General features: G+C 39.7%; 1 long non-coding RNA gene and 1 other non-coding gene across 2 annotated transcripts; one reads left to right on the top strand and one right to left on the bottom strand.

The window, feature by feature from the left end:
- Positions 1-28,533: 28,533 nt before the first annotated feature.
- On the bottom strand, positions 28,534-40,993 carry LOC144290259 (uncharacterized). The gene is made up of 3 exons (XR_013358025.1): positions 40,707-40,993; positions 34,268-34,458; positions 28,534-29,420 (listed from the first exon to the last, which is right to left on the bottom strand). It is a non-coding gene; the product is annotated as an uncharacterized LOC144290259 (long non-coding RNA).
- A 19,674-nt stretch (positions 40,994-60,667) lies between these two features.
- LOC144304241 (U6 spliceosomal RNA) lies at positions 60,668-60,773 on the top strand. The gene has a single exon (XR_013371180.1). It is a non-coding gene; the product is annotated as a U6 spliceosomal RNA (small nuclear RNA).
- The last annotated feature ends 11,316 nt before the right edge of the window (positions 60,774-72,089 follow it).

Below are 72,089 nucleotides of genomic sequence, written 5' to 3'. Positions count from 1 at the left end.
TTGGGCAAGATCTACCTGCACAGCAGGCATGCTCTCCCCTCCTGAGGAGTATCTTATTTCTTGTTTCCATCCCACATGGTGAAAGCTGGTTGTTTTGGGAAACAAACAGGCCTGGGACAAAGTTAGGGCAAACAGGATGTGTTCCCACTCAGGGGGTGGCATCCATAAAGAAGAGTCCCACGTGAGGTATGCTCGCTCACCCAGTAACTCAGTTTGAAATGGTCAAGAAGAGCAAAGAAAATCTGGACAAGTGAGATATGCTGGTTTCGATCAGAGCCCATTTTGCCTCAAAAACAAAATTGGACATGCTATTTTAAAGATAGAATCCACTTGGAAACTATAATCAAGTAGCATAAATGTACTTATGATATGAAACTGAAATTAGAAGTTCCATTCTCAAAACTGAATGATTCCAAAGCTCTTCCAATGACTAGTATTTAACTAAAACATGATGATTTTAGCTCACCACTGAACAATATGTATCTCAGACAGGCAGAGGGGAAAAAAAGGAAGAGGGGAATTTCTGGTTCAGTTCAGGAATGGAAATTGAAAAGAGCAAGGGTAGAGAAGGGAAGAACTAAAGGAAAATGGGTCGAAAGTATTGCAGTTCCCAGGAGAAATGTCCAGGCCCTGAATTTAGAGTTTTCTGGGGGCTTCTTGCCCAGGACTTCTCAGAAACTCTTACAAGAATTGTCAAGATGATTTCTTGCTGCTACTTTCGTCCCCTTGAGTTGTTTATGCATAGGCAGTCAGTTACAAGTGAGAATCCCAGCTGGTAATTCCTTTGGCTACATGTTCCCCTCTTGGTACAGCTTCATCTCTGACTGTTTGGCTTGTCATTTCTTTTTCCCGATATAATTCTTATACCCACTGTCATTCTTGAAGCCTAGATACAGTCAGCTGCATTGATCAAGGCTGACTAGGATTCTTTTCTTAAGCAGATTTTAAACTCATTGGAACATATTTCTATTGCAATTATTTTAGTGCAGTCTAGCACACATTTTTGAAAACTTTTACATTTAACTTTTTAAGAAATAAATGGAGCTGTTGATTATGGTGGTGGTTTTTCAAAAACAGAACTATACACTAAGACAGTGAAATTTGCTTAATGTCAATTATATCTCAATTCTTTAAAAAGCTTTTTAAATGTTGCAAAAGTATCTGTTGATTTGGGGCACTATAGATAAACAGAACAAGTTGGGTGTAGCATCCTGAAGCTTCGAACATCATGAGCCCTTGATTTTAGGGCCAGGTAAACCAGTAATGAACTGTGGGATCTCAGGCATGCAGTTTAATCTCCAAGGAGTCAGTTCATCATCTCTACAATGAAGGGTTTATCTAGATTAACATTTCTCAAAGTTATGTTTGGCTAGATTCTGACTCTTCAGAATGTTTTCAGTTTTTAGGTGAAAAAAAGAGGGAGGTTCCTTTGTCAAATAAATGTAAGAATAGTTACATCAAACAAAATCAAATAGGTTTATTTAGTGCAAGACTCATCACAGTCTTTTTGCCTAAATACAGAAGTGGATGACATTCCCTAAGCTTACTTAATCATCATATCCTTTATCCACTCTATCCCAGCCTCCAGCATCTGCAGGTCTGGTGTATAAACTTTGAGAGACACTTAGCAAATCCTATTGTCTTCTTGACAATTGTTCTGATCATTTTCTCAGCCAACAGTTTTATTTGGATACTTAAATTCAGACATATAAGCAAAATGAAGCTATTGGTTGGTTTTTATAACACAGTGATTCACCACCGGGAATCTGAATAATTGGGACAACACTTCATATTGCTCGTACAGACACAGATATGGTCACTGTATTCATTGCACAAATACATATCAGGTCCGCCCCAACATCCTTTGAGGGAGGTATATGTAGAAAGCAAGCTGATCTCAGCATATATAAAAGGTAGCAGTGTGGACAGTGTCAAACCAAATTCTCTTGGAAAATCTGAAAAATGGTAAGACTAAAAATGTTTGAACCCTGTCACAAACTTGAATCAACTGTTTTCTCTTTCCTTCCCAACAGCTGTAAGAGTCAAGGTAGAGTACCAAAACAGTCTTTATTTTTAGCCCCATTCTAGGGACCCGTGTACTTACTGTTGGGGCACAAATCTGGGAATGGAGGGATCTTTTTGAACTGCATGAACCAGAAGAAGCAGTAGACTGTTTTTCCACACTATAATCAGCTGCCCAGCTTTACACAGTCATGTCTCTAAGGAAAACCTCATCTTAACTTTTCCAAAGTTCCTTTGGTATATATCACATTATTTATATGCTGTCAAAAATTGGCTGAAAACCAGTTATGTACAGCTATCCACAATTCCTAGAAAATTTAACGTATAATGTTCCTGTGGCCTTCTCTGTCTTTCTACAAGGAACTTATCTAGTTATATTAATGGTTATTGGCCTCCTTTACCACTCTTTTGCAATAAAATCCTTCTGGACAACACAAATATAGAAAATGTAAATATGGTCACATGTAATAAATGACTGCTTTTATAATAGCTTGACTGTATGCTATACATGATGAATCCCAGCAGGCTTCTCTCTTTCCTACTTATATTTATTAGCAACGGTGGTTGTTTTTCTTATGTTACTAGAAATGATACACTATTAAGCAATTCCCAACATATATATTTTTGCAAGTTAAATACAAATAAAAATCTTAGTAATTAAATTAATGGCGTAATTTTCTTGGAAGTCCTAACTAGTGTCCTCAGTCAGAATTGCAGAAAATAAAATTATAGTACACACCATTAAAAACAGAAGGACAATAGAAATTTGTGGCCTCTCCTGGGCAAAATTTCAAGAATAGTCTCAGTAGCCCTTTACTTGAAAATAAACCAATTTTTCTTTGCAATATTAGAGGTAGTTAGGTTTCATTTAAGCATAAGAAGAAAGGAGGAAAAAGCAAATATTGTTTTCTCCTGTATACTAGAGCAGTGTTTAACCATCAGCAAGGTAACTGATCCTTAACAATAGGATCCCTCCTTCTACCTCTACTTACACCACTACACTCCAAGTGTCCTGCAAGTGAATAAAATGTACCGATTAAAATTACTATAAATACCTTCAGTTGATTTATTTGGACTTTCAATTCGTGAATTGCAGACTCATCCTCAACCCTTAAACTCTAGCCTTTAACTTTTCCATATTCCACCTTTTCCCAAATGCTCCTGGGACTTCGTGGTTGAAAAAATATTTTCATAATTGTAATATTTCTGTTTGGTTTGATATTACTAATGTGGAATCAGATCTAGAGAATTATGCCATTAACATCTACCATAGAGACATTGATTCTTGACTTAAAAGTTAATATTAAAAATCTCATGAGATCATAAAATTATATTGGTCATTAGATGTTTTTGTCATTTCCTTCAGTTCAGATATTCACAAAAGAGCTTAAAGTTGGATGTTTGATTTTGGTTATACAAGACGAATAAGTCCTAGAGATCTACTGGATAGCATGATACCTATAGTTAACAATACCGTGTTGTATACTTAAAAATTTGTCAATGTGCACTTGGGTGATTCAGTCAGTTAAGCATCTGACTCTTGATTTTGGCTCAGGTCCTGATCTCAGGATTGTAAGATCAAGCCCCACTTCAAGATCTGCCCTGGGCTTGAATCCTGCTTCAGATTCTCTCTCTTCCTCTCTCCCCTTGCTCTCTCTCTCCCCGCCCCCCCCCCCCCCGCCCCACCAAAAATAGAGAAAAACGGGGCAGCTGGGGTGGCTCAGCGGTTTAGCACCACCTTCAGCCCAGGGCCTGATTCTGGAGACCTGGGATTGAGTCCCACGTCGGGCTCCCTGCATGGAGCCTGCTTCTCCCTCTGCCTGTGTCTCTGCCTCTCTCTCTCTCTGTGTCTCTCATGAATAAATAAATAAAATCTTTAAAAAGAAAAGAAAAAAAAAGAAAAGAAAAAATATATCAAGAGGGTATATTTTATCATAAATAATAATAATAAAATAAGAGGGAGGGAAGGAGGAAACTTTTGGAAGGGATAGATAGGTTTATGGCATAGAATGTGATTATGGTTTCATAGGCATACACTTATCTCCAAACTCATCAAGTTGTATACATTAGTTATGTACAACTTTTTGTATGTCAATAAAGAATAAAACAAATAAATAGAAGATATTAATTTTTAGAATAATAATATATTTGAACTTCTTCAAGGAGAAATTAATTGCTATCTTATTGTATATCTTATTCCTATTCCACAAAGGACAAAGAGGAGACTGGAAATACTATCTCAAAGTTCCCAGTGATACATTAACAATATGTAACAAAGGGTTTAAAATATTTATTGAATTGAAAGAATGTCAGGTAATGAGTAATGATTTGATAAATAATACTACAAATCCCATCACTCAAAGATTACCAAAACTAAACCGTGGGCTGAAAAGTTTCAAAAAGTTCTAGAATAAAATAGGATATTGGGCCTTCTTTCTTGGCACAGCAGACAAACAGACTGACTCTGCCCAAGAAACAGAAGGAATTTTATTGTCCACTTAATTTTCTACCTGCTACTCCTTTTAAATGCCAGCAAATTCTTCCCAGAAGGGAAATCACCTGACATTTTCTGAATTCTTGGGACAGAGCAAGAAGAGTCTATGCTCGTCACACACCTGTCTACATACCTACCATGTGCTCGTACAGGATTGCTGCATTGGGCTTCTGACACACAGTGGAGACCAAGATTTAAGGAGAAGCCCTACCTGCCACAGCAAGTTTCTAACACTGATGCTCCTATTTTCTTCTCCAGAAAGATATCTTATTTGATTAATGTATTCTAAATATACATTTACTTCCGTATTTACTGTTTTTCCCCTAACTTACTTACCATCAGTGTTTGATCTTGCTATTGCTGGCATTTTGGAAGAAGTAAGTCCAGACTTCATCAAAAAGTTGTTATATTTTCTTTTTTTAAAGGCAATTTTTAAGATTTCCTTAATAGAGCGTGCTTCTGAGATTAATCCATGCTTTCTTTTTCTTTCTATTTCTTTTTCTTTTTCAAAGATTTTATTTATTTACTTGAGAGAGAGAGAGGAAGAGCAGAGGGAGAGGGAGAGGGAGAGGTAGATAATCTCCAGCAGACTCCATCCTGAGTGCAGAGCCTGACTCAGGGCTCCATCCTAGGAACTCAAGATCATGACCTGAGCCTAAACCAAGAGTCTGACACTCAACGCACTGAGCCACCCAGGCTTCCCCTCCCCACCAATCCCCCCATCCATGCTTTCCAAAATAAGTTTAAAGTTTGTCTCTATCTGTTGCTCTATTTATTTTCTCCATACCACTTATCTGAATCTGTAACTTTTGTTATCTGTTCCCCTGTTTTTCATCTATACCATACAAGCTGCATGAAGGCAGGGACTTCTGTCTGTCTTGCTTACTGTGTGTCTCCAACACCAAGCAGAATGCCTGACACAATAATTATATGTGAAAAGGATGATAAATGAATGGATGAAGCTGATAGTGATAGAACCTCTTAGATGCTTCAACTTTGTAAGCAGCTTTGTTCATCAATTCATGCAAGTTCTTAATTGGGAAGCTCCTAGGTAGAGGAGCTTTCTGCAAGTTTGTCCTGCTTCTCAGGACCATGGCCTCACAATCCATCCCATGTAGATTTCTAGGCTGCCACTTCTAGTGGATCTCTGCCATTCCTGAGCTAAAACATTGGGAACCCAAAACAGGTTTTTATACATTGGTTGGTAAAGCAAGCTATTGTACATTTTCTTTTCATTATCCTACCATTCAAGTCTACCCAAAAGTTTGGACCTTTCAGTGCTCTGCCAAGAAACACTCTCTACACCATTCATAACATCTGGCCTACAGCTTCTAATAACCCACAGGATGCCTTGACATAAGCAACAGCTAATTTTGTATTATGCAAGGTTTGGTTATATAAAAAATGAGATAACGTACATGAAAGTACTTTATAAACTATAAAATCCTATACAAATGAAATAGATAGTGATCATAATTATTACTATCATTGTTGCTTTAACAAAGACAGAAACCTCTTTCAAAAACCTTTTCACATTGTGTTCTTTTGGCTTTAAAGATATATTGAGCTACATGTTTCCAGGGAAGAAATTGTTTCCTGGCATTAAAATGGAAATTTTAACTAAATCACATTAACACTTCCAAACACTGTGTTATAGATTAGAGGGGGGGAAAAACAAACAAATCCATTCTCTGTTGACCCAGGTTCACCATTTATCCAGAATGTGAGAGACAAGCATTTCTTAATAGTTCATATTATCAGTTCAGGCATACAGCATAAGCTTTGAGATACAGTTTCATTTTCCTCCATGGAAGGATGAACCTGGTTCCCCCTTTAAACAAACTATCGCCTTACCCTCCTTCACGGAAACTATCTCCTTAGGGAGGAGATCCCACTGTGCCAGTCAACCCAGGAATATCTCAGACCACATTAATGAGACTCACCATAAGAGAAGTCGTCCAACCAGTGTAATTTGAAGCACATCAGAGAAAGGTTCCTAAATGACCCTAGCTAGAGGGCTAGCCCTAGAAATTGAATAATTGCAGAGTAATCCCAATCTCCTTGAGTATTTCCAACCAACAAGCGAAAGTCATGCTAAACAAATGGGACTACAAAAATGGATACATACAAACACACTTCCTTAACATATGAGTGTCTCTAGAAGGTGTTGAATTGCATGCTAGGAAGAGAGCTAGCTGAAGAAAAGGGAGTCTCAAGAGGGTCCTAGAAGCAAATCCACATTTCACAATTTTGACCTTTGCTGTTGGAGAACTGTCTGCTCTCCCCTGCTTCCTTGGACAATATTACCATTTCCTATTAATCCAGATAAAAGAAAATGTATTAAAGAGTCCCGAAAGCCTGTAACTTGCAAAACGATACCTCAGGATTCTGAGTAAATTAATACAGATTTCAAATGTATAATATATTCTCATGAGGGATTGTACTCCCAGAAAGAATCCAGCTCATTAATTTTCGGAAGAGTCAAAGCACTTTCCAAGTTTTATTTTTGCAATATCAGACTCTCCTTTAGCTTCCCTCTGGTTATGAGAAATCAGAGAGGGATAATGAAACCTATCTTGGGTAAAAGGCATCTAGATGAAGAGCCTCAATATTATTTGCAAGTATTTGACAATGACTTGAGGTTTCATTGATGATTGGACTGGAAATTGGCATTTGTAAAGAAACCTTTGCATAGCATTCAAGAGGCTCTTAAAAAATGTATAATTTAGCTTTGGTAGTTTGCGTAAAGTAGAGGTTAGGTTCTGCCAACGACCTTTCGTGAACTTCTAGGAGTGGATAATCTCTTGCAGAAAAGGTAAAAAATAAAGACTCTCTTTTCCTACCAAGGTGGTAATTACATTTAAGTTTATGTAGCTCTGATGTTCGTGGGAGAGCTTTATAATTTACTCCTGGGTAGGCTCTCTCTGTGAAGCTTTTTCCCCCCACTTGGGAGAAAAAAAATTTTTTTTTAACTAACATCCTTGCAAATTGGATAAGTGTTGCATTACAGTGGTTTGCAGCCCATTGATAGAGACTTATATGCTTTGAACTTTAGTAACAGCATTTGAAAGAGAGATTAAAATCCCTTTAACTAGCAAGCATTCACTTTCTAAAAATTCCTATTTCCAAGGCATGAAAGCACTACATTTTGAAAGCCATGTAAGCCCAAGCAAAGCAAAATGTACCTCTACTCAAATGAGTTCATTGGTGGTCGGGTCTTTCAGAAAATGACTTTTTTTAAGGCTGTGTGCAAATAGCCAAAGGAGCTAGTCCTTCATTCGACATCACAGGGTTCCTCTGCCATCGTGGTAATTATACATGTTGCCAACCCAATTAAGATGGGATGGGGAAGGATGAGTATTCATTGTAGCTATTTCACTTTGGAGTCAGTGGTAAATTCTGTGAGAAAGCTTCATCCTGCCACTTTCCCATCCTTCTGGAAGGGGGGCCCTTGGTGGTCAGCCAAAAACATGCAAACCTATCAATATAATTCATGCTGCTTAGGGGTTCAAAAAAGAGATATTTCCCAAGCCAGGGCAAATTAGCCTTTGGCATTGAAACTCTAGATTATTTATCCACTCCCGCACATCTATACAATGAGAAACAACTGCTTTGAAAGGCAATAAAATGTTGCATACAGTTCCCAGGAGCCTGTCTGCCTGATGAAGCATTTAATCAAGCAGGTCACAGAGCTATTTGCCTTCCACGTATGTAGGGGAGACACTCCGTGAAACTGGTTGAGAAGAAGCCATGTGGCCCAGGCCTGGATTTTCTCCACTGGCTCTTCAGGCTTAGTTCCAGAAGGGCCGCTGAGGTGTTTGCAAGCTCAAGAAGTCAGAAAGCTTTCTCAGAAAACTCAGGGCAGGAAAACGTTCTCTCATATCCTTCCTGAACTTTCAGACTTGTGGTTAGTGCTTCTTGCTAAGCATTTTTTGGTGCTTTAGTTTTCTTTACCCAATGATGATGTAGATTTCACAAAGGCAGGATGATGGCATTTATCCCCCCAGCATCTGAAACAGTGCTTGGATGGATAACTGGTTCCTGAAAAATACACCTTTATTGGTCTACTCATGGCTTCTCCCCTAAACAACATTTCCATTTGGAAATGGAAGTACCCCACTTACCTAGTAAATGCTGCCTTTGGCTGTATTATTGGGAGAGACAGTCCCAAGGTATGCTTACTGGGAAATGCCCCACTGTCTGAAACTATGGATGAAAAACTCAAATGTATTGGGTCAGGCTCCTTTCCACACATTCTTATGTGGCATCAGTACAAAATACTTTTTTTTTCACCTGTTCATCTCACCTTTGCATGCAAATTCAAGAGTGAACTGGCTTCATTCTCTCCAGAAGGAACTATTTCCAATGAAAATACAGCCACAAAAGAAAACCCTTGCAGAGGAATTTCCCTCCAGTGGGAAGAATCAAACCTCCACTCTACTAGATAGTTTTGTCACTAACTCTGGAAAGTCCCTTCTCGTATTTAGTCCCTTAGGCATAATCCCCCTATAGTTGTTTTCAGAGTTATCTTGTGATTTATTTTTATTGTTATTAACTGGTTATTACAGCCTACGCTGGAGTCCAGGAGTGAAACTTACCCCTTCTTATCCATCTATCTGCAAAAAATCTCTCCTGTTTTGTTTTTTTCCCCTACAAGTTGTGACTTTTCTCAGCACTTATGTTTGATTAGATGTGTTCTGTGACCTGTGTACAAGGATTGTTTTTTCAGTTGGAAATAAGCTGATGTTTTGGCGATCACTTACACATGTTACTGCTTTCCCTTTGTTTCTCTGCCTGCTCCCTTCTAAAGCCCCACAAAGGATAAGGTGAATTGTTTTTGAACCAGGTGAGAATTGAACTTTGAATGAGTTTTTTTGAATGGATAGATTTTTCTTGCGAAGGGTTTGAATGTTTTTTGCTTTTGAATATCTTTCTAAAACCCAGATGTTGTTTAAAAGTAGTAGAGAGGGATCCCTGGGTGGCGCAGCGGTTTAGCGCCTGCCTTTGGCCCAGGGCGCGATCCTGGAGACCCGGGATCGAGCCCCGCATTGGGCTCCCTTCATGGAGCCTGCTTCTCCCTCTGCCTGTGTCTCTGCCTCTCTCTCTCTCTCTCTGTGACTATCATGAATAAATAAATAAAATCTTTAATAAATAAATAAATAAATAAATAAATAAATAAATAAATAAATAAAAGTAGTAGAGGGCATTTGAACTGTATAACTATAAAAACAAACTACTATCATCCAGTGAGTTCCATGTATTTTTAAACACATAAAGTCATGACTACTTGCGATTAGTTGGTGACTTTTAAATTTGCACTGTAATGGGAAGAAGTTCATGCTATTGCTCAGCATGAATTACTCAGGAAATCTGAAATAAGGAAATCTTTTTCCATTTAAATTGGTCTGAACATTGGAGAAGGGACAGTCATGTTTCAGGTCAGTGTTCATGGTAGCTGCTGAAGAGGGGTGAAGTTCCTTCATGATGTGGGACTGGGGCAGAGATTACTGCAGGAAGCTCAGCCTCCTTAATCTCCTGAGCCTAAGACAACCCAGAGGATCCTTCGTGGCTACCAATTTCTTTACTTTTCCCATAAAATCAGTGTCCTCATCCCTTATTGCTTTACACACTCACCTTTTTGGGTCTCATCCACCCCATACCTTCACATTTAATCAAGAGGTGAAAACTTCCCCAAGCTGAGTCTCCAGCCAGACCTCTCTCTGGAGTTCCAAGCTCTCTCTCCAACTCCTTACTGCACAATTCCCCTTGATTATACCATCAGTTCTTCAAATTTAATGTTTCCTGAGGCAATCATCAGCTCTTTTACTAGAACTTCAACCAGCAGAGATGAGGGCATTCCATTCAAGGCAGCATGGTGTAGCCACCAAAGTGGGGGTGCTTAGTGGATGGTTGGTGACTATCCTCAAGCACAGGGTGGCTACAGGTGGGCAGGGAGACCTCATCCAGGAAGATGCATTTAGCTAAGATTTTACGAACCTCGCTTATAATTCTATACTCCATGCTAAAGGGAATGAGGAATCACTGGATTAGAGCAGCCCCTAAAAAAATAGTATCACATGTTCCTGCCTCTCATGTCAGTTAACTATGAGGCTTTAATGATGTCATGGATGACCTCAGTCTCTTCCTTTGTATTCTGTACATGTCTTTCAAGACCAATGAATATGCCTGCTGCTGTCAGATTTTCTGTGAGTGAGCTGAAAAGGTCCAAGATGTGAATATGAATCCTTTCCACCATGGAAACCTGAAGACCAGCTGATCTGGCTCCCTGCCTCTTTTTGAAATCTCTGCTGAAATGAGATAATCCAGTTCCAATTGCAGGACATCAGGCCAGTCTGACAGCTGCTGTTTCTTGGCCAGCTATGCTGCACAATGTAAACTTGTACCTAGGAAGGTGTTTTTCACAGGTTTCCTGACTTATGGTAGCAGCTTAATATTAGTCATCTCAATAGATGATAAGGTCTGATTTCTTCTATGATCCATATATTAATGAAGCAAAAGTCCTAAGGCCAGGGCCCAAGATGGACACTCACTGGTGATAATTTAGGTGATTCTAGAGAGTCAGCAGCAGAGGCAGACAACTCATAGGAGATGGTGTCAAGGCATCTTTGGTTTGTTATTTAGTAGGAGAATGTAACACGAGCTAGAGAGAGCATCCCCACTTGAGACCATCATCTATCACAATGCGTGTTAATCCGGGGCAACAGAGGATCACACTGGCATGGAGCATCCATAGCCAGGAAGAGTAATTTCTGACTGATACCTGCTGAGCACACAAAAACTACCCAGAGAGAATGCTGTTATTCACACCATTTCATTCAACAACCGTTAAATTAGCATTTGCTATATACCAGACACTCTTCCAGCTTCCAGTCTACACCAGTGGACAAATAGACAAAAACCTCGTGCTCATGGAATTTATATCCTATCGCACTAAGAAGGGATTTGAGACCTGGGACAGAGTTGAGTTGGAGATCTTTTTTGTTTAGTTGTCTTACTGAGATCAAATTCCTGACTTGCATGTCTATGCTCTACTATTAGAACTAGCAAAAAAAGTACACACACATACACACACACAGAGATACACACCTATATATGTACATATAATTAACAACACCATTCCCCTCATCCCACATGTGCGTCTACGAGTGAGAAGGTGTTCTCTCAGATGGTGTCACGGTTGAAAAGAAAAGCAGATGGTGCTTCTAGAGGAGGCAGCTTGCTTGCTGAAATGTCATGGATATACAGAAATAAAACCGAAAATGAAAGGCAAAAAAATATTCTCATTTGAATAATGAACTGTCTCATGTTTCCTCAGAGCCACACAGCTCAGATAATGAAAAGAAACACTCTCTCAGACCCTTTGTTCCGTGTTTATAACAAAATTCAAACCACATGTCTGTCGTGTAACAAGCCACTCTGGATAATTTCTTGAAAAATAATAATCATCGTTTGATGGAACCACTTGTAAAATCCAGAAGGTGCCCCAGAGAAGCTGGCACTCTTACTAAACTTTCCAAGGGGGAATTTGTGGCAACAGTGATACACTGAGCATTGCATTGAACTTTAAAACAATTGCTCACACACAAAAGGAAACTAATGACGGAGCCCCCTCTCCACCCCAGCTTCCTGTCACTGTTCATTTTTCAGGGTTCCCCATAGCTGAAGGAAGCCTTCAGGACTCAATGGCAGCAGATAGTTCAAAATGATGCCTGTGAAGCTTTTATAATTATTATTATGTTAAATACATAATTTGGTTGCTTTGTTCTGTGACTAGATGTGCTTATTTCAGCTTCATAATAGTTGCCAGATTCTGCTGCATGATTTGTATCCTGCAGTGAAATGCAGAGACCACAAGTTTGCTTTCCTTTGCTGGCTCTTACACTAGCACTGTGTGCACCAACAACGCCTGTCATTGTCGCTTGGGAATTTTCTGCAGCCCTAAAGTGACAAAAGGGAATAACTTTAGACAAATCAATGGAACATAATTACAGGTAAGGAGTTTGGCTTCACTTTCTCTAAAGGTCTTGGAGGCCTGGGATACATTTTGACTCAGCAACCATTTGAACTGGTTTTAGGGTCAGTTGTTTACCTAAAGCTTTTGCATCTCGATTTCATGTGAGCCCAGAGACTCACCTGCAAAGCCTGGCCAAAGCTGACTGTCTTCCCAACTACCTTCTGGGACAGGGAAAAGCATTCAATAAAGATTAAATGAGACATTTGGAGATGTGACCGTTAGTGCTATCGGGGTGGACTAGAACCCCAGAGATGTGGAGGAGGACCGAGCACTGCATAAACCCCTCTGGGTGCCACCCCACCCTGGGCTCCCATCTCCCAAAGCTGCTTCTGGGAACAAGGCAATTTGCCTGCTGCCCCAAAACGAATTGCTCCAGGTCTGAACAGATGGAGGAGACGCTTCTTTTACAGAGAAGGTGAGATCCCCTAAAAGTGACGTGGGCCAGCAAGAACAGAGCTTCGGAAAATCGATGGACTTGTTTTCCCTTGCTTAATGTTACTTTATTTAATAGCAAGAGGCCAATGGCTAGGATTTGAAAACAAGTCAGAAGATGTTGGAAATCCTTTGTAACTTCCCTTGCCCAGACTTTGCCCTTAAGAAAAGAAAACTCCTGTCAATTAGAGTCAGCAAATAATGGCTTCTCAGTAAGGGCAGATGAATCAAAATCAACAGGAAGCAGCCAGGAGCAGTGCATTGCAGTCTGACAAATCCTGATTTTAAAAATCAGGCCTCGAGGTGTCTGGGTGGTTCATCAGTTGAGCGTCTGCCTTTGGCTCGGGTCATGATCCCGGGATCCTGGGACTGAGTCCTGCATGGGGCTCCCTGTAGGGAGCCTGTTTCTCCCTCTGTCTGTGTCTCTCATGAATAAATAAATAAAATCTTTTTAAAAAATTAATAAAAATCAGGCCTCTGTCCTATGCAGTGGAGAAACTAGACAGCACATTGACCAGGTGGTCCTAATTAAAGTGATCAAGAAAAGGCAGACGGATGGTGGGTGCCTCTGGGTGCAATATCCTGAGAAGGACACAACCTCACCTAGGTAGCCATCTGACAGGATATGTATAAACTGAATCTAATCATGAGGAAATATCAGGAAGAAGATTAAGAGAAGAAGGAGGCTTCAAAAATGGCATTGTGATCAAAGTCAATGAAAGGCTGAGGCACTCTTCCAGATTCAAGTAAATTAAAGAGACGTGAAAAACAAATACAACATGTGATCTCTGACTGGATCCTTTACAGAGGTGGAAATGCTGTAAAGAACATTACTGGGCTAATTGGAAAAGTTGACATATTAATTCCAGATTAAAGTATTCAATGTTGAATGCCCTGAGTTGATAACTGTACTGTGGTTATGGAAGAGAATGTCCTTGCTCTCAGGAGATATGCACTGAAGTATTTAGAAGTCAAGGGACATATATACAGATATGTGGCATATATACATATACACGGAGGGGGGTTAGAGGGAAGGGAGAGAGAGAGAGGGAAAGGAAGAGTAATAGGCAAATATGAACTGCAGGAGAATCTTGGTAAAATACATAGGCATGTACTTTGTGCTACTCATGCAACTTTATTGTAAGCTTCAAATTATCTCTAAATAGGTGTGTGTGGGGTGAGGTGCCTGGGTGGCTCAGGCCGTTTAGCATCTCCCTTAGGCTCAGGTCATTATCCCAGGATCCTAGGAGTGAGGCCCACATCAGGCTCCCTGTTCAGCAAGAACCTGCTTCTCCCTCTCCCTCTGCAGCTCCCCCCCTGCTTGTGCTCTCTTGCTCTATCTCTAATAGATAAATAAAATCTTTAAAATAAAAAAAAAATATGTGTGTGTGTTTTTTTAAAAAAAGCTTTTAGGATGGATCCCAAGGCATCCTTTAATAGGAGACAAATTAGTTCTTCTATTTATATATTCTAGTTTATTTCAGAATCTTCACAGATTAAGGGTGAATAAATGATAAAGGAAAATATACATGGCATCCAGCAGTAGCTAAAATAAAACCTATATAAAAGGCTTAACAAGCCTATTTTCCAAGTATGATCTTTGGCTAAGAAAGTATTTAAAAGATATGTAGTAAAATTTTAAAAGTGAAATTAATAATTCTGAAATAGTACATGTAGTGAATATAAATCAGTTTCTAAACTTAAAGAAAAGCAGGCTTCCTTCAGCTCCTTGTCCAAGATTGACAACATCTCTGGTCCCTGGTTCTATTGCAGTGAAATGGAAATAATGCTACCTTAATTTTTTCTAAGGCTACCTACATGGAGTAATATATGTATATTATATAAATATCATACATAATATAAACATAATATTTATATATAAATAAATATATGCATATTCTATAAATATATGCATATATTTATTTTACTATTTATTTTACACTTTTTACTGGAACTGAAAACAAAACTCATACTTGTTTAAAAAAAAGGGATTTATTATCTCACAGAAGAGGGTGTTCTGCTACAGGATGCTGTGTCAGAATAAATATGCTGGCCTTACTCTTCTCCCTCCTTTTCGTGTCCTCCTGGTGTTCCCCATTGGTCAGAGTCAACTAGGAGCCGGAGGAAATAGGACCCACTTACACAGGTTCATACAAGTCAGCCCTTCAGAGCAGACAGTGAGGTGAGGAAGGTAGATGATAGATATGGGAAACAGATGGAAGATATCTCCACAGAGCAGTTTAGGTGTGATTGATGGATTTAATGGCTCTATGACATCAAGGATCTAGATCTTTCCATTAATTTGCTGTCCAGAGCTTTGCCTCCGTCCCCCAAAATGGAAAAAACAAAAACAAAAACACTTTCCTTTCAACCTGATTGTCCAGTTTAGGTCTTATGCCCAGCCTTAAACCAGTGACTCATTAGGTGACATGCTCTGATTAGCTCAACCTGGGCTCCAGAATCCCTCACAGACAAGGGAATAGGATTACTATGATGGAATTAGACTGTTTAAAAACCATTTCTTTGTTGCTGCACAAAGGAAGAGTTTGGAATGGAAGCTGTGGAGTTGACTTCAATGTCTTCTATAAATGTGAAGCATTTGCCACAATTCCTGGCACTGCATGATTTTTTTTGTTCTCCCTATTTAGCAAGGCTCCCTAAAAAGCGCTGTTCTTGCTCCTAAACATCCTAGGTATTAAAAGGTAACAGTTGATTTCTCTTTTCAGAGAACGTACAGTCCACGTGAAGGAGACGAGGAGTAGAAACATATGAAAATACATAACCTAAGAATATCAGTACAAGGTGGTATGTTAAGTACCCAACTAGGAGCACTGATTTGGGGCATTTAGAATAGTGGTTTCCAGGATATGGTCTCTTGTAGATGGGTGGAGAGAGTAAATAATTATAAGGGTTTGGGAATCTAAATGCTCATCAAGCATTAACCATAGGCTTTAGGCTGGAAGGACCATGAATAACACATAGTATAATAATATAAACCCGGAGCGCATGTACATTTGTTGGTCATAGAAGAGCCTCCCGCAAAGAGACTTCCTTTGCAAATGGGCTGGGTGGTCTACCCCTCCTCAGTCCCTACCATGCGTAACCATACGCAAAGATCTCCATCAGCCCACAGGCAAGAGCATGGCAGCTGTCCCCTCCAGCTGTTAGCTTCTGGCTGCTCATGACTAGTGCCTTGGCATCCCGGGCTCCACGTCCAATAACAGCTCTTACAGAAGTGCTGAGTACTCTTGGGAGGCCATCCTTACCACCTGGGTCTTCCCAAGGCAAGTCGGGGCACTGGTGAACAAGTCTGCCTTGGGAAGTCCACGCTCCTACTCATTCTCTCACTGTTGGAGTTCCCAGAGCCCAGAATCTTCCCCATGTCTCTAGCAGCATGAGCACCTATAAGACCTGGCTGGGGAAGCCACAAGGAAGCAGCCCGGCAGTAACTGGGGCAAAGCAAATGTCTGGGTGTCCCCTCTTGAGCTGCAGCCACCAGCCACCATTCTGGCGAGACACTGGACACATCAGAGTCCTTGATTAAGCAGGCTGAAGTGAGCAGAGAAGCAGTTAAGCTCTTTTACGCTAAGACACCAAAAAAGACTGTTTAGGACACCTCTCAGGTTTTCTGATACAACCACCAAAAATAACATAAGAAATTATAAGATAAAATAATAAAGTAAAAACACGTACTGATATTTGTAAAAACACTAGGTACAAATCAGTACTACTAAATTAATTACAGCTTTGCTATTATATATTTCACTGGATGCTAATATTAAATGAACAATCATTGTCCTAACTGATCACTGAAATGCTTTTTATGTTTATAAGATATCTAGCTGGAAAAAGTTGAGATCCTCTGATTTGGGGAGTTCTTACACTGGAAATGGTGGCTATTTCTTCAACCCTCCCCATTCCAGTATGTATTCCTTGTGTTTTTATGGGGGTCATTCAGGCTAACGTGGTCCCCCCTTATCGTTGGGAGATTTGTTCCCGGGCCCCCAGTGGATGGCTGCAACCACAGATGGTACTGAGCCTTATATATACTATGCTTTTTCCTTTACATACATACCTATGATAAAGTTGAATTTATAAATTAGACACAGTGAGGGATGAACAATAACTAATAATAAAATAGAACAATTATAAGAGTGTACTGTAATGAAAGTGATGTGAATGTGGTCTCTGTCTCTAAATATCTTACTGTACTGTACTCACCCTTCCTCCTGTGAGGATGTGAGATGACTGATGTAGGCCTCATGATGTACTGTTAGGCAACTACTGAGCTGAGGATCAGTTAGGAGGAAGGTCATCTGTTTTAGAACTACCACGGTTGGCCACAAGTAACAGAAACCATGGATGAGCAAAGACTAGGGCACTTCATTCTCATGGTGTTGCACCTTCTGCTGGAACGTGTATTTTTAAAAGTACTGAGAAAGGGGAGATATGACATCTGGAAAGACAGCCTTCCTCTTTTGTAAACTTCTGTGGCCAGATCCTCCCTGCTCAGCTTCCACTGAGAATATTGGCTTGGGCTTCAGAGCCTCCCGTCTTCTCTCTGGAACACAAAAGCTCTGCAGCAAAACTCCTGGCTTAGAGACACTCATCTTGCCAAGGTCCTATTTTCCTCTGAGAAATCAAGAACTGTATATGTGAGTTTTCTGAGGAAGATTGTTTATTTTCCCCTCATTTCCCACTCTCAAGAGAGCAAGGTAGTGTTTTTCCCATAGACACAATATTCTATTTTATTCTCTCCAGGGGATTTGGAATTAGACTTTTTTTCCAAATCCTAATTCTGTCATTTTTTAATCACATAATCATATTTTACCCGTCTAAAAATAGTGTAAGTATGTAATAAGGCTATCTAAGGTGAAGGATGGGATTTTTATCTTTATACCATCAAATACCCATAGTAGGTATTCAGTAAACTGTTGAACGAGTGACAGAAGAATACATACATACATACATACCTAAACATTTATGTCCCCACCAAGTTAGACCATTATCTTCTTTAAAGCCGTGGAAATAAAACCTTGAGTGGCAAATACAGTTGGAGTGGTTTTGGATGATCTGGGGAAGACATCCTCTTAGACTGGAAAACTCCAGCCATCCCATTGTCAGCATATATTTCAAAGAGTTCCTCACACAGACCCAAGAGAACATGTACAAAGGTGTCCATTACAGCGTTACATGTGGTGGCAGGAAGGTGGAGGGACTTGTGATAGATCTATCACCATGACTGTGTGGTGTATGCACGTCAAGAGTGTAAGTATTAAGAGCAGTAGACTCCATATATGCACAGCAGTATGAATACATCTTAAGACTATGGTGCTTAAGGGCAAAAGGTAAAACATACAGCAGTTTACATACAGGCACACAAAACAGCAATACTCATTTTGTAAGAAAACTGCAAACAAAATGTGCACAAGAAAAGCATTGGAAAGACTGACTACGGGATGGAAAGAAATGAAGATCAAGGAAAAAAAGGAGATAAAGAAGGAGAGAAGGAGAGAGGAAAGAGGAAGTGGAGGAAGGAAGGAAGGAAGGAAGGAAGGAAGGAAGGAAGGAAGGAGGGAGGGAAGGAAGGAGGGAGGGAAGGAGGGAAGGAAGGAAGGATGAGAGACAGGGAGTTTGCTTGTAACAATGATTATTACGTTCCATGAACTGAACTGAAAGGTATCATTGATTGTCCCTTCCCCAATGAGGCTTTCAGAAAAGAACAAAAAAAGAAACAGGAAGTAGACGTGGATCAAGTAGTCCTCAAACTTTTTTCTGACCTCGCAGAGTCCCAGTGTACCTCCATCAGGACACTGATCATCAGTCCAGTGACTACAGGGGGGGAGCAGAGGAAGATGGGGATTGCCTGTGTCTTGAAGGTGCACCTCTAATCTTCTTTTTTTTTTTTTTTTCACATTTAATCTATTTGAGCTAAGCTTTCCTCATGCTGAGTTCGGATGCTTTTTTGAATAAACTGATTGCCGTTCCCTAAGCATCCAAGTAAGTAGTCATGGAAGCCATTGTCTTTCATTTTTTTACTTACTTTTATAGTGGGCGAGGTGGAAAAGGGTGAATATCAAGTTTGTTAATCGGATATTATATAAACAATTTACCATTCCATTCCACACAGAAGTAAAAAGTAAATGCAAGAAATTAGTTTGAAAAAAGAAAGAAAGAAAGAAAGAAAGAAAGAAAGAAAGAAAGAAAGAAAGAAGAAAGAAAGAAAGAAAGAAAGAAAGAAAGAAAGAAAGAAAGAAAAAGAAAGAAAGAGAAAGAAGAAAGAAGAAAGAAAGAAAAGAAAGAAAGAAGAAAGAAAGAAAGAGAAAGAAGAAAGAAAGAAAGAAAGAAAGAAAGAAAGAAAGAAAGAAAGAAAGAAGAGAAAGAAGAAAGAAAGAGGGGATCCCTGGGTGGCGCAGCGGTTTGGCGCCTGCCTTTGGCCCAGGGCGCGATCCTGGAGACCCGGGATCGAATCCCACATCGGGCTCCCGGTGCATGGAGCCTGCTTCTCCCTCTGCCTATGTCTCTGCCTCTCTCTCTTTCTCTCTCTGTAAATATCATAAATAAATAAAAATTAAAAAAAAAGAAAGAAAGAAGAAAGAAAGAAAGAAAGAAAAAAGAAAGAAAAAAGAAAGAAATTAGTTTGTATTGCTATTTCTTGGGTACTTCAAACCACTTGACATTGGCAGTAAACATTACTTGAACTGGTATCTGTTGTAATTACACATATTGTTGTTGTATGTTATTTCTTCTTCCATGGAACACATGGCCACTCTCCAGAAACGTTTGGTCTGTTATTATACTGTAATATTCTTCAATACAGAGGAAGACAGGGGTATTCCCCCCCCTTCCTTTGAAATTACTTCCTATGCCTTTCACAAAACTTGGTAATGTTCCAAAATTTTTCTAATCAATCTGACATTGTCAGAACAGATCTTCTTCCCTAGAATTTGTATGACACTGTACATTTAATAACTGTTCTACATACATCCTTTTTTTCTTTTTGTATTATTTCCTTTGTTTCTTGAGAGCCCTTTTTGTTCTTTTCAGATCTATTGAATTATCTCTAATTTTATGGGCTTTATTAAAGTAGCTCTAAGATTCCATTTCCAGAAAATTTGAATCAGCAAAATCTTTTTGAGAATTTTCTGTCAAGTTACTTGCTTGGGGCTTGTAACTCAATTATTTGAAAGCCCCCCACAAAGAGGGGTGTTAGAACTTTGAGGAGGATTAACTGTTCTGATCAAACTGGTTAGTAAGTTCAGTCAACACAACCCCCTGAATTCTGAAAGTAGGTTTGATGGTTATGGGATTGCTTTCTTCTTTTTATATATTGAGTGGCTGTCTTAACAAACTTACCAAAATACTGGAGTTCTCTTTGTTTTGTTATGGTTTCCCTTCTTTCTAGTCTGTATTCATAAAACCACCATATTAAACATAAAAGTGAAGCTTAAAATTAAACAGTAACAGCGACTCCATAGGCAAAGGGGTTGCTTCTTCATGTAAACAGCTTATAGGCCTCTGGTGCTCACGAGGTGGTTTCATGGTCTTCTTTGTTTGCATCACTGACATAAAAAAATATCATACTGCAGGTGTTCCATAATCTCTACATCATAGTGGGCTCCATTTCCAAAAAACTCTCCATATGGTTTCTGTGGCCTATGGGATTTGATAATGCGAATAGAAAAATCCTTGTCTGCAAATGTGGAGAGTAAGGGCTGCTTCCGGTGTATTAAAATCATAGATCACTTATTGTTATTGTTTGCTGTGTGGCTTTTGGTTGGCCATGGCTGTCTGTCTTTGATCTTCCCCTGCAGTGTGATGTGGTCTAGGCACCTCTGCGCCCTGCCTCCAATAGGGTGATGTTCCCCCCTGCTCTTCAGTGTGGTCTGGGGACCAGGAGCACTGGTACCTGTTGGTTGCTTACCAGACATGCGAAATCTCAGGCCCTGATCTGCGTTTGAATCAGAGCTCCAGATGATCTGTACCCACCTGAAAGCTTGAAATTGCACTCCTTCACCCTCTTCTGATTGGCTTCTTCCAGCGCCCATGTTCCTAACATGACTTCATTTTCTGGGGTGAATTTTCTTTTTGTTTATTGTTTAAAACGATGGTAACCCCACCAGGAATATCTTTCTTTTTTTCTGTAGACTTCTTTTTTCACTCTTGGTGGCAACACAGAAACAAAAATATGATCCCTGAATTGACTTTCTTAGACAAGTTAATTAGATCAGCGCGGTCCCATATAAATGTGCTTTCCCTGAAGTTCTGTCTTTAGAAACTGACCATCTCTAAGATGAGATCTCATTATCGCCTCAGAGCTCACCTCAAACATGGTTGTTAACAGGTGTTAAGGTTATAAAAGCCAAACAGTAAAAGGGAGTCAAGGAAAGAATGCCTGCAGGAAGGAGAACTTTAGAATGTCCTACCCATTCCCATTTTGGTCCAGGGCGATTTCACGGGTATTTTAAAGGCAGAAGGATCTGTCTTGTTGGAATCTTTGCACAATACCTCTCCTTTGTTCCTTCCTTGAGTCTAGTTCAGCAGTTCACCGACTAAAGTGCTGAAGAATTGCTGTATAGCAATAGTATGCAATAAAATGCACCCTGCCCTTGATGGCCTAGAGAGGGTATTGAAGAGTAGTTTTGACTACATGAAATTTTTATCTTATTTAGTCATTTAAAATTTAATCTCTCTATATAAAGGGGCTGTATTTTTTTTTCTAATGTAAATAACCGAAGTTCTTGAGTGTTTGTATCATCTGATTAAATATCCATGATTACTTTGTTATTTTGCCATCAATTTTGCCAATTTTTAAAAATGCATGTGTTAGATAGGTAAAATGACTGCTAATTTAGAAAAAATACTTCACTGTTAATTAACTCAATTGTTTGGGCAGGATATAGAGAGAACATTATATATCAAATTAAGAATGGAAAAACTGGTTATTTATAGGAACACCTGGGTGGCCCGTCAGTTAAGCATCTGTCTGACTCTTGGGCTCCATGCTGGGTGTGGAACCTACTTAAAAAAAAAAAAAACAAAAAAAAAACAAAAAAAAAAAACTGAGTCTGATATTCATCAGATAAAATGCTATCTTTCTTTCTATGTCACCATAGCTGTACAGTGACAATTATGATTTAATTGCCATGTGTTATATTTCAGCATTATATTAACTATGTGTGTTCCTGATTGTCCTTTCAAGAACATACACTGAGAAGGGGCTCCTGGATGTCTCAGTCAGTTAAGCGTCTGTCTGATTCTTGGTTTTGGCCCAGGTCATGATCTCAAATTGTGAGATCAAGCCCAGCTTGAGACTCTCTTGAGACTCTCTCCTTCTCCCTCTGCACCTCCCTGGAGCCCTTTCTCTCAAATAAATAAATAAATAAATATTTTTTTTTATAAAAAAGACTATGCATTGAAGAATATATGCAGAATGGTACATATACTATTTGCATTTATTAAAGATCCACCATCCAGTAGGAAGATGTAGGAATGGATGTGTACTGAGCTTACCTTTGGGCTGTTCCTGTATTATACTATGTGAGGAAAAAAGAACTGAACATTAGAATGTGTGATTGAGTAAGAATAGGAGAGACCAGCCAAGTCAATGCTCACAAGTTTATAAAAATGTTAACTATTTTGCAATATGAACCTTTCTGTTAATTTGAGTTTAAGGATAAATAAGCATTATATAAATACATTGAAGTTAGACTGCTGACAGAGTGGAAATGTTTTGTTTTCTGAAAATACTGCAGACTATTTTTGAAACATTTAGACTTTGGCATTGACCAAGTGTATTTTCCAAGTACCTTTCCCCTATTTAAAATATGAATACATATAGTCCACATGTTTCTGATTCATTTGCAACTAATTTATCAAAATTGGCAAGACCTATTTGCTAACCACAAAGTCTAAGGAGCCAATTAGAAAAAAAAAAGAAAGAAAGAAAGAAAGAAAGAAAGAAAGAAAGAAAGAAAGAAAGCCTTTTAAAATCTTCCTTTTGGACCACTCAATTAATCCAGAGGGGATTCAAACTCTGATTATGAGGGTTCATTAAAAACTGAGAATCAGTGTTTCCTTTCACTTGATTTTTTTTTATTTGATCTCCTTTGCCATTCTGAAAAGCACTCAATCCTCCTTTCCTTGCCTTGCTCTCAAGATAGGTGGGACGTGTTTCTTAATAGCATTAGAAATGAGAAATTCCAAAAATATGTATTATGAATATTAATGCTTCCATTCCCCGTGGTTCTTATTTTCAAAAAGAAAAAAGTTATTAGAAGTCAACTGTATAATAAATTCACATTTACTTTGAGTTTCTTTCATATTTAACTGATGGTGTGTTTCAGTGCAGATTTTCTCTGCTTAAACTTTCTATAAAACCAGATATAGAAGTTTGGTGTGCATATTAGTAATTAATTAAAAAGTTGAGTACCTACACATCAATCTATTAATTAATCAGCTAACAAGTATTTCTCATATTATTCAGCCTCCCAAATGTGCAAAGTTATAGGATTTGCCTAGACACTTACCTAATATACAGAATCCCAAGTCCCTGTCTGAAAGCAGAAGAATGTGTATGTTTAACCAATGGCCCGAAATGAGGGTCAAAAACCATGGGAGGCTCCAAGGGCCACATGATGGAAGAGGAATCTACATAGCAAACCACCAGATGCTTTCAGGGAGGGGGAGAAAGGGAAGAGGAGTCAAAGAAGCAAAAGAGAATTCCAAGGATGAGGGAAGGGCTTAATATCACTGAGAGATTGATGTGCCCTGTCCCCACTGATGGCTGGTCACTGTGCTTAAATTATATCATCTGATCATGTCACATGCTGGCAACCTGGTGGTGGAAAGATGAAGAGTATCTTAACTCAGCCTAGTTTCAGATCAGGATGCTACTTATTGCCTCTCCATCAGCAAATCATTTAGCCTCTCAGAACCAGAGTGCTGTCATCTGCCAAAGCAGGATAGTGTTTCTAGCCACATCTTCTCCTTCACAGGGTTGTTGTGAGTATTGGGTAAAATCATGTCTGGTTATTAAGATGCTGTATTTGCGGGGCACCTGAGTGGTGTAGTCAGTTGAGCATCTGACTCTTGGTTTCTGCTCAGGTCATGATCTCAGGATCCTGAGATTGAGCCCCAAGTGAGCCTCTGCACTTACTGTGGAGTCTGCTTGAGATTCTCTCTCCCTCTCCCTCTGACCCTCCTACTCATGCTCCCATTTTCTCTCTCTCTCTTTCTAAAGTGAATGAATAAATCTCTAAAACATAAAATGAAATGCTGTGTCTGCAAAGTGATAATATTTTAAAACTGTCCTAAGCTGCACATCTTCACTGAGAAGAGATTATTATCATCCATAATCTCATTTATGAAAGATTAATTCTCATCAGCTTCCTCCCAGAGGGGAGACACATGCTTGAGTGATCACAGGAAATGTCCATGGCAGGAAATACAAAGGTGGGTATCAGAAAGATACTGAGAATGGGGATGACAACAAAGGACAAGGAATGTTGAAGAGGACAGTTGTCCTGGGTCAGATTTATTGGGAACAGAATGGGCCATGAGTTCACAGTCTTCAAAAGTCCTTGCAATTTGGTGAAAGGAGAGGCAGTCCTTTGAACTCAAGTTTTAAAGAAGTTACATTTAAATGACACATGCAATAGAATAAGCCCTCTAAAAGAATAATAGCTTAATTGTTGGCACAATTCCCAGCAGGTTTCTAGTATTAAATATACATTCTGGAACTGAGACATTTCATAAAACCTTCCTCTCTAGCCAAATAATGAAGAAGCAAGTGACACAAGTCTCAGCCCTTTGGATAACAGAATTACTGAAACCAGGGAAGAGAAATATTTCTCACTCTGGGACCTCTAAAATTACTAGTAACATGACTATGAAAAATGTGTCAAATAAACAAAAGCACCAACTTCAGAGAACACAAGTCAGTGATTTCCCCCATGAAAATATCAAATGTTTTACACTTAGTTGGCCAAATGTTTGCTCAAATTATGCAAAGAGAGTGTGTTTTAATATTTTTTGTTTCTCTTGCTCTGCATTTATTATTAATATAATACAAAGGAAATGAAGGTGATAGGTAGGACAAAACACAGACACGATGTCCTGGTAGTCAAATTGGTTCTGATTAAGGCAGCTGCTACTAGGGAATTTCCCAGAAAGGGATTTAAGTCTTCCAGGCTTGGGTATAAGGAGCAGAAGGATTTATTGATGTAGAAATAAGGGAAATACAGAAGAAGAATAGGGAGATGCTCTGCCAAGTGAAGGATTCTAAAGAGAGCCAAGTTCTCTTCAATTAATTTATTCATTCATAAAACGAATCCACACAACAATTATTAATTGAGCCCTTTTATGTACCAGACACATTGCCAGTGCTGGGGAGAAAGCAGGAAGGGATTGGAAGGGGCCCTTGCTCTTGTGAAGCTCCCAGTGTAGTTGAGAAGACTTACATCAAACAAGTAATTAAACAAAGTACTGCATGACCACTTGGATAGACAATGGGGTGTTGGAAAGAGATAAATGGAAACTCAGTTGAGGTTGTGGATACTACATTAGTATTTTCAGCGTCTCCTTTACCTTAGATTGCTATTTGCCTCAAACTGTGTGATTCTGTTCCAGCCTTCTTTTGATTTTAACAAAAAATTTGGAAAGTTTGGGTTGCATGTCAGAAGCTGAAGAAAATCCTTGTCTCAAGCTTAGAATCAAGTGCTAGTTTGGGTGGTAGCCAAAGTTAACCTGTCAAACTAATGACACTCATAATCTATTTTGTGCTTCATTGTAATTAACCTTAAATGGTTCAGGTAAATCACGTTAACTTGTGTTATGCTGACAGAATCAAACTACCCTTTTTTGTTGTTTTTTGCTTTGGCTTTACCTTTTAGTTTAATCTCGGCTATTATTGACATCGTAGCTTACCCTAGAAAAACATCAGCATTTCCCTTGTTTGCTACTGTCCGAAATTCCTCCAGAAATGATAAGAAAAAGGAGTGGGGTCTTGTATCCCACCATGAGCTGGAATTAGTGTAGCTAAAGAGTCAGAGCTCCATTTGCGTTGGTTCTTTCCAAGCACATTTTTGTATTTCTAATTTTGTATTCTTTATTTTTGTAAATACTTTCTTTATTTTAATTTTGTACCCCAAATGCTGGATGTACCTTCAAATGAGATTCAAACTTAAAAAGTATATACCCCTGAGAATAAAAAATGTTAACTAAGATATATTCATATCATATCAATGGTGCATCACAGTGAAAGACATATTTACAGGCAGGACAGGATTGTCCAGGGAGGGAGGAAAGGGTACAGAAATAAACTTAAGTAAACTTTTCTAGGTTTGTTTGGGGTGGGTACTGTCTAAATGTTCAATAATTCAACAAATATTTATTGTGTGCTCACTATGTGCCCGACAGGGTTCTAGAAAAGTGGGATTTACAAACAACCAGGACACAACCAATACAGGACACAGCCAATACAGGACACAACCAATACAGGACACAACCACGACACAAACAACCAATAATGCCCAGGTTGTGGAGCTTCCATTCTAGCAAGGGAAGACAGACAAGGGGAGACAGACAAACACTAAGCATAATAAGTAAACATCTATTACGTTAGAAGGTGGTAAGTACAATAGGAAGGAAAGGTAGAGCAGGTTAGGGGTAATTGAGTGTGGGATGAGGAAAAAAAAAGTTACACGCTGTTAGGAAAAGACTGGTGATTCTGTAGCTCTGGTAACAAGACAATTTTCAATGAATCAGGACAACTCACCTTTGTGAACAAGTTTTAAGAGCCAGCCACAGCGGCAGCCTCTTGCTTTTTAAAAGTCGGTCAATCAGGAAGGGGCCATTTAAAAAGGTACAAAAAAAACCTCTTGAGTACCAATCCATCAATCAACATGGAGTAACCTTGCTTCTCCTGATGAAATTTGTGCCTCTGAAATCCTGTCAATCCCTAAACTTCATGCTCCCCAAAACTTTATATAAGATTAATGTGCTTTCTGCTCTGTTTGGAAAGAGTATGTGAGCTGCACAGCTCTCTCATAACATAGTAAGCAAAACCCTTGAGCTTTGTCTTTTTATCTCTAAGATGCTAATGAATTGAGTAGTGGACAACTGGTTAGAGAAGAGTCATTTGAGAACATGACATTTGAGCAATGAAATGAGGAAAAATGGAGAGTTGGCCAAGCAAATATCTGGAAAGAGAAAGTTCTGAGAAGAGGGAACAGTTAATGCAAACACTTTTATGTGGGAACATGTCTGACATGCTCAGAAACAGAAGAGAAGACAATGGGGTTGGACAAGAGTGAGCCGAAGGCAGAGTAGAGGGATGAGAGCAGAGAAATCACTGAGGACATGTCACATGAGACCCAGAAGCCACCAAAAAGTCTATGGATTTTCAGACCAGGCAAGATGTTGTAAAATTGGCTCTCCTGGCTCCTCCCTGACAGCTCTTCTCCCCCCCACCCCCTCCTCCATGAACCTTAGAAATAATGCAAAAGACAAAATCAAAGAAGAAGTTCAAAAGGTGGGAAGAGGAAGGCAAACTGGGATGTTGGGACTGGAGGGGCAACAGAGCAGGCATCTTACAATCCTCTACCCAAAAGAAGAAGGTGGCCCAGGTCCAGCATTTTCTGACTCCTAGTCTAGCAACAGAAAGCATCCAGGTAGGCTCACTTCTCTGGAGCACACAGAGTTCTCATCAACAAAGTCAGGTGTGCCTGGTATAAATGCATCAGAAGTCTCAAGGAGAATAAAAAGCCCAGGCACTCCTTCCCCACCAGACCTGAGACTCTTCTCCCTGCACAGGAACTTTCTTGCCTGGGGCACCAATAAGAGGGTCCCTGTCACAAGTAGCCCTGGCTTAGGAAGTTTCTTTGCCTCTAAAGTTCCCTTCACCTGCCTGGAGATACCACTTGCCTGGGGGCATCAGCAAGAGGGATCATGCCACAGAATTTCCTCTGGCCAAAGGAGTTCTCTCCCTCCCTGTAGGACTTGAGAATCTCCTCCCCCAGCCAGAGACACCAGTAAGGGAGGTCTCACCACAGCAAGCCCAGGAAGCTCTCTTCATCCCTACCTGCCAAAAACTTCTTCCCAGGCCTAGATAAGCTTCCTCTACTTCATAAGCAGCATTTGCAGGGACCAGTAGGAGCCCCAGTGTCACAAGATAAACCAAACAGAGCAAAAGAGCACTGTGATTGCCATTGAAACCATAGCCTGTGAAAATGGACGGGGGACCTGGATACTAAACCTAAACAAGGTGACTGCCTGCAAAAATAATTTTTAAAAAATGTAAATAGAACCCAGAGTCTCCTAACGTAATAGCCAAAATGTTCAGAGCATGTTCAAAAATTACTAAGAACCACGAAAATCACAACTTGAATGAGAAAAGGCCATTAACTGACACCCAGATGAATCAGATGTTGAATTATCGGACAAGGATTTTAAAACAACTAAGACAAAAATGATTCAACAATTACAATTTTTTAAATTTTTTTAATTTAAATTCAATTTGTCAACATACAGTGTAACACCCAGTGCTCATCCCATCGAGTACCTTCCTTAGCGCCGGTTACCTAGTTACCTCATCTCCCCACCCACTTCCCCTTCCACAACCCCTTGTTTGTTTCCCAAAGTTAGGAGTCTCTCATAATTTGTCTCCCTCTCTAATTTTTCCCACTCAACAAACAATTACAAATTATCTTAAAACAATTGAAAAAAAATCTCAGCAAAATGATAGAAGTCATAAAATAAGCCAAATGGAAATTACTTAACTGAAAAATCCAATAGCAAACAGAAAACAAATAATAAGCGGCAGTACTTTATCTAACAGTAATTATCTGAAACTAACTATAAAACTAACAATAAATATCTGAAATAGAAAGGGCTTAAATTCAAAAGGAGTCAATCCACCAGAAAGACATAACCATCCTAAATGGGTATGGACCAAACAACAGGAAGCAAAAGCTGAAGCAAGAAGAAAAATAAGCGAATTCACAATTATAGTTGGGACCTCAGCAACTGAAAGAACTACTAGACAGAAATTCAGCAAGGATGTAGAAAATCTGAGCAAACAACATATCAACCAACAGAATATACAGAGTGTTCTATATATGAACACTCTACCTTGTAGCAGCAGGGCACACAATGTTTTCACATACCTATGGATATTTACCAAGATAAACCAGATCCTGGGCCATAACACAAACCTCAACAAATTAAAAAACAAACAAACATACATTTAGCTCTTTCTGTGAATGAAATGGGGTCTCATTGCAGGGTGTTGACGTAGTAGAACCTGTGAGACAGCTCTGGCTACTGTTTCCTCTTGATGGCAAGGGCAGATGCTGTGAGACCAGTTGGGATAATCTGAGCAAGATGGTGGATTTGGATCAAGTTGTTAGCTTTGAAGGCAGTAAGGGTAGTCCAATTCTGGGGACATGCAAGAAAGTACAAAAATGCTTTAATATTGCTATCATTTGAAATAATATTCATGGCAAATCATAACAGAATACTTATCTAGAAGAGAAGCGTTATTGCGTCTTATGTGACACAACTTGCCTAACTTTTCCCAAACAATAATTAACAAGCTTTGCACCTCAGGATGTTTGTAAAGAATAATTGCTTCACATTTAATTTTTGTGAATTCATTTATCCTTTCTTGGCAAAGAGAGACAAGGAGAAGCTGATGAAAGAGAAGGAAACAAATAAATTAAATTGGGTTACAATTCCTGCCTGCCTTTTCACTTAACAACCCTGGGATGAAAAAGGAGTCTGTTTTTCCCTAGATCCGCTCCTGAGTGCCTCTCAGCATGAGGCTAATGTTTAACAACATGGACTTTTGATACGACACAATCTCTACATGCAAACCTGCTATCCTACTCGATGTTCAATCAGAGAAACAGCAATCTGTTCCAATACTGGAAGAAAAATCGACAGTGCTAGACATATTGAGAGATGGTCTGTGCTCTCCAAAATAGGTGAGTTCCTAAGGATTTTCAAGAAAATTTTTATTATATTTAAATGTAACTTTACCTACTGATTTTCGAACCTAATCACTAAGTAATATGCAATTCTATTTGTATTGGGACATAGTACTGCTAACACTATATTCCAGGTAATATTAAACATATTAATTTATTTAATCCCCGTGACTCTATAAACTTACATACATACATTCTTACACACATACATGTATATCCTTTGAAGTTTTCATTTTTCTCATGAAGGAACTGAGGAACAGATTGGTTAGGAACTTGCCAGTGTTACACATCTGGTACTCAGTAGAGCTTGGGTTTCAAACCCAGGCAATATAGGTCTGAAGGTTGAGCTTTCACACGACTAGGAAATACTATTCCATAAATGCTTTTATGACTAAGTATTAACTTTTGCAGACCCCAAAATGCATACTTTCTTCCCAGCAAAAGGAAAAGTATCTTTTCTTCTACCGGTCAATACAAAGTCACTGAATTCACCATGTAGCCAGAAAGGTAACGTGTTCTGAGATTCAAAACCAAATATTGAATGTACAGGCCTCTGTTGTTGAGAAAAATATAGCAGCCTTTAAGACAACAAACTTTCTCCGGCCTCCTCAGGTACACAAAGGTAGCACTTTCTGGGAATTAATGGTCACTGAGTCCCCATCCTCCTGCCCCATCCATCTGGCCCCTCCAGAATGTGAGCATCCTGCTGTCTTACTCAACATAAGATCCTAAGTGCCTAGTAGAGTGCCTGACACATAACAGATTCTAAAAGATGTGTTGAATGAAGTAATTAAATAAAATTTAAAAACCTAATAAAATTGTGACTGAGATTGAGATGGTGACAATTGACTTTTAGTTGTGTACAAGTGAGTGAAATATGCAGCCATATATTATTCAGTAAACTTGAGCCTGCTGTTTTTCACTATTACTGAGCCCCCTAATTCTGCGGTCCTGAAAATACCCATTATGGGCCTTATGCAAAATCTTGAGATGTTTATCCCTGGGGGTAGTCCACGTTAGGTGACCTAGGGCAATTGTGGGAAGCAGCAGAAGTGCTGTTAAAACTAGTAGAAAGTGGTCACTCGTTTTTATGTATATGGCAAACTTGCTGCCTTTATTGCGATCTGTGTACTAAGAGAAAATAGGCATTTTTAGAATGAAGAGTGTTGATAATAAAATGGTGGGAGAGAGGCTGAATTCTTCGCTGCCTTCTAATGATTAGCAATAAAGACAGTTAAAGTTCAAGGGTGTTCCCTCTGAGGCAGAGTTTTTCCCTCAGGGCAGTCTTTGCTTTTTTGTGAAACCAAACTGGCTAATTGGTATCCTCCTCTGAAAATGCCCACACTGGGTCCCTGGAGCCCAGTAAGTATCTAGGGCCCCCAGCTATCTAGCAATAATGGGGACGAGAGGAGAATAAATTATCATTAAAGAATCATTGTCCTCCAAAGCTGGCAGTTTTGGCAATTGAAAACATCAAAATGTGCGAGGTCATTTAATAATTCACTTCCTGAAGTGCAATCAAATTCTAATTGAAATGTATGTTCTAATTAGCACTATGTGGGAAACTTAAAATAGAACCACACTTCTAAAGGTATCTCTTTGAGAACTGCTAGCTTTAGTTTTATTGAACAGCTTTCCCTTCTTCTTCATAACTTTGTAGTTCATATAGATTTTATGAAGATAACTATTCTTGTAAATCGGTGTAGGTTTCTTTTTTTTTTTTTTTTTCTCCCCCTAGGCTTTGTTCACTCTCAGAATTCAGACGCCTGACTCTGGAACAGAAAGTGAACATGCGTGCTTTGCAGATGATTCTTACTTCTACATATGGCTGTTATGCTGTACATTTTAAACATTGTATTTAATGCAATGAATTCAAGTGCTTTCCATATGGGATTTTTTTTCTTCAACTCCTTGTGGGCTAGTTCCTCCTCTTGTATACTATAACCTTGAGGGGTATACTAGTGGGCCAAGGAATGACCACCTCTCATATTCAAGTTGTACATAGTTAGGACTCTTGGCTGCAAGTAACACAAGCCAGTTTAAACTATTAGGGCAAATGTTGCCTCATTAAATGGAAAGTCCAGAGCCAGGGAAAATTTTAAGTTTGGTCAGCAGCCCAGTAATGTCACCAAAGCCCTAGGTCCTTTCTTTCTCTCCTCTCTGCTAAATTCAATGTCGGCTTCATTCAAAACTGGTTCTTCTCATAGTACCAAGAAGATTGACAATGGTAGGCAGCCTTTATTCCTTCTTATTCTTGTCCAGCAGGAGAGGAAAAGGAAGAAAGCTGGTCCACAGGCCAGGTCTTTGCTGTCAGGCTGGCTGGGCCATCTTAGGCCCCAGACCAATTATAATTGTCAGGTGAATGCGATCAGCTTCAGTGACTAATATGGTGGCCACTAGCCACATATGGCTACTGCGCACTTGACATGTGGCTAGTCCTAGATGACATGCGCTATAAGTGAAAAAGATACGCTGGATTTTAAAGACTTAATATGAAAAATATATATGTTTCATTAATAATTTCTATGCTGATTATGAGTTGATAATATAACATTTTGGATATGTTGGATAAATAAACTATATAACTAAAGTATATAGCTAATTTCTCTTTCCTTTTTTCAAAAGTGACTGCCAGAAAAATTTAAGATTACATGTATGTCTCTCCGTATTTCCATTGAACAGTGCAAGCTAACTAAACAGGATTTCCTCTGGAGTGGGGAGTCAGGTACATACTCAAGCAACATTCAGGGTTTTCTTAGAAAGAGGGAGAACTGGTGTTGGGTAGACAAGTGTATGGTCTACTACATCTGAAGAACTATTTCTTTAATCACTCTCTTGCTATTTTTATTCAAATCAGTATCTACACATGCATTTCCTTTGGGACAGGACTGTTTTCTCTAAGCGTGCCAAACCTACAGCCGCCACTGTACTGTCCAGGAATTTTGAGATAGCAAAGATTTTAAATACTGTTCCCGATTTACCTGCAAATGCACTTATACCTGGACACAAAGCTTGGATTGATCTCCCAGGTCTGAATCCTTTCTCTTCCTTTATGTACCCCTAAAATCTTTTGTTTCATATTTAATACTTTCTTCTGTTAGTAAAACTATACGTAACAGCAGCACCAAATACATAAAGTTGGTCAGTATGCTGTGGGGGACAGGAGAGTCTTCAGTGGATGTTGCTTTTCTACTTGGTGCCAATTCTCTTTTTCCCCTTTTGTTTTCTGTCTCACGCTTACAAGTATAAGGATTCTCTTTTCCTTAGTGTAAGGCTAGTCCTGTCTCTCGGTTTGACACCTTATCTTGCAGCTGTTCTATGAACAAAGATTCAAAAGGATCTGAGAGTGATCTTGAGGACTGTAGAAATTAGTAAAGAAAAATTAATGTGAATTCTCAACAAATTGTATGTTATGGTCAAGAAGGACCCTTCGAGAAGTGAAGGGTCCTCATTTAAGAAAAGTTTTCCGTCTCTCTTTGCTCAAGGTGTGCATGAGGGGCAAACACTGCATTCCATTTTAGAGTCAATGACCCCCGGAGCTGATATTTTGCCAGTGGGCAGCAGCTCAGGCTGTAGCAGGGTTACAATACTGCAGGATTTCTGGAATAATCCCTCGGTAGCCACTGCCCCAAGCCCCAAATGCCCTTCTTGCTCACCCTCACTCACCTAGCCTCTCTCCTACAACCCTGCAGGGCAGTGCAGCAACTCCTGGCCCGGAGGGGGCCTCCAGCCCTCTGCCACACTTGCAAGCAACCCCATCCCTTGTTCAGTGTTTTGAACCTGCCTTACATAATTGATCTGTTTTCCTCTCAGCAAGGAGACAGAGGAAAGCAAAATGTTTGGTATGAAAACTAAGAAGGCAAGCCAATGACTAATAATGAAAACTGAAATCATTATTATTTTGTATTAATGTGCGCCATTTAAGGAGCTCACTCGAAGTGTCCTAGTGGTACGATGAGAAGACCGCTGAAATTGGAATTGGTGGCACAAGAGCTGCTCCCCCGCACCTCCCCTATACCTGCCTCCTGTGTGAACTCAAGGTGCTTAATTTCTCGAAGCCTCGATCTCCTCATTGGTAAAAAGTGATATTGGCAGTTCCTGCTTCAGAGTTGTAAGAGTAGAAATGAAATAGCATGAAGTCCTCAACCGTGTCCCTGGCACTCCATCAACGCTCAACAAATTCTTGTACTAGAATTTGAAGAGGGAGAGAAAAATTCCTTGAAATCAGACTTTCTGTAACTTTTTACTGAGGTTAAAGCATACATGCGGAAAAATACATGAATCGTCGGTGTTTACCTCAGTGAATTCTCACCGTGGGAAGGCACGTTGAAAGCAGCATCCACATCTAGAACTAGAACATCGTCCACACCCCAGTAGCACCCCCACCTCCTTCCAGCCACCCAGCCCCGCGGGGCTCTGCATGCCAAACTGAGGGGGTAGTCCAGTGTGGAAGCACAACACTGCCCACATCCTGATGGGCTTTAACGCTGAAAAACAAACACAAAGGGTTGGATGAGTTGCTCTCCAGTCTGTAGAGAACCTGTGATAGATTAAGTAGAAGAAAGTCGAAGATTAGTATAAATCACTCCCTCGTTCCACATATCTGTGTTGATTTGCAAGTGTGCAAACAGTGCTGGTTTAGGGATTACGGTCCCTGTCCTCTTGGACCTTTACAAAAGAAGAAGCATCAGCAAAATGGGAACCCTCACTGTCTGGGGATCAGTGGGCAGTCTGGCTTCTCCTAGTCTACTGGTGAGAGCTTGGACTGGAAGGGGTGGTCTGGAGAAGGCCATGAATGCTGAGCTAAGGATATCGGGGGCAGTGGGCAGCATGGGTGACAAGGTAGAAATGTTTCTATCATGGAGGATGGATTGAAAAACAGAGAGATTAATTAATTATAAGGCTTTGGGATATAGGCTAAGCCATGGCACCTTGAAATCACTCACAGATTGTTAAAACACAGATTGCTGGTTTATCCCTAGGGTTTCTGACTTAGTGGTCAGCTAGAGCAGGATTGAAGAATCTAGCTTTCTAACAAGTTCCAGGGTACTGCTATTGCTGCTGGTCTTGGTACCACACTTGGAGAAGCATAGGTCTGAGCCAAAGGTTCTCAGCCTTCACAACACATTAGTCTCACTTTGGACATTTTTCTAAGAGTAGTTCTATTTGTAACCACATTTGAGAACCACTCGTCTAGATAGTGATTTAGAAATGTGGCTGCTTATCAGAATTACCCAGGGAGCTTATAAAGCAGAGTCTTGGGCACCACCCCAGCATATTCCGATAAGGAGATCTGGAGTGGGGCCTTGACTTTCATGTGTTTACTCATCACAGACTGGTTACTCTGATGCAGTGGGTTTCTGCACTGGCTCTTGGGAACTGCTAGCCTGGAAAGAGAAGTGAGGACATAAATCCTGGAAACAAAGTAGGAGTGGCAATAGCAGAGAATTCCTAGGATTTGCTGACTCATTAGATGGGCAGGCCAGGAGAAAGGGTTGAAGCCTGGAGGGTGAAAATCTACTGAAAAGTCACCAGAAAGCCCTGTTTGGCAGTCAAACATTGCCATGGCTAATTACTGGTGACACAAAGGGCTACAATGTGAATGGGTTATTTTCTTGCTGTCAAGCTGGCGTATGCAGACGCCCCATCTTTTGGACCCTGGCAATCAGTGGAGGCTAATTCATGCAGAAGCCCCAGGAGGCTCAAGTCTCCAACACAAGATAACAATTGTTAACTTTCAATAAGAAGGAATGATGACCAAGGCATCCAAGCACTTGTGTCTCCGTCCTGGACAAATTACACGGGAAGTCAAATTATAATCAGAAAATTACTGGGTAGTCATGGAATCAAGGGCAAAGGAGTTCATTGTATGATTTAACATCCATATGTTAAATACATACTCTCATATATGTCATTTGAATGGATGATTCCAGTGTTCAGAGGCATCGGGTTGTGATAAGTGGGCACATCCTTCTCTACAAGTAAATACTGGCTGAGTCTGAAAAGCCACACTCCCTGGAATTAGACAGTTCCTAATGGGCACAGCCAAAATTGGCTGGGTGACTGCCATGTTTATGATCCATTATCGACAGGTTAATTAACCCGTATTTCTTTAGATACATGAATACTCTTATTCAGATGAGTCTCATGTGGCTGATCCACGAACACCGTGTTTGTTACGTGAGGTAATTTTATACACCTCCTGCCTAAGCAACTGTGTACTCAATAGTTTAACTCTCAGAGGACAATTCTGTTTTCCCTACTACCTCATTCTGGGGTAGTTCCTCAATCTTACTGTCGCCACATACAGTTCGTTTTTATTCTTTTGACAATGATTGGGCTCTTTTTACATGTTAGAATTAGAGGCTAATATTTTAATTAAGAATCCTATTTTTTTTTTCCAAAAACATATTTTACTTCCAGGATTGAAAGACACCTAGTCAACCACGAGCATGTGAAGCCCTTCTAGTCAGATCATGAGGTCACAGTGGTTGGGTCGCTCTTCACCTACTAAGAACACCCTCAAAGAGCAGCCAGGCATCTGTAATTAGAAGGAAAACAATCAAGCCCTACAAGTGTGCGCGCCAACCTAAACCTGCAACAGGATGGCAAGTGTCCCAAAGGTATTTTAGCTTCACAGTTATGTTGAAAGGAAGCAGCTCTTTGTGAGAGCCCAAAGTAGAACAAAGCATTTTTATCATACTTGATGTAGATAACAAAAGAAATAAATCCAAACTACAGCATTTGGTTGACCTTTTGGGGGGGGGGGTGAGGGTGGAGGTAAGAGTGGCTGACTGTGGACTCTCCAAATGCATGTTTGTTGCTTAGTAACAAGGAGCAGGTTTTGCTAGCGAGGGGAGAAGGTGCAGGTGGGGCAGGCCCAAGTCTGCTTTCAATGGGAACAGACAGGATGTGTCTTCTCTGACCTCTTGCTCCTTTCCTCTTTATGCCAGGCCTTCTGGGTGATTGCGCTCAGATTCTTATTTAAATCCAATTAAATCTGAGACTAGAGTAAACACACATATATATCATCCAGAAGATAGTATTAAAGCATTCTGCATTTAGGCCAGAGCAGCTGTATCTTTTCTACTTAAGATTTGTTCTTTTTCTTAGTATCTCTGGAGGGCGGGGAATTGGCTGTAAATATTGGAGGTTTTAACTTCATGTGAAGCCAGAGGGTCCCTCTTTCCCTTTTTGGTCTAGGCCAGACTTACTGTCCTCAAATACAATCTGCTCAGGTCTCTCTCCTTTCAGGGGCTCCCCATCACCCACAGAATAAAACCTAGGCTCCCAGGGGGACCTCGGATTCCCTGTGTGATCCGGTCCCTCCTAGCCTACCTAACTTTATATTCTATCCCTTTTCTTCTCACGTGGAATATTCCATCAAATTCTTGCCCCCACAATTTCCCTAGTTCAGAGCTGTTGTGCACCTGCGTGCTTTGTGGGCCTTGTTTATCTCGCCAAAGTTTGGAAATTACAGATTCTGAAAGCAAAACTGCCCAGTCTGCAATTTGGCTCTGATACTTTGTCAGTGGTATGACTTCAGGCAAATTACTTCACCTCTCTGTGCCTCAGTTTTCTGTTCTCTAGAGCAGAATGGTAGTATCTATCTCATACGGGCCGTGTGAGGATTAAATAACATGTAAAATACCCAACACAGTGTCTGGCACATAGGAGGTGCCTAATATTAACTTCTACTTACCCTACACGACTAAGCCTTAACGGCGTTTACTGCAGGAAGTCTAATCTGGAAAGCCTCCCCTCCCTTGTACAGGAGAGTGGATTTATTTAATTTCCCCATTGTGCCGTATATATCTCCTGTCATTGCAGTTATCCCTTCTCAACCCTCAGTCCACACTGTCCTCCCCACACCTGCATTATCACTACATGTGTCTGTGTGTGACTGACCCTCAACTAACTTGTGAACTTTGTAGGTTCCTAATTGCCTTCTTACTCCCCAGGGGATAGAACAATAACCAGTGCATGGCAGATGTTTTATGGAGGTCCATCAAAAGCGTAAGGAACCATGTTTCTTATAGGTTCATACAGGAACCTATAAACATTCTTTCATTATCATTGAACAATTTCTAGGAAGAAGACGATTGAGGGCTACCCTGCTGAGGCCAAGACTTCATAGTACCTACGTACTCACTTCTTGCCAATGTAAATTGTAAAAGGTCATCAGGCATGACAAGACCTTAGTTAGCTTACTACGTTTTCATACTTCATGGACATTGATCAATCAGCAACTCAACTTGGAGCATAACCATCCTGAGAACTAGCTAGGTGACCTTGGGCAAGCCACTTCAACTCAATAGCATCAGTTAGTAAACTGGGAGCAATGATGGACTATCTATACTCCCCACCTCAAGGGAGTGTTAGGAAATGAGAGTATAATTTTTGTGGACACTGTGTAAACTGATGGATATAAGGCAGTTCTCAACAAGGAGTCATTATGCTCCACTTCCCCTCCTACCCCACCCTGGGGAATATTTGGCAATGTGTGGAGACATTTCTGGTTGTTACAGCTAAGAGGATATTACTGGTAGAAGTCACGGATGCTGGTTAAAAAAAAATCTACATTGCACAGAGGAGTCCTCAGCTCTCAATAAGTTACCATCAAATTCCTTAGCGTTCGGTTCCATTATTATTTATTCTTGCAATCTTACTGAGCAAAACAAAGGATGGCAATAGTACCTACGTTTTTGGAAGTATAACTTGGAAACTCACGTGGGTTTATGTAACTGTAGCTTTTCAACATGCCATTCTCTGCCGACTTAGTAAACTAGTTGCTCTAGTTGAGCTGGGTGCTGTTCCAAGCACCTTACCTATATGAATTCATTGAATCCTAACAACAACCCTACAAAGTAAGTACTTTATTACTGCTATTTTTCAGATGAGGAAACTGAGGCAAAGTAACAGAACCAGGTTCGAACTCAGTCTTGTTGTGAACATTGTGCACAGAACTGGGCCCAGTTGAGTCTCTCCATGCTCAATCCTTCACTAGACTAGGAGTCAATGGACTTCCTACTTGAAATGTTGTTTGTAGGCTTGAGTTTCCTTTCACTGCCACCTTTGATGGAGAAATGACTGATTCATTGGGTCTTAGCAGAGGATCCACTGAGTCTGAGGTATCAGATTGATTGGAGAGGAAAATAGCAACAGCTCAGAGAACGGTGTAAGAAAATAAACCTCTACGGAATTTGGGATTTGAGCCTGGTAATCTCTGTAAAAGCACTTTGCAAATTGCAAGGCAGTGGCTTTCAAACTATAATATATTCCAAATTACCAGGGGAGCTTGTTAAAAATGCTGATTTCCCAGCATTACTCCAAGAGCTTCTGATTCAGCAAGTCTGGGAGGCTCCCAGGGATCTGCTTTTTTTTAACAAGCTCCCAGCTGAGCCTGATGCAGGTGGTCCAAGCACACACCTTGAGAAACACTCCTGTGCACCCCGAGCTTGGGGACAAGAGCTCGCTAATCCCAGGAGGAGATTTTGGTTTGCCTGCCCATTAATTCAAACCACCTGGGTGGGAGCTTCGTTGAGCTCTTCTGGTCCCCATTCCTCGCTAGCCTTAGGCCCCGGAGCTTGATTGAGAGGGCAGGGATGGCGAGGACAGAGAGGAGCCAGACAATTATGAGCAATTCCAGGGAAGTGACTGTTTCTCTGTGCGCAGTGAAGGAGCTGTCACTGGAGCCCCTTCTTCCTGCAGTGTCCCCCTAATTGGCTGTTGTAGCTATCATTCTGCCCCGAGGGAGTGTAACAGAAACAAGGAGAAAGAAGAAAAGACAGAGCTTGGAGCAGGAACAAAAGGGGGAGAGGGGCTTATTTCCACCCTCAAGGAGAGAAGCCCTGATTGGCCCCTTTCCCCAGGGTCCTCCCTCACACCATCTCTGCAACCTTTCCCCTCCTTCTTTTCTCCCTCACAGGCCCCAATAAACACAAGTTGTCTGGGCAAGCAGAGCTTCATAATTCCCCGGGGAATGTTCTGATGGCCCAGAATCCTGTCATAAAGTAATGTTGTGCTATTGCAAAGTGCTGATGCTCTTAACCCTGCTTGAATCCCATTATCTTGGAGGTGAGCACTAGGCAAAGGCTCTCTTATCTCTTGCTCTGCGCCTCTTTCCAAGAGACCAAGCGAATGATTTTGATTTAAATATCTAAGCATTATATGACATGCATTAACAATAGAGGCAACTTACCTTTCACTGAACAAAGTAATTTAAAGTCATTTGAGCAATATAGCGTAGCATGGTGATTAAGACTGCCTGGCTTCAGTCCTAGCCCTGCAAATCACTAGCTGCGTGACCCTGAAGGTTACTTCTCATCTCTAAGCCACAGGTACCAATCTATAAAATTGGAATAATAACAGGACCTTGCTTCCAGCACACACATACACCCAACTCTTCCATGTGGTGTTGTGACCACCAGATAAGGCAATTTACATAAAATATTTTGCCTCATTTACAACAAACCAGCAATAATGTTTGACTGTTGTTTTCGACCTTTTATTTTCCTCCTAAAGTATATATGTTTGATATATTAAACCTAATATCTGGGTAAAAAGTAGAAGTAAACTACGAGGGAAGAGAAACAATGAAAAAAATGTTTCTGCTCTATTTGCATTCAGTTTCAAATGCTCATAACACACTGTGAGCAGAACAACAGATGAATTCCATCCAGAGGGAAGTACACATAATTTGCAAAGCAGACGTAGAACAAGATAAATCACTCACTTGCTTACCACACACATTGTGAGATATTGAATGTGGATTAGAAGTTCCTCACCAATAGTTTGTCCTCCATTTCTTGAGTGGTTTTAGATTTCCAGACTGCAAACAAATGGTTGTATGTGTGAAAAAAAAAAAAAATATATATATATGTATAATAGGCTAGAGCACAATTTCAAGTGAGCCAGAATTCCAGGGGCTCTGGAGTTCTGGTGCATTCCCTTAGAGCACAGCACAGGGAAATCTTGGGAGTGTAGTGTTGCTGACAGCCATCTCATTCGCATGCAGGTTCCTCCTGGGGACAGCTCTGAGAGCAGCAGCCCCCAGTCAGTGCCGGTTACTAAGCAACTCATCTCCCACTGAGGTATGCAAGGAGAGAAAGTCTTGGTTTTAAAAACAAAGGAAAACCAAAAACCCTGCAGAGCAGAGCTAATAATACAACCTTTTCTTCTTTAAGTAAATTAACCCTCAAGCTAGTTTACCTTTACCAGATGCCCAGCCTCGTACAAATTGAGTGAGAAAGCATGCTACAATTTTATAAATTAACTCCAAGCAATGGTTTTAATTAATGCTAATACATTTTATGTTGCCCTGGAACCTCCTAGAGTGAATCATTTTGTCTGTATCATCTCAGTTGGGTGCCTGAAGAGAAGCTAATTGTCATTTGAGTAATAGTTTTAGCAACAAGCTTAGCCACTTTTTAGTTTGGGATTTATAATTGCTCTGTTATTTTTCCTATTATTTACGTCATACATACGTATGACAAAAATTATTAATTTTGAAGTAGTTAGTGCAAAGATGATAACAAAGAATAGTTGGCTGGATCATTAGAGCTTCTTTCAAGAATTCCAAATAGATCTGTATGTGTTTGGGTGTTCCTTATATATTCCCTTAGGAGTGATGAAGTTTTGGGATTATAGGTGAGGTCCAGAGCCTACAACCAAGAAAGAACTCTTGAGACGTCTTTGGTGCAAAAGGGTGGTTTTATTAAAGCCCGGGTACGGGAGCCCTGGGCAGGGAGAGGGCTGCCGGGCCTGGGAGGGGAGGCTGATTGTACCCCTGGGAAAGGGAGGGTTGGGGAGCGTGTCCTCCCTAAGGAGCTTTGGAAGCTGGGTTTCCAGGACCTCGAGGGGCAGCTGTTGTTGGGAAAAGGCCACTGACCTCCGTCTAATGGGACCCAAGTCAGGAGACCCTTCAGATGTACAGCCGTGGGCCACTTGCTTGGGGATGATTGCCCACACATGTCCTGAGGGCAGAGATAAAGGGAATTTCTAAAGGAATTTTTATATGTTAGAGTAGATGGACAGGCTCCTGGGGGTCGGGCTAAGCTTGCCTCTGCCCTTAGCAAAGTCTGAACATCGAGGCGGTTGAGTCCCTGGAGGAAGGTCCCTCTGCCTGTTTCAAGGACTCGTCAGTGTGCTCTGTCCTCAGCTAGTCCACTGGTCCCCCATCAGAAGGACACAGTGAAACATTTTCCTGTTCCAATTCTTACTTTGATTCACATTTATGAAGCATTGATTTGTGCAGGGCACTGCCCTAGACACTAGATTGAAGGCGGAGAGTGGAGAAGATATACCGAGAAATGACACAAGATCCAACCACTCAAGAAGTGCACTCTTTACAGAAGAGATAGACTTGTACAGAGATAGTGCAAGAGGTGATGGGAAGAGGAACAAAGGCGTTCTTCACATTCTATCATGATTATGAAAGTCACAAACTCCAAACTGCCAAGTCAGAACATCACTATTTCAGCCTTTCCTGGAATAGGGCAGGAGAGCAGTTCAGAGGGAGTGTCAGAGAATTAGAACTCAGATAGAAATGAGCTTGGGTCTGAGGAAACTGTATCTTTTAACCTTTTTTACACCACAGTATACATATAAAGAAAACTATAATTTCATTTTTATGATGTGTTGAGATAAAAGCACCTGTGTTAAAGTAGAATGAAGCTCCACTGACTGGGGTCTTGTCTAGCAGCTTCTGAGGCACACCTAGCCCAACATAACCACCTGGAAGCCCTGCGTATTTGAAACATGCTCCTTACATGGTTTTATCCCCTGGGGAGCCAGAGTCTTCACTGTAATCTAAAGGAATGTTGCCCCCACACAGCTAACTATGGTGTGTATGATGGAGCGTGCTCAGCCAGGCAAACTGAGCTGGGATGGAACCCCAGCCTGAACACTCACTAGCTTGCGTGTCCTTGGGCAAGTTAGCTCACCTCTCTAAATTTAGGAAAATAAAAGGCAGTGTCCTCACAAACCATTTTGGGGCTTGCAAGAGAAGAAAGAATGTATATTCTTATATACAATCATCAAAAACCCTCCGCTACTTTGAATCGAGTGGAAACAATGAATAAAAAAGATCTCCAGTGGGGGAAAAAATGCATACATATAAAACCCTGTATTGCCTAATCTGTTCACACACCATTATCCTAATAAACTGGCTGGTTGGGGGGCGGGATGTGTTGATTGGAAATGACTGTTCCTGTTGCACAATAATACAGCGTTGTAAAACACACAGCCCATTTTTATTTAAAATTATGTCTTATTCTTCCAGAGTTTTTCCACTAGTCTTGGTTTTAAAAAAAATTAAAATATTGCTTCTGTTGAGTGCTGCAATTTTTCAGGTCCCCTTAAATTTTGTTCCTTGCAGTAAGTGTATCACTTGCTTCTCCCTAGTGTTGTCCCAAAAATATGGACTCTGAAGGACTACTATCATTAGGACTAAAGTGAGTAAAATACCTTTACAAAATCAGTTCTTAAAAATAGCAGTCATTGCTATTTTACAATAGCTCCAGAGATCCTGTAGCTACTACAGAACCATTTGCTGAAAATCCCTGGGGCAGCTGTGTGAGAAGCAGCATGCAGTTTAAGTAAACGTTTTTGAAAAGATAGAGAGCGAGCTCTGAGATCAGCCTCCAGGTCCTGCTCCCCAAAGGCATGTTGATGATCCTTAACCAGAATGTGCAAAGAAAGGGTGCTAGCCCAGCTGGGGTGTCTCTTTGGCAGTTCTGGGCACCCTCTCATGTTTCCCAAGCTCTAGAGCCCACCGGTCACTTTAGACCCTAGTGATTGTACTTAGGTGGTTTTTCGTCTTTGCCTGCACCAGAAAGTCTGCAAAAAAAAAAAAAAAAATACTGAGCTTACTAGGTGACTTTCACAAAAAGCTCTGGTTCACTCTTTTATGTTCAACAAAATGCTGACAGCCTGTCTAACTGCGCCCTACGCCTTCTGTCTCTCCGGCTAGGTCAACTCTTCTTTCTGGCCCAATATCGAATCTCAAGGGATAGACCTACGGACTTTAAATCCCCCTTTGGCAGGAAGAACAACTTTCTGGTAGGAACCTGACCCCTGTGAGCAGTGCTTTGGGGGTGCCTGAGCCTCCTCCTCCAGCAGCAGCAGAGATGCAATGGTTTTCCTGTTGAACCCCTTTCAGGCCCAATACAATGAGGGCTACGGAAAATAATCCAGGGTGACGCATCACCTGCCTCCACCTCTGTAAATGATATCCTGGGATAATTTTGATGGCAAACACAATAAAAGAACCAGTATACAGTTAAATTCAACAAACACTGAAAAATTAGCACAGTGACTGCTCCTAAGTACCTCCATTTATTCTGGAACTTGGAGCCTCACAGAACAATTTCATCTGGTAATTTTGCAATAGTTGCTTTCAGCATAGGAAGGCAAATAAATAGGTGCTTTCGTTTTTCATTCCCTGAGCTGTTTGCAGAGGATGGAGGGAAAAAACACAATAACCTGTTCAATATTAAAAATTTTTTTTTTTTTTTTAGTCATCAAAAGAAAAAGTGCTTACAAGAGGAAAGACTTGACCGAAAGTAATATCTAGACACAGCAGAGGGGTTCCCACTTCTGATGAGTTTGTAGCCTAAATAGTAAAATGTGCTCTTTCCTGGTCCACCTTGTTTCCACCGAGATCTTGGCTGACAAACAGCCTGTCACCAACAGTTAGCACCCTTTGTCTGCCCTGGAAGCTGAAGGCTCTGTGAGCAAGGAATGAGCAAATGTGGAATGAATGTTAGCCGCTGATTTCATTCTCACTTGGTACCTTATCTCTCTCACCTATGAGTCATTAAGGAGCTCTGGGATTTGCCTCAATCTGACTCACTTTACACTCTGAGTTTTCTTCTATTTTCCCCTCTTTGTGTGATAGAAAGAATGCACTGCAGGATGCTGCTGTGTTCTTCATTTGCTTGGTTAGATCTTCACCCAGATTTCTGTATTATCTATTCTCTTTACAAAACCGATATATGTACTATAAGCTATTCCAATAAAGTAGAATGATGGAAAGGAAAACATTAAAAATCACTGATAATACCATCAAAAAATGACCACAAGTAACAAACATCCTGATGTAACTTTGTCCAGATTTTTCCCTGCCTCTCTCCCCTTATTTATTTATTCTCTATCCATGTCCAGCCACCCCCCCACACACACACACTTATTTGAAATGCCACTTATCCAGCAAATTCCCACATTTTCATAGATGCGTTTCCAGGCTCAGTTCCAGTGATTTATTTTGTATTGGCTCTCCAGACCCTTTGCAATGTGATTGAAGACAAAGGGTGTGTGGTGGATAGGAAGAGGATCTGTCTGCGATAAGAGCTGGAGGTTCTTAGTCCTTAGTCTCTTAGTCCTCATCTCACCAAACCAGCTTTTCTCTTTGCGCAGGAATTAGGGCTTGTGTGCAAGATTTTATTTGAATAAAGTATTATGTGGCAAAAACAAAATAAAACTTCACATACTCTGTTTCATTTTTCTGTCAGGATATGAGATGTTACTATTATGCTTTTATAGCAGTTATCTTGACATGACTGCATCGCTATGACTGTTTTGAAGTGAGGACGCTTCTATATGGCCTAAAAAGCAATCATTACATGTATAACGCATATGTGAGTACGGTATGAAATAGATGTCCTCACCTAATTCCTGAGCCATCCCTGGGCACCATTGCCCTTTTCTATGTCCTGTGTTGATGATTGACTCCATCCCAGGAAGAGAACAGGGTTCTCATGAGGTCTGTGTTCATTCTTGGCTGTTCTCACCACCCACTGGTGCTGTGAAACTAAGACCCAGCCGCTAAGACCAGAGGACTCCACAATGGCTTATCCTGACTTGCTACCCAGAGACTGTTCACCTAATACATTATTTTTCTTGCTATGGCAACTGCCACCATGTAGAATATGGAAGTGAGGTGCCCCAGTTGCTCTTTGTCTGTCTTGACAGGACAGGGACACATGACCACCCTCATTGTTATAGCCTCACTCCTCACATTCCCACACTCACTGATGAAACCCGTTAGGCTCCATGACTCATTTCTGCTTCACGAGTAGCCATCCCCCAGGTTTACAGAGAGTAGGACTATTTATTTCATTTAGGCAGGGAAAAACCAACCCCCTTTCTCTCACCCATGACATGGCCTTGCCTCATCACCCAGGAGAAAAATAACACACACAAAAAGTCTTACATTGGCACATGGTATATATTTTGAAATGGGAAATCTGTCCTACCTATGAATACTTTGTCATATAGCAAAGTAAGCAAAAAGTCTGCGCATTTCCTGAGAATTCATTTGTATATTATTAAATGGCCCACCTCTCAATATTTTGATTTCTCTCTTGACTCTACTGGGGTCTTCTTCGTTTACATTCAATTAATAATTATTTGACTTATTAATGACACTTATTTGAAGATCTAAAATAATATCTAAATATTTGAAGATCTAAAAGATCTAAAATAAGATCAAGGACACTTCTATCCTTGTAGACCTCCTCATAATTCTATATCTATTTGAATGGATGTAAAGTAGATAATATGAGACAGTAGATGTGGGAAAAGGGAATATTTAGACCTCAAACGAATCGCTAATATTTACTCAATACTTTCAATTATATACATATGGATTATATGACATTTATAATCCTGGTTCGAAGAGAAAGGATAAATATTTTCTTGGAGGCTAAGTTACGACATATTTCTTTTGAAATATTTTATTGAATGGATATGACTATAAAATAAATGCATGTATAATTTCTAAAATCCCAATGGTATAGTATTGAATAAAGTAAAAATTCTTCATTGTTGTCTTAAGGGTTAGAGATAGAAGAAGAATCAAGAATAGTTTGGTACACATTCCTTGGTAACCAAAATTTATTTTACACTTTTGTAGTTTAATTTCAGTGTGGTTACACAAAAATGTCTCAGATTGAAGGTCTTCACCAAAACACATTGTGGTAGCTTTATCATACAGTTGTGCATCTACCAGGTCAGAGGCCCACTAATTACTCTTTTAATCCCCCTCCTTAGGATTTTACTGATGAGTTTTACATGTTTATTCTTCACTATAGGATCTTTCAGTCAAGAACTGAATTAAACTCTGGCTTTACAGAAACAATATGTTTGGCAGCAAAGCAAAATGACAATATTGAAAGGTGTGATCTTTAAATGCAACTCTATTAATGCTACAGGCGTTTTGCTTCAGCAAGAATCACCTGAAAGTATTTTGACCTTTAGTGTCTAACATTTGTCCTCATTGTAAATTAGAATTTGTGAACACAGTTGGTGGTTCATTCTATTTTTACACTGTGTTTTTCCCAGAGGAATATCTGAAAGGCGTGAGCATGCTGTCCTGATCTATCAGCACCTCATGAAGGTGAAGTGTTATTGGATCATAAGTTGACTGCTGCTCTCCTAATAGGAATCGTATGGTACAAACTGTCGTGAGGGGAAAGAATAGCCAGTAGATGTGAGAAAGAAGAAGCAACTTTACTTTATTACTAACAGGGAGGTGGGCTATTGAAGACTAATTTGTTTTTCATGCAGATTACTCTTCATTATTTCAGAGAATGTGTTTAAATACATTTATACACACAGTTTCTTGGTGACAAACCAAACTTATCACCCATTCCCTTTCCTCTCCTCCTTTACCTTATATTCTTTTAGTTTGCTATGATCAGAGATGCACTCAAATTCCTCCAGTTGTGGGATTTTGTCCTAAAGATACCTGGTGAAATAGGAAACTTTCAGCTCTTTCAGGTTATGGGAACAGAAATTCATGATGGAGTAAAATAGAAGGATGAAATAAGAATGACAGAAAAAATAACAACAGAGTTTTCTATCAGCATATATGACGTATTTTGAAGTGTGGGCCATCTATCTTACCTGTGAATATTTTGCAGCATAAGCAAAGCTGGAAAACAAACAAACAAAAAAAAGTGTGCATTTCCTGAAAATGCATTTGCATGTTAAATAATCTGCTTTTGAAATACTTTTATTTCTCTCTTGACTTTACCATTGTTTTAGTTATTTATATTCAGCTAATAAATTATTTCACTGTTTACAAATAGGAGCTGCTCATTCGGGCCTCAAGGAACCAGAACAAGATCTAAAATGGCTTTCAGAATACAAAGCCTTCTACTCTCCTGTATCCCCCTGGTAGGACTCAAATAATCTTTGGTTCACTTTTTCTGAGACTACTTAACCACTTCTGACTAGCTCTCTCTGCTGCTACACTCTCTGCTTCTGGGCATCTTCTTTCTCTTGGCACATGGCATCTCCCCATTGCCTTCTTTCTCTGTCTCCCTCATCCCATGCCACTTTACTCTGCCAAAGCTCTCTGGATATCTGGCATTCAAACTCACCAAGAGAATCTGATTAGTTCAGCCTGTCACTATCTTTACTGAAAGGCTTTTGTAGTAGCCTTTGTATCAGGCAACAGGCCCTGGCCCAGTTAACTGTGACCAGGGCAGGGTCACCTGGCAGAAAGCATGAGTCTCTATGCCCAGGGAATCTTCTGCAGCTGCTTTTCTCAGAAGGGCGGTCACGCATATGGCAAGCCTTCGGAGTGGAATGGCTTGTTTAGTATGGGAAAGTTTTAGATTTTTATTCATGCTCACTAAAGAGGTCAACCCTTGTATTGTCACAAATTCTGGTCTTGACATTGGTCATTGAACTAACAGAGTGTCACAGAATGCAGCTCAAAGTAGCACATATTGGTAGCAAAGATTTCTTGGCCCTTACCACTCAAACACATGAAGGAGTGACTGTAGACAAGAAGGTATAGGTGCTGGGGAATATGGTACGTATGTGCCCTTTGCCTCCCAAGTCATTCCAGCCTAGGGATAGACACCACCATCAGCGGTTGAATAGAATTTGTGAAGGCCCATCCTTTTATGCTTAGAAGGAACTACTTCCTCCCTCAAATTTTTCACCAGTAGAGCTTGGATTTCCCAGAGGGTTTCTGCTATGTGCTTTGAGAACTAAGCCTCTTGACTGCCATGGCAGGCCTGAATTCTATCTCTCTTTTGTCTTGAATGCTTGTAATGAAGACCCTGGCTGCAGCTCATGCCAAGGGAGGCAGCTGTGCCTCCCGCCAGAAACACCACTGCAGCTGTTTCTGCTGCTGACACTGCCTACCAGACTGAAACGTCCCCTGACAGCAGAAGAGGATGTCACCATGTGTAACTATGCTCAACATCCAGGGCACGGCATCCAGCAGCAGCTGCAGCAAAGTCTACTTTCCTACTGTGGCTGCTTTCAGCGCCAGTGATGCTGTCTGTCACTGACATCACTGCCACTCCTGGTGTCCATGAGCCTGATGCCTTGCACCTTTCATACCTCAGAGAGATCTCAGGGAAAACAGTTTTATTTAATTATTTATTTATTTATTTATTTATTTATTTATTTATTTATTTACTTTTACTTGTTCTTTTATTGAAATTGTAATCTCCACAACTCAATCATAAATCTATAGGTCCTAGACCAGGGCACAATCTTGGTGACAAATTGTGTACAGAATCTCTCTCCTTTCCAATATCAGTTCACTGGCTCCCTACATTATTTTCATTTCTTTGGTGATGAGTTCTTTCCCACAAACTTCTTGGTCCCTCTGTATAGGAATAAAATAGGCCTGGGACATCCCATAATCTCTTAATCTCCCATAATCTATGCTTCCCGTAGTAGCTCTGGTGGAGGAATTGACAATGCAATGTGAGCTTCTATTGCTCCAAGCAACCCCAATGCCACAAATCCCTTAAGAAAATTGGCTAAATGACTCTGTGACCCTAGGCACCACTAATGAGACCAAGAGTGTGTCTGACTCAGGAAGAGAGGCTCCGTAGTTGGCAGATAGTCAGTGAGGTGGTCCAAGTCCTCTGAGCTGCTATTGCGAGTACTGGTATTAGAAATGCCAGAGAATACTAGTCTCTCTTTTTTTTTTTTTCAGAATACTAGTCTTTAACAGGAAAGTATCTTATGCTACTTTTGAGCAACCATCCTTCTGAACCCAGAATTGTCACCATATGGTCTGACAATGAAAATATGCTTATGGGCTTGAAGAAATGTAAAGAGAACCATGCAGAAATGTAAAGAGAACTTTTCCTCCTGGACACAGCTTTCTGAATGATGTTGAGTAAGTACACACTGTATTTGCTGATTATTTCCTACCTTAAAGTTTTAGAAAATTTCTCACACTAAGTTCTTTACTGGAAATTATGGACACTCTGTATTCATAAACATCTTTATCTCTAAATTCCTGGTCTTGTTTATGATACTTACTTTAAATGGAAAACTAGAGAAACATCACTTAGTTTCTTTAAAAATAATAATTTTTCTGAAACTATAGAGAATGTGTCCTTTGTGAAAAAAAAGAAACAACAACAATGTATTTATGTTGTCTTTTTATTTCCCCGTAGGGCTATTAAACACTGTGTGGCAGTCTTTTATCAACAGTGTTTACACTGCATGATTTTGTTTATTTAGATGCTTGTAGAGTGTAAAATTATGGGTTTGGTGGTTTGTAGATAGAATTTGCTTCCCTACTTCCATCCTTGCTTTTACTTAATTTTGAAGGGTTTAAGGAAGTGTGTTTTTGTTTTCCTTTGTAAAACAGATAAAGAATCTGTAAACTCCCCCAAGGAACTCTCCTCAGATTTATAATTGGAGAAAATTTCTCTCCATTTCAGCCCTGCCCAATTCCTAAGTCAAGTCATATAAAAAGAGCACAGCTTGGGTCACACAGGGGGTTGGACTTCTAATGTCTAAAGCTTTTCCACACTGGGCTAGTTCATCTGCCCACCCTTTACCTCTTCCAGAAGAGATCCTATTCTCTTTTTAATTTAAGAAGCAACCTAGGAAGGCTGTTTGGCTCAAAACTGTGAACAATATCAATTTTAGTTCATTTATTCTCTCCATGAGCCAAATAGAAACTTACTTTGAAAGAAGACTCTAAAGCTGAGTTGTTCACCTCTCTTCCTCTAAATGGGTGTGTTACTATACATTCTTCAACAGGAGAATGCTAACTTTTGTGAACTTTTTAGATTGCTCTCAGCTCATCCTGATTTTGTGACTTCTAAACTTAAATGTCAGGGACTCCTGGGAGCTGAAGTCAATTTGCCTTTCAGAAATCTCACATGGAGTTATAATTATTGGATCCAAATTGTACACAGCGATACATCAATTTTAGTAGTTTTAATTGTTATTTTTTTGTTTTGTTTGTTTGCTTTTTGTTTTTGTTTTTTGTTTTGTTTTTGACAGCTGGGAATATCTGGTTTTGGTGTTTTGGGTTGCAACGAGCAGAAAATCAACTTGAACTAAGTTAGGTAACCAAAATAGGAAAGGTGATTTATTGTCTCCTGGAAACAGAGGATTAAAGAAACAGAAAAGATATGAATGCATCTGGGCCTTAAGTCAACAGGAAACCTTGACCTGAACTTTGCAGTCTCTCTCTCCCTTCCTCTCCCTCTCCCCACCCCCCATTCTCCTACTCTAGAGTCACCTCCATTCTTCTCAGGGAGTTGACTTCACTCTCTCATTGCAGATTTACCGCTGATACCATTTCCCCTTTTGTGGTTTCTATGTGCCAGAGAGGTACTGTGAGTTTCTTTCCTTGGTGTTTAAAACTACTTAGGGAAAAGCTTTGAATGGCTTAGCGGGGGAGGTCCCCACCCCTGGACTAATCAAAGAACTAATCAACAGTAACACGCTATAAGAACTTGCTGGTTTCCATGCGAACCACATATAGGATTGGGGAGGAAGAGAGGGGAGAGGGAAGAAGTCCCAAAGAAGGGAAGGAGCAAGGATGCTTGGCATTCACAGAAAGGAAACAGTACATGAGCATCAGAGAAATGTGGTTTAGCTGTCTGGCTCCAAGGATATCCCTTACCTATATTTGAGTGAGTGAGCTGATCCACATCCATTCCCAGGACTAAACTAAACTTTTCCCCTCTCAAGCATGTACTTGTATGTTCTTTCTTTCTTTCTTTTTCTTTTTCTTTCTGTCTTTTTCTTTTTTTTTTCAATTCAATTTGCCAACATATAGTATAATACCCAGTGCTCATCTCATCGTATGCCTTCCTTAATACCCTCACCCAGTTACCCCATCCCTACTTGTACGTACTTAATTGAGATTCTTTTTTGTATTATGAGATAAGTTACACAATAAAGTTGAGCTTTTATACCAAGTTACATCAAAAAGCTGAACTTTTTCCTTCACATACTTGATTGTTGATTGGTTGATCCTGGATCTACAAAGAAGTTTGAAATGGCTTAAAAAGAAGTGCATTCAGACTCCTTTGATTATGTGTGATGTGCCAAAAGCAAAACAAATCTTCCACACAGCGAGTGCTGAAAATAAACTGATTTTAATCGTAGAATCGAAGCATCATCCTGAAACTGACACTGCTGCTCTCATAAAACTGCCATTTGATTTACTGTTTGTTGTTTAGTTTTTTTACTTTAAAGGTTATGTAAGCATTGTGTAGCCCATGGCTCATCCCACTATTGGATAAAGGAAAACTTCAAAAACATCCCAGAAATCTCTTCTGACTGTTACACTACTAAAAATTGAAAGAACCAGTTTCACTACACGCTGCTCTTGTTTTCCTTTTTTCCAGCATCTATCTTTTAATGCATACGGGCCAAGAGAGCCTGTCTTGATAGACAGAGGAACGTTTCTCACCAGAGGGCAATTTGGCAATACTTCATCTATGTTGTCTCCACTACGGATTTGCCCTAGATTAGAGAGATAATTAATAAGGGCAACTTTGAATTACATAAGCTGGCTACAAAAGTTTCAATAAAGAGATCAATGAATAAATTAAATTACCTTTTATTTACTTATTATTACTATTTTTTTGTTGTTGTTTTTTATTCAACTCGCACAAAGGGCAGCTGAAATCTGGATATTTCCCAACGATTTATTGTTTGTGCTCGTCAGCACACCTGACTAAAATCAAACTCTTAAGAATTATCTAATCTAACTGTACAGGTGGCTTCAGGGAGAAATAAATATCTAAATGCTTAGGGGCAAGTCAAGTGTAAAATATGCTTTGTGAAAATGCCTGCTGAATTTGACATGACATGCTTTATTATAACAATGGATGATCTGATAGTAAAGGCCCTCAGGCATTTGAGGCTCATTGGTGTCAATTTTGGGAACAAGGGTAAAAGATTTTTATCTTCAAGCTTCACTATTAATGCTTTTTGGGGGGAATCTTTTAGGAATGTTCACAATTGTTATTCAATAGAAATAACTAAAAAAATGGATCTTCCATAGCATTTTTATATGACAGATCCAAGATTATCAAACTATAAATTTATCTTAGGATACTTAGTTTGTGTGAAGTCATTTTTGCCATAAATTTTAAAAAGTTAGAAGTTTATTTCTTGGTCACTCATATCAACTTTCCATTTGTATTTGTAACAGATTTCTCAAGTTTGATATTTCTGACATTGAGCTTTTGATCTCCCTTTACCAATCTGGTCTATCTAAAGACATGTGCATCTCAGTAAATGGCAACTGCATCTTTCCAGGTGCTCAAGCCATGATCTTGGAATCACTCTTGACTCCTTTCTCTTATATCCCAACATTCAAATGATCAGCATATCTTATTAGTTTTATCTTGAAAATACATTTAGAACCCAATCAAGTCTCATTTCCTTCATTACCACCTTCCTGACTCAACCAAGCATAATCTACAGCCTGGTTAATTGCAGTAGCCTTACTTTGACCTTCCTGTTTTATTCTTTCTCAAAATAGTCTATGCTCAAAAGAATAACCAACGTGATACTGTAAAAGCCTGATATTCTTTTGCTTAAACTTTCCAATATTTTTCCATTTCACCCAAAGTAAAGGCCCTTGGGATGCCTGGGTGGCTCAGCGGTTGAGTGTCTGCTTTGGCTCAGAGCATGATCCTGCGGTCCTGGGATCAAGTCCCGCATCAGGCTCCTTGTGGGAGGCCTGCTTCTCCCTCTGCCTGTGTCTCTGCCTCTCTCTGTGTGTCTCTCATGAATAAATAAATAAAATCTTTAAAAAAAAAAAAAAAGTAAAGGCCCTTGAAAGCCTCCCAGGCCTTATGAAATCTATCCTCTACTTCACTGTCTCATTGACCTCTCTGACCTCACTTTCTGGAACTGCCTCCCCTGCTGAGCTTCAACCACATTGCTTTCTTTGCTCTTCCATTCTGAAGGTGCTAGTGACAGTCCCTGTGACTGTTCCCTTCAACCTAATTTTTCTGCCCCTGACCCCATAGGAGCTGGATCCCTAGCATAAGAACTACCAGCCTTGAACCTAGTGGTCATACTCCTTCAAAGTCTTCTACTGAAGTCATGAGTATCCTCTAAGCATGAACATCAGCTAAATCATATGTGATAGAAGAAAAAGAAAGGTCTTCGCTCTTTGGGAGGAGACCTAATGTTACTCTAAAGTTAGGTCAGAGCCAAAAGCCACTGATGACATTACTTACAATAATAGTACCTATTATTTTATATTCTTACCTTTCATTAAATCTGGAGATTTCATAGGAACCTTCCTGCACTATTTAGAAGGGTGGGATTTTCACAGGCAACACTTAGTCAACCTCTTAAAATATGTGTGTATGTGTGTATGAAGAATATGGTTCCTAGGCATCTAACTAAGGCTGCCAGGGCAGTTTTCTTTCAGTTTCTGAGAAAAAAATCTGTCAGCTTTGGCAGATAGAAGTGTTTTCATTATTAATACCTCTATCTTAGACAAACAACTGAATAAGAGTATAAATTTAAGGTCTTAGATGATTAAAGAAATTGAACAGCCAAAAAAATGCATGCTCTATGAGGTTCAGATTAAGAAGCATTGATGGAATTCACCAAAGCAAGCATTGCTATTTATGTATTACACGTTCTCTTGATAAAAGAAGGTGTCAACAAAATCCGTCTCTAGAGGCTTTTGAGCGGAGATTCAGGATAAAGATTGGGTTTCTAGGACTGACTACAAAGGTGCTCATCCTTTGGGAACACAGGAAAGGAAATCTAATGGTGAAGAAATCATCATAGAGAGGCCCGGAAGAAAAGAGAGGACAGAAAGGTGAAGAGCAGATTGGACAGTAAGAGCTGCCCCAAAGAGCTTGAAGTCAGTGGTTGAACACCTTCCCCAAACTGTGCTTTATGATTTCAAGGGGTGGAGAAGTAAATGAATGAGTGACATTGTCACTTGTTCATTTAGGTGCACGGTGATTTTTGCTTAACTTCATTAGTAAGAATAAACATTGTCTCTTATGGCCAATTACTAGATTATTTTTAAAAGATCAAACTTTGTCTAGAAATTGGTATTCTTTCCTTATGATTTTCCTTTTTTTAAATTTTTTTTGAGATTTAATTAATTTATTTATTCATGAGAGACACACACAGAGAGAGAGGCAGAGACAGAGGCAAAGGGAGAAGGAGGCTCCATGCAAGGATCCCAGCATCACACTCTGAGCTGAAGGCAGATGCTCAACCTCTGAGTCACCCAGGCGTCCTGTCCTTCCTAAAGAAAGCAGTTTTATTTCTTTTGGTTCTTCTGTTGTTTCCACCTCTCTCTATATATTATAAGCTTACATGCTAGCTTTTGACTTGTTAATTCTAGTCATATAATTATGGTTTCCTGTTATGATGGATTATGATTTAACTCACACAATTGTCTTGCTAAGTTTTGCTTTTTTTTTAAATTTTGCTTTTTTGTCTTAATGGTCCTTATTATTTATTTTTGTTTCTAGCAATTATAAACGGTATCTCTTGATTCCACTTCACTATTCTTCCTTACATTCAGTCATTTGGCTGTCTATATTTAACATTTATATTGTCAAATTTCACATTTTATTTTTGTTCTGTGTCAATAAATTCATGTAGTTTTTCTATGTTGTTTGTTGTTTAACTCCTACTGAGGACTTACTGTGTATCAAGCACTATTACATGTACTTTGTGTAAAGTAACTTAAGCCTCACAAAAAGATGATAAAATAGATAACATTTCTATCTTACAGAAATGAAATTGAGTAACATAGAAATTAAGAAAATTTCTGGATTCATGCAGCCAGTAAGAATCTTAGAGTCTATCTTCTTAAAAATTGACTATGTCTTTAGGTTGTCTCTTAAAGTCAAAAGTCATTAACCATTATTTATATTCTAATCACAATATAAATAGTATCCATTGTAGTGTCGTGTAGTGTATTATGATTACAACTTAGTTTCTTATCTGGTTTGTTTTCTATTTGCTTTTCTTTTTTTTCTTACATTACCTGCCTTTTCTATCTCCTAAAATCTTTTAGTATCTCCAGAGTAGTATTCAGATCTCCTTTTTAATTTGATACCTTTTCTCAAACCTTTCATGGTCCTCACGAAGTTGTTCTAATTTCTCTCTAGAATGGGTCACTGCGCAGTTCTGTCCTGGACTGGATCATCTGTTTGCTAGATTTCACATTTTCATCCCTAATTTACTGTCTTATTGTGCTATAATGTATCCTCAAATAATATCCTAAGAAATTGTGGACAGAAAGTACCTTTCAGGGAACTTAAATTTTTGAAGGTTTTAAAAATGTGTCCTTCTTTGGACAGTTGTTTTGACTGCTTTTAGGATTCCAAGTTATAAATGATTCCCACTCAAAGCTTTGAAGGCATTGTTCTAATACCTTCTAGCATTCAGAATTAATTGGATGTCCAATGCCAAACTACACTTGTTATTTTGTTGATGTCCTGTTTCTTCTCCTTGGAAACTTCCTTGGATAATCTTTCTCCATGGCATTCTGAAATGGCAGGAAAATTAGAGTGGACTCTAATACTTCATGTGCTGGGGATACACTGGTCTTTTTGGTCTGAAGACTTTTGTCTTCCATTCTAGGAAATCTCTCTCTCTCTTTCTTTTTCTCTCTCTTTTTATTTCCTCCCCCTCTGTCTTCTTTGGTCCATTTCTAAAATTTCTATGAATAGAATGTTGAACTTCTGAATTATTATGTATGTCTTACAACTTTTCTCTCACTTTTAAAAAAATTTAACTCTCCAATTTTTATTCTAGGAGATTTACTTCTCAACAGTCTCTTTCAACTCTTGTGATTTCTTCCCTTTCTTTTTTAATTTCATAAAGCATATTTTTTTAAGTATCTAGAGCTCTTTTTGTTCTCTAATTTTTCTTTTCTCATTGCATCTTGTTTTTGTTTTAAGGATGCGGAATCTTCTTTATTCTCTCTAATATTAATTAGAAAGATTTTTTTCTAAATTCTTCAGGATCACTTTTTTCTCTCTTTACTTTGAGTTTTCTTTTTGTGTTGTCATAGAGTTTCCTCATGATTGGGGCCCCTTGTTTTTCACGTGTATTTAAACACAGGCTACAGAAGTATCATTCTGTGAGCTTTCGGAGGGTAGGTGGGCTTGTTGATTAGCCAGCTGCACTGTAGGGTGAGGGGTTAGGGAGCCAGCTCTCACACTAAGGGACTGTAAAGTGACAGAACAGAGTCACTTGCTCCAGTGCCCTTCCTAGCTGTCCTGGTGCTTCTTAGATCACTCATTTAATACCACAAGAAAAGATCCTTTTCCTTTTTTCACATGTTAATTTGGCAACCAGGAGCCCTGTGTTTGGGGGAAGGGAAGGCAGTGGCCAGGTAGTCTATATTTTGTACTTCAGTGAATCTTCCATCCCATGATCCCTGTTTAACTCCTACTGTCCACTGTCCCTGTGATTCTAAGGGCCACACATCTTCGGGGCTGTGCAGAGCTAATGGGCTTCCTGACATGAAGCACATGTCAGGCTTCAACTTACTCTCTTCCACATCAACAAACTCCAGTCATCCTTGCATTTCCAGGAAGATGTTAAAATCTCTACTCTGATAATGGGTCCCTTCCTGTTCTCTTCAGTTTTCCTGGACTGAAGATATTCCTTTCCAGTTCTCATGGTTTTCCACCACAGTTTAATTAAATGGGAAGTTCCTGGGTGAGGCTTATAGATGTGATGTGAGTGATTATAAAAATAAAAGCTCGATGAGTGATTATAACACAGAACTGGGGTGAGAATGATAACTCTGGCTGTGAGCACAGAGGAGCAGGTTGTAATCTATCTCAGTGCTGATACTTGTCTCTTTGTATGACCTGTTTCATGTTTCTTGCGTTGGTAGACATTTTTGAAAGACACTTGATTGCATATTAAGCCATTAACCAAAGTTTAGAGGTGCCATATCAAGCTCCTGAAGTGTTATGATCACATTCTGTTAACGGTCACTTATCACTAACTGTGTGTTTAATGGTTTTGGGATTAGGTCATTTCTCATTCTGTGTTTCCATAGCACAATGGGACAGAAAAGTCTCCCATGGTGCCTGTTTACAGGAATGCAGGTCCCTGTGGCTACTCATGCAATGAAGTATTATGCCACTTTTAAACTTCTCATAAAGAAAAGTATAGGGGGGATCCCTGGGTAGCTCAGCAGTTTAGAGCCTGCCTTCGGCCCAGGGCATGATCCTGGAGACCTGGGATCCAGTCCCAAATCCGGATCCCTGCATGGAGCCTGCTTCTCCCTCTGCCTGTGTCTCTGCCTCTCTCTCTCTCTCTGTCTTTTATGACTGAATAAATAAAATCTTTTTTAAAAAAAGAAAAGTATATACTTCTATATTAAGCATATATCTGAATATTATCCCAGTTTAATTAATGCTGCTGGTATATTATAAGTATGATAAATTCCCTTGAAATACTATTAGAAATATGCAATATGTGTAAGTTTGCGATTCTACCCAAAGCATGACTGTGTACCTTTGGCTGGAAAGCTCTGAGTTCCCTTCCTACTCTCCACTTTTAAGTTACAGCTGTCCCTCCCTGGAAGATAAGTTTTCCCCACTATAAAAGAATTCTGAAATTCTAGTGTGCATCACCTGGTGAATTTATTAAAAATACAAAATACTGGATCTCAAACCCAGAAAGTCTGAATCAGGAGATCTAAACTAAGGCCCAGGAATCTGCTTTGTAATAAATTGTGCAGATTATTCAAGAGCGGTCCGTACCAGACCTTCCTTTGCCAATCCCACTCTAAGGATAAAGGAGAAAGAGGGTGATTAATTAACAAGCCAGTGTCTCCTGATAAATCCTTTAAGAGGAAACGGAGTAGAGAAAATCAGCAATGTAAAGGTCTCTATAGTACCTGAGTCCCACTAGAGTTAAATAAATGGTAATTCTTCACATTAAACATGTAAATGAACCAAAAAGTATGGATGTCTTTATTAGGTTAATTTCCTTTTTCTTTCTTTCTTTCTTTCTTTCTTTCTTTCTTTCTTTCTTTCTTTCTTTCTTTCTGGAAAACTCATTACTTAGGTAAAGAACTTTTGATTACCAAAATTCCAATCTTTGAAATGATGATTTTTTCATTTGCTTTGTGAAATTAATAATTCTAGAGAATAATGTTTCTTCTGCATATTGGATTGATGTGCCTCTCCCAAACCTAAAAGATATACATAACCTCAACCTGCCCTTTTAATATAAATAGCAATTTTCTTACCTGTCTTTTCCAAGAATATATTATCTCTTATTCTTTGAAACCCTGTGTTTGTTCATTGTGTCAGGGCAAACCTCAGGCTCTAATACAAAAGTGAACAGGTAAGCATGTTGGAACTGGAAGACTTTCTTTGCTGTCAACTATTTTACTTGGAAGAAAGGGAGCTATTTGGTTGAGAATAAATATTCAAATAAAGTTAGCATTGCACCCAAGTTATTTTGTTCCTTTTTTTTTAAGAACTTGAGCTATTTGCCTCTGCATTATTATACGTGTAGACAGGTAGAAACCTGCAAAGTCAAACTGTGAAGGAAGAAAGGTGACAGAAGTCTTTGTTAGATTCTTGAAGGAGATTGGCCTGTCTTCCTCTAGTGTATATCCACCAGACAAGTAGCTGTGATTGCTTTACAGATATTCAATTCTACAGGGAAGTTTCTCACTCTGATTGAAAAGTCTAGCATGATTGGACCCAAAATAACCATGGCCAGATGCCAAGAGAAATTCCCCCTAAGCATGAATGTCTTCCCTGTTTCCACAATCCTAGACAAGGGGTGCTTCAAATCTACTCACCCCCGCACACCCCACTCTTACCCCCGCTCCTCTGTCTGTCTACTAGGGCAAAAGCCCTTGACTTACTTTCACCTAAATTGTTTCTACCAGCCTCCATTTCATACTTGGCTGTAAGTTTGTGGCCAGTATTTAATGGCTGATGTGTGGACTAATTTAGCAAAGCTTAGATCTGCTCAGGGTGCAGTTTTACAGATATGTTGATCCAGAAATGATTGACATCTTTTGCACGTAGAAATTTCCTCAATTTTTAGGCTAGTCACCCAGGAAAGAGGAGGAAAGAGAGGAAGTAAAGGGCAAAAGAAGGAAGACGTCTGCCTTTGAACACCTCACCCTTCCCTAACCTAACAGCTCTTTCGCTTGGAGCTTGGAAATGGACTCAGTTCTTCTCTTTCCATTATTTATCTTGTGATTCAGATTTCATTTTTCTTAAAAGATCAGTTTACCTATAACATCTTGTGAACAAAAATAAAATCAAGAGGAGGAAATTTGCTTACTCGTGTATTGTAAGGTTGATGAGCACATATTTAAGAACAGTAAGTACATCAATCATTTTTATCCATTAAAAATGTATTTACTGATAGCTTGTTCTCTGCTCGACACTGAGTTGAAATAAAGGTCCCACTGTACCCATTTCGGCAGCACATATACTAAAATTAGAACAATACAGAAAAGATTAGCATGGTCCCTGTGCAAGGATGAATGTAAATTCGTAAAGCATTCTACTTTTTTTAAAAAAGAAAGGAATAGGGATCCCTGGGTGGCGCAGCGGTTTGGCTCCTGCCTTTGGCCCAGGGCACGATCCTGGAGACCCGGGATCGAATCCCACGTCGGGCTCCCGGTGCATGGAGCCTGCTTCTCCCTCTGCCTATGTCTCTGCCTCTCTCTCTCTCTCTCTCTCTCTCTGTGTGACTATCATAAATAAACTGAAACTTAAAAAAAAAAAAAAAAAGAAAGGAATAGAAGTCTTACTGATCATTACATTTTTATCAAGCAAACTTAGAAAAAATGTAGTCTTAATTTCTACCTGTCACTTGTGTTTATTGATTTTTATTTTACAAAAACAGTTTTTCATTTTTTTTGCTCTTTACTATCACAGAAGAATATTCTCAAGTGATTTTAAAATCTTCTATGATGTTTCATATCCATCAGTCCTCAGACTGTGGTTGGGATATGCTGGGATGGGACTGCCATCTGAGGGCTTAAAGGGGAGATAGAGAAGTCAAAATATGATGATTTAACATTATATCACATTTGTGATCTGAAGTTAAGTTCTTTATCTAATAAGTAACAAAAACTATTTCCTAACTTTGGGGGGAGTACTAATGGCCAGCATTAGAGAAATGCAATATTAGCACAGTAATCGTCAAACAGTAATCGTCAAAATATTTTTATTAGATTTTATTTTTTCTCTTAATTATAATAGAACATGAATTTCACCTTCTGTACTTTACAATAGTTTAATTTGTAACACATGACATGAATGAAAGCAGGAGGTTCCCCTGGCCCTGTGGCTGAATTCTCCAGGCCCAGGCATAAGATCAGGTTGCCTTGTCAGAGTCGGCGAAAAGCAGCCCAGCAAGCAAAGCTGAGGAGAGAAATTGATGAGGTAATTAGGCCTGTAAGAGTGGACCAAATAGTGTCAAATAAATAATTTAATTATAGTCTCTTTCATTAATATTTTAAAAACTGGAGGATAGGGAGTTTTTAGTGTCTCCTTCCGGGATCCATAAGTGACATGCGCAGCATTCAAAATTTCTGTTACCAGTCTACACTTAAAAAGTAGCTCAGGGATTAGCTAGCAATAAAAACTTTGAGACTAATCCGTAGGATTTTTGACTCTTAATCCAGTGCTTTTCCCAGTACAATACAGTATCTCGATCTTCAGCAAGAGATATTGTTGCTGAAAGGCAATTTCTCGTGGGACATGAAGGCTAGTAGGATCTATTCTGGAAAGCCCAATGGAATCCTTCAGCTTTAGTCTTCAAAGTCCAAGTGTCACAAGCAGCAGGTTGTCAGCAGAAACGTGTGTGGACAGAGGGACGATGCAGAGGTGGAAGGAGTAAGAGGGATTATCTCTTTGGGGTCCCCTGTCCTGCCCCAGCCATTACCCATGACTCGCTCTTCAGTATCAGTCTTGAAAGCAGAGGCAGGACTTGCAGAATGTCTGGATATTCATAGAAGTGCTGCTGTTCCTTTTAGTGCCTATCCTCTCTGAAATCCAGAAACATCTGCAATCCTTGATCTCTGGATTAAACTGCAAGATTGAGAAACAGCTGCATGTGAAGAGAGAGGGTAAATGGATTAACTGCTTTTCTAAGTCATTTCCTAACAGTCGTATGATGAATCTCATGACAAAAACTGACACAATTTAGTATTTTTTTATTCAATTAAATTTTAATGTAGTATGAGTAAATTAAAATGTAGTAATATCGAAATGTTTGGTCGCCTAGAACAGATTTCTAAAACTATACTTTGGAACATCATAATTCCAGTGAACTTTCCCACATTGTCACCATCATAAATTATAGGCAAATGCGCATTTGCAGAAGAGTAGTCTCTTGAAAAGGAAACATAAAAATATTCAAGTATTAAGCATAGCAACATATTTAAAATAACACAAAGGGAAATTTAAAAACGAAAACCTATTGAGATTATTAATTGACTGTATGTAATTCAATAAGTTGAATGTCTCCAGAATTAAAAAGCTAATTATTACTAACGTCAATATGCCATTACTTGCAAAGGAGATTAGAAAACAGGCTCACATTCAAATCAAAGCAAATTACTTGTTTCCATTCCCTATGCACGTACGCTCATTCCTCTCCTTCCTCACCAATTCTGATTTTCTGGTAATAAATGATCTTTCACAATATGTGAGAGAAGTATCCAATGGAAAAATAGTATTTTTTGTATATTTGAAAGCAAATTGCTTGATTTCTTAATATATTTCTGACAACTTCATTATAGTTTCTAGCTGCTCAGTGATTTTTACCAAGAGAAAGTTTTCAGAGGAGTTATTTCATTTTGTGCCTTCTAGGATGGAAAAGGAAGAGACATGACACAAATTACTAGAAAAGGTTTTTCTAGAAGTCTTGAGCTATTACTTGAAATGTAGAACTCTATTCTCTGTCTGGAGAATGGCTGATAGCTTTGTCCTGAATGAGTGCTATTCCTGTCAAATCCAGGAGAAAAATTAAATATATTTCAGGTCAGAATAGATAGCCAGTTCTAGCTCGAATTTCAGTTAAAACTTGACATAACTTAAACACAACTTTACCTCTTGTTTTCAGACTTTATTTTAGAAATATATCAATAATTAGTTGATGACACTAATAATGTAATAGGGAGACCAGAAACTGTGTTTTTACAATTAATAATAGAAATCACAGAACACACCCCATTCAATGAAGATAAATACTTTTTAACAGATTTTTCTTCTTTTCTGGAAATGATAAATGACAATATCAGAACTGCAAAAAGTGAAGGTAATTCTGTGAGCATCAATGAGAAGTGTCAAATTATGCTATCCATTTATATCAAGTATTCCATTATCATGTACAATATGATCAAAGTTTTGGCTTTCCAGCTGGCCCCCATAAATTATATTTACAACACCTAAAATTTGTATGGTGTTTAGTCTCAATTTAAAATAATTTGAGGGATCCCTGGGTGGCGCAGCGGTTTGGCGCCTGCCTTTGGCCCAGGGCGCGATCCTGGAGACCCGGGATCGAATCCCACGTCGGGCTCCCAGTGCATGGAGCCTGCTTCTCCCTCTGCCTGTGTCTCTGCCTCTCTCTCTCTCTCACTGCGTGCCTATCATTAAAAAAAAAATAAAAAAAAAAATAATTTGAAGTTAAATTGGTGGGTGGGTAAAGATTAAAATGCAAAGCAATGCAGGCCAGCGGGAAAAGTTATATTTGAACCAGAGCCACAGCATCTTATTATTAATATGCTTAAAATAAAGTCTTTGCCAAATGATAAGGGAAACTGAGGAAATTCTATGGGGGTAATTTAAATAAAGTAGGAAAAATGCAAAAATACTTTTTGATCTGATGCAGCCAGAAAATGCATGTAAAAATTTTTGGGTTTGTTTTGGTTTATGGCCTGAACAAAATTGCTATAAATTCATCACTTTACTTATTATGTTTCCATGGGGTCTTTAGAATAAGAGATAAAGGCTATTATTTAGTAGCATATTTGTTGAAGAACAGCTAGAGTGAATTATAAGCACAGTCTATGCCAACATCAAACACTCACCACATTTCCTTCCTTATTCCCACTCCTTCTTTTGGAATATCTAGACTTTTAAACTGCCAATTATTTTTTTGAAGTCATCAGACACTATTTAGACTTAACTATAAATTTTATGATATTCCTTGCTCAATTATTATTTTTTAATTTACAGCTTATTCCTTTTTATGTTTTTTTTTTATTTAATTTTAAGTTAGTTAACATACAATGCAGCACTGGTTCCAGGAGCAAAATCCAGTGATTTATCACCCACATACAACACCCAGTGTTCATTCCAACAAGTGCCCTCCTTAATGCCCATTGTCCATTTAGCCCATCACCCTGCCCACCTCCCCTCCATCAACCCTCAGTTTGTCCTCTATAATTAAGAGACTTATGGTTGGTCTCCCTCTCTGTTGTTATTTTATTTTTCCTTCCCTTCCCCTATGTTCATCAGTTTTGTTTCTTAAATTCCACATATAAGTGAAATTGTATGGGCGTTTGTCTTTCTCTGATTGTTTTGTTTCACTTAGCATAATACAGCTAGTTCCATCCATGTCATCACAAATGGCAAGATTTCATTCTTTTTAATGGCAGCGTAATATTCCACTGTGTGTGTGTGCGTGTGTGTGTGTGTGTGTGTGTGTGTACATACTACATCTTTATCCATTCATCAGTCGATGGACATTTGGTCTCTTTCCATAATCTGACTATTGTTGATAATGCTACTATAAACATTGGGGTGCATGAGCCCTTCCATTTAGCAGCACAGTGCTAGAAAACAGATCTGCTTTATTACTACACTTGCCTTTGTCTTTTTAACTTAGACATGAATGTAGAATAATCCAGAATTACTACCTTATTCTTCTTTTCCTCCCCCTGATATTATCATTTTAGGTGTTATTCTGCTCCTCTTCTTCATCCTGGAGCCTTGGGACCTTATGTCATTAACTAGAATGTTCATCCCTGAGTAATTCATATCAACCTCTTAGACCTCACCATCTTCAACAATGAGAGGGAGTTGGCCACCATGATCTCTGTGGCCCTTCTTGCCCCTCATTTTGTGAGAATTTGCATTTGCTTAACGTTTACCTCAATAGTTCTATTTGTTTTTATTGCTACATAACACATTACCACAAATTCAAGATCTTAATACAACATCAAATTATGATCTCAGTGTCTGTGGGTCAGGAATTTGGGCACAATGTGTCTGGATTCTGTGGATACTTGGGGCCATGAGCTTACTTGAGGCAAGGGCCCTCTTCCAAAACTCAGCATTTGTTGGAGAATTCAGTTCCTTGTAGCTGTAGCCTAAGGTCACTGTTTTTTTGCTGGCTTTTGGCAGGGGATCATTTTCAACTTTTATATGTCACCTGCCCGTGCCTGACATGTGCCTTCTCCACAACAGCACTGTGTGATTTCAAGACCCCCAGAAAAAACTGCCTGGCTTTCCTGTCTTCTAGGACCTCCATTAATAGTATTCACTTGATAAGATCAGACCTACCCACACTTAAAGAAAGGAGATTTTTGCCCAAACAATGTGATTTAGAGGGCCATGCATTTTGATACATGTTGTTCTTGCTCATTCACTTTTAATTGCTATACTAAATCCTGTTGTATGAGCCTACCAGTTATCTGGTCTTTGTTCACATATTTCTTCAGAAAGGACTTCTTAGGTCTTAGTCCTAGTTCAGACATTTCAGGTCTTAGGTCTTAGTTCACACATTTCTTCAGAAAGGACTTCTTTCTGGAACACCTGGGCGGCTCAGTTGTTTAAGCATCTGACTCTTGATCTCAGCTCAGGTCTTGATATCAGGGTTGTGAGTGGAGCCTACTTTAAAAAAAAAAAAAAAGGACTTCTCTGATTTGACGAAGTCCCCCCAACACTCCTTCCCCTATAAGTAAGTAAGTAAAGTCATAAATAAATCTCCTAATGGAGCACTGACACAGCACCTGGCATTTTTCTTTGTGATGCCTCTTTACTATTTTTAATTATTTTAATTATTTCATTAATTTCTCTCTCCCTCACCAGATTACAAGCCCCAGGAAAGAAGTTGTGTTTATTTTGCTCACTATTGTGTCCTCAGAGACTGATACAGAGGAGATCAAAACATACTTATTGAATGAAGACGGCTCCTATGCAAACATTTCGAGCAGTATAATTTTAATTGAACTGTATGGCTGTGTGCATTGGTAAAATGCAGAAGGCAGAACTTGAAAGCAAAAAGCCCTGTCAATAAAAGCAGGAAACTAGAGGTTGGTGTTCACAGGGCATCTGACTTTGGAGCTGTAATAATGTGGGGTCCCTGACGCGGAAGGCAACCACTGCTTCTCTTTTCTTGTCAATAGAGAATCAAATGTGTTTATGGGGCTCAAGGTTATTTTCCTTTGAGAGAGTTAATTGAAGGAAGGTTAAATAAAGCCACACATTTTTACTTAAAGGAAACAGAAAAAATGAAGAATTATTTTAATTATGAGCAATGTGTCAAAAGACATATTTTCCAAATTAATCTTTTCTGGGAATGAAACAAATTTTCTTGTAGTGCATCTTAACTCTTCTTAAAGAAGTGGGAGGGGGGCTAGATTCTCTGATACACACAGATAATGTTCAGTCAGCTCCCACTTAGATTACAATAAACAACACGAATTAATTATAGGCGTTACAGTTTTTCTTCTCAAGGTATTTGCCTTCCAAAGATTAGTTTTCCTATGCCAGCTATGAGAGGTACCTCCTTCTGGTTAAAGAGACTCATTCTGGAAAGTGAATGCGAAAGCCTTGGTACTCTCCACCAAAATACCCCATATCCCAGAGGTCAAGGATCAGAAATGGTACACATCCAATTGTGTCCTTTAAAAGACAGCTCAACTTAAATAACTCCTGGAGAAAGGAAGCAGAACATTCTTGGAATGGCCTGACTGTTAACATTTGTTCTTAATCTATCAAAATTCTCTTATTCATGTTCACTGAGTTTCTGAGTATTCTCTGAAGCCTTTTCAGAGTTGGAAATCAGTTGATTCCTAGTAGTAGGGTAGGATTTAAAAGGATAGAGGAGACATCCTGATGATTTCTTTTTTCCTTCAATATCAACAAGTAAGAAATCTCCAAGACCTTCTCTCATAAAGGTCAGTATTTGGGGTTCTTTTTTCCTCTTGGTCTCCCTAAGGGGAATATGTTGGAAGTAGAGGTGTAGAAAAATACGGAGGGAAAAAAAAGAAGAAGAAAAATAGAAAGGAGAAGGGAAGTGTGGGGAGAGGAGGCATGGATCTAAGACTGAGGTAAATGTAGAATGAAATTGTTGGGATTTAAGTAGCTTCCTCTAACTAGCCTGTCAGTGAGCTCTGTGTAGTGACATTATAATGGTCCTGCAATCTGAAACCCCAGGAAAGGCAAGGAAAAACAGTTGGTGGGGAAATCTGAGGTTTCCCATACAAGAAATTCTGGCCAAGAGCCAGAATCTTTCAGGATTTTGCAGTCATTTTCAAACTGGCCATGTTTTTTGTTTGTTTTGTTTCAACCTTACACATGCATACAGATTTTTTGGAGGTTCAAGAAGAGAGTTCACACTGTGTTGGCCCTGCCTAGTGGACGAATGATAAACAGTAACCCCCTGCAGTGTTTAATGGCAATAGGACAGAGCACACTCATTAGAATACAAGAGGAGAAATCAACATAAAAGTCTAAGAAATGTTAGACCTCTGAGCAATGAGAGAGCACAGCAGCAGAGAAACAGGTTAGTGAAAATAAGTAGCTAAACCTAAAGCTGGGAATGTGGAGGCAGCAGGAGATAAAACGTCCAAAGAAGCAGGTCACACACCTCTATTCCTGCATCAGCTGAGGATGTTGATCCGATGTATAAAAACAACTAAGAATCTGGAAAAAGAACATTGGGCCTTCTTTTCCCCTCATGCAAGAGCAACGGACATAGTCTTAAAAGTAAGTGAGGAATAGACACCCCCTAATATAGAACCTGATGATTTGCTCAGGGTCAGATTAATACCTTTAGAGGCTCTCAGCACTGAAAATATTATGAGGTCCTGCTCACTGGTAATGCAGACTAATACCTAAAGAGTGAAACACGAATTGTGGGAATGCTAGGATTAAAAGAGCTTCTTTCTAGATATTTTGATTGCAGAAATCTGGATGTGTTCATTGGAGCTTGGTTTCTCCTATTGGTTGCATTTGGTGGCTCGGCTCTTTGGTGCATCTACCCATACTGAGTCCCCCTGTTGGTTTACCCACCATTGGGCTCCTTCCAGATCCAAACTGGCCTGTGGAAGACAGAGAGCGAGAGGCTAGGAAACAGGTACAGAGCTTGCCCTGCATCACTGTGGGAAGCCTTTCAGGATCATCTTCCCTCCCAAGTGGCCACCTGTCAAGGCCTTAGCAACTCGGGGTGGGGAGGGGGGGCGGTAAGGAGGGCATGGAGCAGCCCTCTCCTCTACTACAGGGTGCTGCCTGCATGAGGTCCAGTGGGTGCCGTGGTGGTCACTTTGCAGTTTAGCTCCCAGGCTGCGCAGTAAGGCCACTGAAGGGGAAATGTCTGCACTCGAAGTAATCACAGGCTTTCTCCTCTAATACCAGCCTGCCCTGCCAGAGTGTCAGCAGCACAAAGGGCCCCAGTCTTCCTCCTCCATCACAGCGTAAGTGGTGCATCCCCCTGCCGTTTGACTCCCAGCTCTCAGTCTGGACAGGAACACAGCTGGGTTTTCATCTAAGGAGGGGTGGATTCAAGCTGATTGCTTTTGTCTGGCCTTCAGTGAAGACAACAGAGCAGGAGGTGTTTTATATTTGCCTTGTGTTCGAAGCCCCAGTGTGGGATGACTCCAGAACATTTTCTTCTCAGAACAAAGCCTGCAAATGAAAAATCACTTAAATCTTTTGTCTTAAAAAAAGGAGAACACTAAGAAAACACTCAGAATTGTATGTAGAAAGTATGTATTACTTGCAATATCAGAACAATTAAATGGGATTAATTAAGAAGAGGGCAAAAGAGAAGATTATCTAAATATTTCAAGTAATTGTCTTCAGAATAAATTGCTTTCTTTCCTTACTCCCTCCTTGGCCTCCTTAATATCCCCTACCCCCAGTGGCCCCCACTTTCACTTATTGACTGGGGGTTCCCAAGCTCTATATCCTCAGGTCAGTCTTTGATATGAGCCCCAAACACATATATATCCAACGGATTACTTGCTACCTCAATTTGTATATATCACAGCTTCCTCAAACTTAACATCTGAGACACCAATCTTTTTTTCTTTTTAATGACCTTTCCCCAATATTTACCCCCTTCTAGATTCTTTCCTCATTCATTATACGATCAATCATAATTCCTGTTGTTCAAGCTATCCTTATGTCTCACCTTTTTTATATCCCTTTATCCTATTATCTGACTTATCCTATCAATTTTCTCTTTGCAGTATGATCATACTTCCCAGTGTAAAAATACATTTATTGAGCACTTATGTCATGCCAGACACTATTCTGATCGCTTTACATGTATTATATTATTTAATATTCACAACAACTCTAAGAAGCCAGTACTGGTATAATCCCCTTTTTCCGGAGAAGGAAACTGAGATCAAAGATGCTATATGACTTGCCATAGAGCATCCTATGTAGAGGAGTAAGATTTCAGACCCACGCTGATGAATGCTGAAGCCTAAGCTTTCATTCCTAGTGCTATACTGCCTTCTAAAACTATTTATTTATACATATATTTATACATACACATGGCCCTCCATCCTCATCATGTAGATAAAGCTCTAGCCATAATGTATCAAGATAGTGCTTCCTCCAGAATTACATTCTTAAAACACAGATGTGTTCTTGTCACACTCCTATTTAATTTCAATGGATTCTTAGGAATGATTCTCACTTGACCGTTTTCTCAACTGGTCATTTTCACAGACATGTGGCCAAATTTCAGGCAACATATGCATGTTTTGCTCTGCTGGCCCCAGCCAAGGATAACACCACGACAGCAACATCTCTCACTCAGAATGTTGAATGATCATGAGATGACAGAGCAAGGGCGCAGCTTCCTGCAGGTAAGCTAAGTGGTCTAGAGAAATGTCACGTTGAACCAAGGAGAGCACGTGTTCACAGAATATGAGGGAACTTTCCCTTCTTCCAATTATCAGGGCAGGATGCAGTTCTGCTCACAGTGAGACCAAAAAACTCGGCAGGAAATCTGGATGCAAATTTAGTTTTTAGCGTTCCCCCAGAAGTTCCCATACACAAAAGTACATGAGAAACTCACATATGTTAGAAATGACAAGCCCAGGGCGCCTGGTGGCTCAGTGATTGAGCCTCTGCCTTGGGCTCAGGTCGTGATCCCAGGGTCCTGGGATGAGTCCCACATTGGGCTCCCCGCAGGGAGCCTGCCTCTCCCTCTGCCTGTGTGTCTCTGCCTCTCTCTGTGTCTCTCATGAATGAATAAATAAACTCTTAAAAAAAGAAAAACAAAGAAATGTCAAGTCCAGAGGAAAAAAATTCCAAGTCCTTCTCATATCAATGCCATCTGTCTATTCTCTGATCTCATCCACTGTCTCCCCACTTCTCCCTTCACCTCACACTCTGCTCCAGCTACCACTTTGTGTTCTGAGCACACTGTCCTCCTTCACACTTTCCTGTCTAAATACTCTATTTCCTTAGTATAGGATACTCATCCTTAACCTTTCATCGTGGAAAAGCTTTTTTGTTTTTGTGTTTTTAAAGATTTTATCCATTTCAGATAGAAAGAAATAGAAAACTGCATTCAGGTGCGTGGGGGGGGAGAAGCAAAGGGGGAGGGAGTGAGAGAGAATCTCCAGCAGACTCAGGAGCCCTACATAGTCGATCCTCCAACCCCAAGATCGTGATCTTGAGCTCACGACTCAAGTTGAAACCAAGAGTTGGCCTCCCAACTGACTGAGCCACCCAAGCACCCCAATCTGTCTTTGTTTTTTAGAGTTTATCCCAAAAATCATCTCCAGAGCCTCCTTTATGACATGCACCTAGGAGATAAGCTGCTATTCTCCATTGTACTATATTCATGTACCTGGAGTACATCCAGTCATAGTGCAGATCACATAATGTTGTAATATTATGATAGGTCACTCTTCTGCCTCCTTCATTAGACTGGGAGCTCCTTAAAAGTTGAATTTTTGCTCTGGTCATCATTGCACCTCATTTCTGAGGATACTCAATAACAAATCATAGGTGCTCTATAAATACTGAAATGGAGGAAGAAGTACTGCTTCTAAACTATTCAGTTGATTGGGTCACAAATATGGTGCTGTTTTGGATGAATGACCTAGGTAGCACATTCTCTTTTTGTTTATCATTTTTATGCTAAGGAGAAGACACCAGAAAGCTTTGTTTCAGCTAGTTATCCCTTTTCCTCAAATAACTCGGAAATACTTATTATAAAAACTACCAGTAAAGGGCCAGAGATCCATTAATGGAATCTCAGGATAAGGGAAAGGAATTTCTGTATCCCACCAGCTTAATATTTTCCCGTTTCAGCTGTCCTGCCAGGGATTGTAATTCACGAACCAATCTCAATCCAAGCAGAGGAAAAAATGAGATGCTTAAAGAAAATGGCCAAATGTCATCACCAGCTATTTGAGAGTAGCTCTGTCAGGAGACATCCACATGTAAAATGGACTTTCACAAAATTCTGCCCATCAGCAGGATCATGAAGACTCAGAACACTTCTGTCTCCTGAGGGAGCCTTTTCAGTTTTGTGCTTTTTCAGATGCTAAGAAATACAGACACTGTGATTTGCTACTGGGCACATATAAGCATGGAGTCAATTATTTCTTAAGAACCTC

This window comes from Canis aureus, chromosome 2, assembly GCF_053574225.1.
Source record: "Canis aureus isolate CA01 chromosome 2, VMU_Caureus_v.1.0, whole genome shotgun sequence".
Lineage (NCBI taxonomy): Eukaryota > Metazoa > Chordata > Mammalia > Carnivora > Canidae > Canis > Canis aureus.
Note: the sequence above shows the minus strand (reverse complement) of the source record. Positions and strands in the feature narration are given on the sequence as shown.